This window comes from Eleginops maclovinus, chromosome 9 (genome assembly GCF_036324505.1).
Source record: "Eleginops maclovinus isolate JMC-PN-2008 ecotype Puerto Natales chromosome 9, JC_Emac_rtc_rv5, whole genome shotgun sequence".
Taxonomy (NCBI): Eukaryota; Metazoa; Chordata; class Actinopteri; order Perciformes; family Eleginopidae; genus Eleginops; species Eleginops maclovinus.
Genome location: NC_086357.1, coordinates 5,303,561 through 5,368,909, shown reverse-complemented (window position 1 = coordinate 5,368,909; position 65,349 = coordinate 5,303,561). Strand labels below are relative to the sequence as shown.

The 65,349-nt window shown below is 41.5% G+C and overlaps 1 protein-coding gene and 1 long non-coding RNA gene across 3 annotated transcripts; one reads left to right on the top strand and one right to left on the bottom strand.

Moving 5' to 3' along the window:
* Positions 1-29,175: 29,175 nt before the first annotated feature.
* Positions 29,176-40,791, bottom strand: s100p (S100 calcium binding protein P). Its single transcript, XM_063890563.1, has 5 exons — positions 40,404-40,791; positions 33,155-33,259; positions 32,836-33,006; positions 31,121-31,316; positions 29,176-31,009 (listed from the first exon to the last, which is right to left on the bottom strand). Exons 1-5 carry the CDS (start codon positions 40,469-40,471, stop codon positions 30,725-30,727), a joined length of 825 nt encoding a protein of 274 aa, XP_063746633.1. The 5' UTR covers positions 40,472-40,791; the 3' UTR covers positions 29,176-30,724.
* Positions 40,792-48,606: 7,815 nt separating this feature from the next.
* On the top strand, positions 48,607-63,747 carry LOC134870145 (uncharacterized). 2 transcript variants are annotated; one of them, XR_010166505.1, is made up of 3 exons: positions 48,607-48,702; positions 48,787-48,915; positions 62,750-63,747. It is a non-coding gene; the product is annotated as an uncharacterized LOC134870145 (long non-coding RNA). The 2 variants fall into 2 exon arrangements; XR_010166504.1 differs by having other exon boundaries at positions 62,703-63,747.
* Positions 63,748-65,349: the final 1,602 nt, after the last annotated feature.

The following is a 65,349-nucleotide window of genomic DNA, read 5'->3' as shown; positions in this document are numbered from 1 at the left end:
GATCATCCGATGAATCAATAATGAGAATACATATTATTTTCATGCCTGATATATGTAGATAGTTTAAGAAATGTGCAGAATATGCAGACTTTTATGGACACACAATTGAAACTGAATAATGAATATGTTTTTCAAGGATTTGCAGATAAATGTTTAGTCTTCTCAAGCACCCACTATCCAATATACTGCTACATTTTTTGAGGAACTTGATAATCACCTTCCCTGAATTTTACTCTGGTGTAACTAAAGTCTTATTTAAGAGTTGTTTATATTTCACATCTATAATCCAAATCTGCAAAGTATCTAAAATTAAAACTGCGCACCGTGTTGAGCGGGCCCTCTCCAGATATGCGCCATTCGGGGGGGTCAGCCGGTCCCCGGGACCGCGGTTAGTCGGGCCGGAAAGCAGCCCAGGCGCCGGGTTTCCCCGCCGTAGCGCGCGGTGCTCACGACCGAAACGCAGCGAACGAACGACACAGAGCAACGCCGTCAGCGCGATAACGTCACGTAACCTTAATAACCCATAGAGCCTAGGGGTTCCATTATAGGTTTTTGTAAAGCAGTTCCGGCCGGATATGTGAGGGAAATTTCAGGTCAATGGGACTGATGGTGTGATTTTTATCATTTGCAAGCTGTTGATGTTTCACAAGCAATTCTGTTATATTAGTCTGTTGCTTCAATACTTTGCGTATGTCCTTTTTTAGGGTCACTTTCTTGCCGAGGAGCCCCACTACCTGATGTACTTGAGTCCAAAGTCTTTAGTGTTTTAGGTCTGACTCCAAATGCTGAGATAGACCTGTCCAGGGCCGGTTCTGGAGGGGTAGCAACGGGAGCAATTGCACCCGGGCCGGTCTGGAGGGGGGCCCAAAAACAAAAATAAAAATTAAGATTTCTCTCTGATCCTGCATTAAGTGTATCGCCGAGTGTGTCTCACTTAACAGCACAAAGAGACCCTGTAAGTTTGCTTCTGGCCGCTTCGTTATTGGCTGTTAACGATTTATATTTTAAAATGTATCAAAAGTCCCCCTTCCCCCCAGTGGGAGTAATCGCATGCTCAATACGTGAGATCGACATTCGGTTACTTGGTAACCTAGGCTAAATCAAAATCTCTGGAAACAAATCAGGTTTTCAAAAGAGAAAGGATTATAAACGGTGGACCGAAAACACAAAAAGGAGGCAGAAAATGCAAAGCGAATCTACAGAAGGCCTGTCCATGCCACATTGATCAAGACTTGACTCTGCAGTCTCAGAGTAAAACCGAGGAGCGAAATTATGCCGAGGCATGTGCTAACCATTTTCTGGATGTTGCATACGAATGGGAAGTTAAGGAAAAGTTGACAACACTCTGCACTGACACCACTCGTAACATGGTAGTTGCCACGAGGCTACTTCCATTTGAACACCTGCCTTGCATGGCCCACTGTCTGCAAAGAACGGTCACAGTCTCACTTAAAGACAGTGGATTTGAAAGTGTTCTCGCCCAATGTCGACAGATTGTCGGGCACTTTAAGCATAGTCCATCTAACGCTCAGGAATTAAACGAACAGCAAGTTGCACACGGACTTAAGCAAGAATCACTTGCTCAGGACGTTGCAACAAGATGGAATTCTACCTTTCCGAGAACCAGCACCTTATCGTGGTGGAGAGGTTTGTGTGCCCCGATGAACCTGGGGGCTGTGCAAATTGGTCTCAGGTAAGGGGCCAGACTAAGATTGGTTCAAAAGACCTGGGGTCCCCTTCTGGAGCCAGGCCCAGAAGGAGGACTCGTCAGCGAGCGTCTGGTGGCTGGGCTTGCCACGGAGCCCGGCCGAGCACAGCCCGACGGACCAGACCCAGGCGACAGAAGCTGGCTTTGGGTACGTGGAATGTCACCTGTCTGGGGGGGAAGAAGCCGCAGCTTGTGTGGGAGGTGGAGCGTTACCAGTTGGATCTGGTGGGGCTCACCTCTACGCACAGCGTCGGCTCTGGAACCTTACTTCTGAATAGGGGTTGGACTCTATTCTTCTCTGGAGTTGCCCAAGGTGTGAGGCGCCGAGCGGGTGTGGGGATACTCACAAGCCCCCGGTTGAGTGCCGCTTTGTTGGAGTTTACCCCAGTGGACGAGAGGGTCGCCTCCCTACGCCTGCGGGTCATGGGGGGGAAAACTCTGACTGCTGTGTGTGCTTATGCACCAAACAGCAGTTCAGAGTATTCGGCCTTCTTGGAGACCCTGAATAGAGTCCTGTATGGGGCTCCTGAAGGGGACTCCTTAGTCTTGCTGGGAGACTTCAACGCACACGTGGGCAATGATGGAGACACTTGGAGGGGCGTGATTGGGAGGAACGGCCCCCCTGATCTGAACCGGAGTGGTGATTTGTTACTGGACTTCTGTGCTAGTCATGGATTGGCCATAACAAACACCATGTTCGAACATAAGGATGCTCATAAGTGTACGTGGTACCAGAGAACCCTAGGCAGAAGGTCCATGATCGATTTTGTTATTGTATCATCGGACCTGAGGCCGCATGTTTTCGACACTCGGGTGAAGAGAGGGGCGGAGTTGTCAACTGATCACCATCTGGTGGTGAGTTGGGTCGAGTGGCGGGGGAAGCCTCTGGACAGACCTGGTAAGCCCAAACGTGTAGTGCGGGTGAACTGGGAACGTCTGGAGGAGTCCCAAGTCCAGGAGGCCTTCAACTCACACCTCCGGCGGAACGTTTCAGGCATCCCTGTGGAGGCTGGGGACATTGAACCACAGTTCAAAGCCTCCATTGCCGAAGCTGCGGCGGGGAGCTGTGGTCTCAAGGTCTTAGGTGCCTCAAGGGGCGGTAACCCTCGAGCCTCCTGGTGGACACCGGTGGTCAGGGAAACCGTCCGACTGAAGAAGGAGGCCTTCCGGGATATGTTATGCCTGGGTACTCCTGACGCAGTTGCAAGGTATCGACGGGCCCGAAGGGCAGCAGCCTCAGCCGTGGCCGAGTCAAAGCAGCGGGTGTGGGAGAAGTTCGGAGAAGCTATGGAGAAGGACTTTCGGTCGGCACCAAAGTTGTTCTGGAAAACCGTTCGACACCTCAGGAGGGGGAAGCAGGGAACCATCCAAGCTGTGTACAGTAAGGATGGGACGCTGTTGACCTCAACTGATAGTGTGTTAGGGCGGTGGAAGGAACACTTTGAGGAACTCCTGAATCCGACAACTCCGCCCTCTATGTTAGAGGTGGAGCTGGAATATGAAGGGGGATCAATTCCAATCTCACGGGGGGAAGTCACTGAGGTAGTTAAACAGCTCCACAGTGGCAAAGCCCCGGGGGTGGATGAGATCCGCCCAGAAATGCTGAAGGCTCTGAAGCGGCTGGGATGAGGATCAGCACCTCCAAATCTGAGGCCATGGTTCTCGGCAGGAAACCGATGGACTGTCCACTCCAGGTAGGGAATGAAGCCTTACCCCAAGTGAAGGAGTTCAAGTATCTCGGGGTCTTGTTTTCGAGTGAGGGAACAATGGAGCGTGAGATGGGCCGGAGAATCGGAGCAGCGGGAGCGGTACTGCAGTCGCTTTACCACACCGTTGTGACGAAAAGAGAGCTGAGCCAGAAGGCAAAGCTCTCTGTCTACCGGGCCATCTTCATTCCTACCCTCACCTATGGTCATGAAGGATGGGTCATGACCGAAAGAACGAGATCGCGGATACAAGCGGCCGAAATGGGATTTCTCCGCAGGGTGGCTGGCATGTCCCTTAGGGATAAGGTCAGAAGTTCAGTCATCCGGGAAGGACTCGGAGTAGAACCGCTGCTCCTTCGCATTGAAAGGAGCCAGTTGAGGTGGTTCGGGCACCTAGTGAGGAGGCCAACTGGGCGCCTCCCTAGGGAGGTGTTCCATGCACGTCCAGTTGGGAAGAGACCGAGGGGTAGACCTAGGACCAGGTGGAGGGATTATATCTCTTCGCTGGCCTGGGAGCGCCTTGGAATCCCCCAGTCAGAGCTGGTTGATGTGGCCAGGGAAAGGAAAGTTTGGGGCTCTCTGCTGGAGCTGTCTCCTCCGCGACCCTGACGGAAAAGCAGGAGAAGATGGATGGATGGAATTCTACGCTGGAGATGGTAAAGCGGATGCAGAGAAACAAATCTCCACTGACCACTACCCTGGCGCAGCAAAAGAGCAAGGTTGCCATGTTGACTGACCACAAGCTTGCCAAACTGCAAAAGCTGGAAGAACTACTTGAACTTTGCAGGTAAGTTATTTGTTTCTGGTTTCTCCTGCCTCTCTTTCTTTCACCCTATCTCCTGTGTACAGTATATGTGTACCGTTTTCTCTCTCTCCCACTCTCTCTGTCACGTGTGCACTCTCTCTCTCTCTCTCTCTCTCTCTCTCTCTCTCTCTCTCTCTCTCTCTCTCTCTCTCTCGTGTGTATGTTGTTTTCTCTCTCCCTCTCTCTTTCACCTGTGTGTGTATGTGTGTGCTGTTCTCTCTCTCTCTCTCTCCTTCTTGTGTGTGTGTGTGTGTGTGTGTGTGTGTGTATGTTGCTGTTCTCTCTCTCTCTCTTTCACCTGTGTGTGTGTGAGTGCGTGCGCGTGCACTGTTGTTAATAAAGATGTACTGAAATGTTTAACACCTTGTGCTTTCCATTGCAGATATGTGACTGAACTGCTGGGGGTAGAGCAGTATGTCTCCTGTTCAGTGGTCTTGCCAGCCTTATGCCACTTGTTCAGAGTTATGTAGCCCTCAGACGATGATCCAGTTTATCTTCTGATGTTCAAGAAGGCCTTTACCACAGACCTAGCTGGAAGGATGGAACGGAAGGATAGCACCAACCTCAAATGGCTGAAGATCACTACTGCCCTTGACGTGCCTTCTAAAAGATGAAAGGGGAGAGGTGTGGGCTTCAGTATGTGACTTTGATGATGAGAGAGACACGTGCACAACAACCACCTGCTGAGACAACAGAGGAGTCATCACCAAAGAAGAGGTTTCAAGGTTTCACGGTTAAAACCTTGAAACGGAGGAGGATGTCCATGTTGCTGGGTTCTTCTGATTCAGATACAGATGACGAGGAGGAGTCCATAGAGCATTGTCTGGATCACTACAAAGCAGAGCCAAAAATGGACATAGAGGGGTGTCCACTACAATGGTGGTCAAAGAGAGAGGGAGCACATGCCAGGCTGGCACCCATTGCACGCAAGTACCTGTCAACCCCTGCAACCGCAGTGTCTTGTGAGAGGTTGTTCTCACTCTCAGGCCACATCATTCAAAAGAACCGAGCTTCTTTGTCCCCTGATAACGTCAACAAACTGGTCTGCCTCAGTAACTGGCTGAATATAAAGAAGGACTAAGTAAATTATGTTTATGGAGTGAAAAATGTTCAATGTTCAATGTTCTGAATTATTGTTTGTATGCACTGTGCATATGTGCACCTTAAGCCATTAAAATGGTCTTTGAATTTAAATATACTTTCTCTGTGTTTATTCTACATTAATTTTTATGATTGATTTGACATAAATAAATATTCATTATAAGCTTAAGTCTTAAGTAGAAAAATACAATTAATTTATTGATAGATTAATCGCGATTAATTACAGAAATGTGTGCGATTAATTAGTTAAAAAAATAATAATCAATTGACAGCCCTAATATATAAATATATATATATATATATTATTGTAAGGGAGGGGTTCATATTTATAATGACCCAGGGGGACAAATAGCGACAGATCTGCCGACCAAAGTGATTTTTCTTGTGAGTGAGGAGATTCAAGCCAGGACAGACATTCTCTGGCCAGGCGCTCGATCCATTAGCACCTCCGCGAGCTCTCCACATATGTCATGGTTCGTTTCCGTCAGTGTTGTGCCAGTTCACAGCTTTTCTGAACTAGTTCAAGTTCAGTTCATACATGCTCAAAGTGAACAGTTCACGTTCAAAGTTCACAATTTTAATTCTGAACTAGTTCAAAGTTCAGTTCATTTCACTTTTTTCGTGAGATATTCAAATAAATACTTTTTTTCACACTACGAGCTAGAAATCACTATACGTTCTTTGAAACTGTTCATTGTAGACATTTGCTCATAACACTGCTATTGTGGGTTTCTTAACAGGTGCTGAAACTTGTAGCAATACAGACAAGATAGACCAGTTCTATACTTAGTGCAATGAAATCTACTAGCATTCAATTAAATAAAGAATATATAATATGAATATATTATTTGATATATATGATATTATATATACCTATGTGTGTGTATGAAATGAGCAAAACTCTTGAATGAAGGTAATGAAGGCAAATCTCAAAGGCACAACAAACTTTATTTTTAAGGAAACTGCGTATCTTTATTTGATACAATGATTTTTCAAGATGTAACTTTGTGTAAGATGGAACTTAAAGCAACTTTAGGTAGGTAACTTCAACTTTCATGTACATGGTTCATGGGTCAGGAACATGGTTAGGCCTACACTATAGTACGAACTGAAAACTGAACCCCACCCCCCTGGATACTTCTTTGTTCTTTCTCCCCTCAGGTCAGTCCAAAGAGTTTTTTGTTGAAATTTAACACCAACTGTTTTTCAAAGTTGGCATCCCCCAATCTGTTTCTCCTGGGCCTAAATATCTGGCCACCAGTACTGAACAATCTCTCCACTGGAGCACTTGAGGGAATTGCTGTGTTGTATTTCACAAACAGCTTTTTCAGCTTGGGTAGGACTGTGTACTCATGGAAGTTGTCAGCAGTTGGGGCATCCAAGTACATGTCCACCTCGGACTTGGTGACTGTTGCTGGGCTTCGAGTGAATTTAAAAAAGGAGGAAGCACTGCTTTTCTTCTCTGTTGCAGAGGTTTGCGCTTGTTCAGACTCCACCACAGAGATTGATTGCACTTCTTGGCTCTCGGCGTTGCTATGCCTAAGCCGCTCTGCTGCAATTCATCATGGGTAACGTCGTGCGGAAGCCAGTACGTTTCAACTATTCAACTCAACTATTCTCAGCCGGACACTACGTTGCCCGCAATGCATTGCGCATACAGTGCCAAAACTATTTCTGCGTTGATACATGATTTAAGCGGCACCTACAGGAGGGAGGAACTTTCTCTCTCGTTGCGTTTCAAAAGAGAAAACAGATGTCACTCAGTTTTCAATGGAAAACAAATGCCAACGTTCATTTACAGTGATGTCTGCCGTTCATGACACATAATGTGAACTAATTCACGTTCAAGTTCTTTATTGAAAAATGTGTTGCGTTCAGTTCAACGTTCACGAAAAAATGAGCGTGTTCAATGAACGCGTTCTTTTGAACTCGTTCACGCACAACACTGCTTTGGGGCTGTTTTTCTGCAAAGGGACCAGGACGACTGATCCGTGTAAAGGAAAGAATGAATGGGGCCATGTATCGTGAGATTTTGAGTGAAAACCTCCTTCCATCAGCAAGGGCACTGAAGATGAAGCGTGGCTGGGTCTTTCAGCATGACAATGACCCCAAACACACCGCCAGGGCAACGAAGGAGTGGCTTCGTAAGAAGCATTTCAAGGTCCTGGAGTGGCCTAGCCAGTCTCCAGATCTCAACCTCATAGAAAATCTTTGGAGGGAGTTGAAAGTCTGTGTTGCCCAGCGACAGCCCCAAAACATCACTGCTTGAGAGGAGATCTGCATGGAGGAATGGGCCAAAATACCAGCAACAGTGTGTGAAAACCTTGTGAAGACTTACAGAAAACGTTTGACCTCTGTCATTGCCAACAAAGGGTATATAACAAAGTATTGAGATGAACTTTTGTTATTGACCAAATACTTATTTTCCACAATCATTTGAAAATAAATTCTTTAAAAATCCTACAATGTGATTTTCTGGATTTTCTTTTCTCATTCTGTCTCTCATAGTTGAAGTGTACCTATTATAAAAATTACAGGCATCTCTCATCTTTTTAAACGGGAGAACTTGCACAATTGGTGTCTGACTAAATACTTTTTTGCCCCACTGTATATTTGCTATCCAGCCATAACCCCAGATACTTAAATTCAGCCACCCTCTCCATCGGCTGCCCATATAATGTTAACTTTTCTGTACCAACCTTTCTCTTATTTGAAAACATCATGTAACATGACTTGCTTGTTGACAGCTTGAACCCCCTCTCATATGGCCACTTCTCCACTTTTTCTATTGCTTTTCTTATACTATCTACCACATATGGCACATTTCTTCCCCTCGTCCATATGGCCCCGTCGTCTGCATAGAGTGCTGATTTGATGCATCCATCTAAATTTGTAAATATGTCATTTATCATGATGTTAAACGATATAGGGCTAATTGCACTCCCCTGTGGGATACCATTTTTAATTTCCAAATCCTTGGATACTTCTGTTCCAACTTTGACTCTAAATTTCCTACCTAAAATTCCATTATACTTCCTCCCTCCAATACCCATTTTACTTAATTTAATTAGCAACCCTTCCCTCCACATAGAATCATATGCCTTTTCAATGTCAAAATATACTATTGCCATCAACTCTTTCATTTTCAGTGTCTTCTCCACCTCGTTACTTACTCTAACTAGAGCATCTATTGTGGATCTTCCTTTTCTAAATCCATTCTGGAAATGACTCATTAACCCTCTCTGTTCAGTTACATGTGAAAGCCTACGAACTATAATCTTCTCCATCCATTTGCATAAGTGGGATGTCAGGGCTATGGGCCTACAGTTACTAGGATTAGCAGGATCCTTCCCTGGCTTTTTAAATGGTAGAATTACTGCCCTTTTCCAGCAACTCGGCATAATTCCATCCCTCCAAATTTTGTTAAAAAGTCTCCGCACTAGCTTCACTGTTTCCACTGGTAACTGTTGGAACATTGCATAGCATAACTGGTCCTGTCCTGGGGCAGTATAGCCGGTACCTTGCAAGGCTATTTTGAGTTCCCATATTGTAAACTCCATATCCATAGTTGACATTTCATTCTCTTTTCTCTCACATTCAGATTCTCTCTAAGTGCACGGTCTTTCTGCTGCCTATGTTTACCATCGAGGTGCTCACCACTATGTACTGCAGCAAAGGCCTTACCTAACACATCCGCCTTCTCCTTGTCTGTTACTGCCATCCTCTCCCCATCAACCAAAGCACGGCTTTTAACCGACTTCTTCTTCCCACTCATTTGTTTAAGCATGGACCAGACATCCCCTAACTTTACTCCTCTGCCAATGGTGGAGCAGAATTCTCTCCAAGTCCTCTTTCTTGTATATTTAACTACCCTACGAGCCACTGCCCTTTTCCTTTGGAAATCTATAAGATTTTCTTGAGACATGTTTTTCCTCAAGGTTCTAAATGCCGTGTTTCGTTCTTTTACAGCTCTACTGCATTCCTCGTTCCACCAACGTACCACTTTCTTTCTACCCTGTGTTGTTCTTTTCGGTATACTCAAAGTTGCAGCATTTAGAATATGTTCCGTAACTTGATTTGTGCATTGTTCTATGCTCCCTTCCAGTGTTACCAAGTGTGTTGACTCCTCACAACATATTCTAAATTTCTCCCAGTCAGCCTTACCAAAGCACCATCTGGTAAATGTGCTTCCTTCTTGTATACTTACGTTTGTATTTACTATAGTGTTTACTGGGAAATGGTCACTTCCTACAGCAGAGTTACTCTTGACATGCCATTCGCAGGCATTTACTAAGCTATCTGACACCATTGTAAGATCCAAGCAAGAAACTGTGCCGCTATTTATTACCAATCTTGTACCTTGTCCATCGTTAAGACAGACCAATGATCTTTCCCCCAGCATTTCTTCTACTATATTCCCATTACTGTCTGTGTGATTGCTCCCCCATAAGCTGTTGTGTGCATTAAAATCTCCACACCATATTTCCTTTCTACACACTGTCCCTGCCATTTCCTTGAACACGTCAGTGTTTACATTTCTACATGGGTTATAAAAATTGATTACCTTAATATTTCCTTCTTTCTTTGGGCTGCAAATTTCCAATATTACACATTCCATGTCATTAGGGGAGGGAACCTTCCTATAAGCCAACCTATCTTTGAGAAAAGTAGCACATCCTCCACCATTTTGGTTGTTTGCTCTGTCTTGTCTTATAGCACTAAATCCTGGCATTACAAAATCTAGATGCGGACGTAACGAAGTTTCTTGCACACATACTATATCTGGAACTACTTCTAATTCATATATGTATTTTTCAAATTCCTGTCCATTGGCTATGAGGCTTCTCACATTCCACTGAAGAATATGTAGTACCATTATTAAAGTGCTAACCCTCAATCTGTCCATTTTCTCCTACTTCAGTTGCTGTTAGTAATGCATGCATCTGGTCTGCTTTTAATTCTCTCATATCAAGGAATCTTCCTGCTGCCTCCACTATGGTCTTGATTCTATCACTTTTCTTTTTCTGCTGTGATGCAACATTAATGGTGTGGCAGATGAAGACCACGAATTTCACTTTGTTCACCACTAGTGTGTCATTATCTACTTTACATTTATGAGTACAAGTTGGTACACGGGCTTGGGTTTGGGCCTGCTTTTCAGGTGTGTTACTGTCCCTTTGTTCTGTATTCTTTGGGCCATTCCACTAGAATCCCTGTTTGTTCCTGCCCCCCTTACTTTCTTTATTGCCTCTGCATATGAAACTTTGTTCATTATCTTAAATCTCTGGACCTCTCTGGCTTCTCTCTGCACTACACAGCCTCCAAATGCCGCACTGTGCTCACCTCCGCAGTTACAACATTTAACCTTGGCATCCTTTTCACATTTTCCATATTCATGTTCACCTCCACATCTCGCACACCTCAATTTTCCTTTACACTGCTGTGCTGTGTGCGCTATTCTTCGGCATGCATAACACCTAAGTGGTTTGGGTATATCCCTTCCATAGACATACCCAATGGTACTCCTGAAATGACTCCTCTCACCTTTGCCATTGCTCCAGGGATATGCGCTTTCATCCCTTCCCCATTGAGTGTTGACATTTTGATTATCGGTTCTTGCTGACGTTTGTTGTTTGCGTGTATCAACACTCGCTTATTGTTCATAAATCTAGCGTAGGCCTATTTGATTTTGCCGATCTCATCCTCGATTGCTCTGGTAAGTTTAATCGGGTGATAGTGTCCACCATCCTGATTGAATTTGATTATTACTTTCCACTCATTCTCTTGTGTTTGATCGTTAGTTGTGTGTCTTTCACCCTGACTGGTTGTTGATTTGTTGGTACAACCCCTGGCCTCACTATAATCTGACCAGCTTCCCGCTCTTTCTAGCCTGTCTCTTTCTTTCAAAGCCCTTTTCCGCCTCGTAGCCCTAGATAGCATCCACTCCATTTCATTCCCATTATATCCATCTGAACTAGTTGACATGATGTTACAGTCAGAGTACTGTTTATGCTGATCCGCCAGAAAAGCATTCAATACTACCGCGTTTACTCGTCTCTTCTACAACCGAATTTCTTCCCTCCTGCCGTGTGTTCTCATGAGAACCGAGATCACAGACCGTCCGCCCTCCTCAGAACTGCTGACTGAGCACTGTTCCTCTTCACTGCTTCTCTCTACTCTCCTCCCTTGGCGGCACACCTCAAAATACACTCCAAATCTCACAACCCCTTGCAGCTGCTCCTTTCCTTAAAGGAGCAGGCCAGACATGCAACAGTGCTTTAGAAAAGAATAACAAATTAGAAGGAAAAAACGACGGGGGAAAAGTACGAGATTACAATACACAATAAAGAAGTAAAAACAATAATTGTGGCTTGATATTGAGTAACAATAAAGTTGATAAACGCCGTGAAACCGGGTTGTCGGAGAACATTTCTCTGCGATTTTAAGTCGTCTATTACCGACGCTTAGTGAGCTCTACCTAGTCTATGGTCACTTCCTGTACTGAGAGTGGAGGCACGCAAGCAGACCCCTCTCAGGGTACCTGACATAACGTCAACATAGGATAGGGTAGCCAGACGTCCGGCTTTAGGCCGGACAGTCCGGCTTTTCAATGCCCTGTCCGGCGTCCGGCGCAGCATCAAGCGTATTTGTCCTCCTTCTTGACGAAGGAGGACAAATACGCGTCCGGCTGGACAGGGCATTGAAAAGCCGGACGTCTGGTCACCCTAACATAGGACGAATCGGGAGTGCTTGTCAGCCAAATCCCCGTTAACACACCAATGACCAGGTGAGCTAACGTTGAATAGAGACTCGTTCATATACAGCAGTTTACAGGGCGGTGCAGAGGCTCCTCTAACATGTTATTAATAACACACAGAGACGTGATGTTACCGGTATCACATATAATTCAGCCCACTGAAACGGAGCATACGTTTAATTGCAGCATACTGCCATAGATAGGTTTAATTAATGAGCTGCAATGAACTACATGTTTGCATTTAAAGCCATACTGTTGCGGTTATGTTGGTGAAAGTAACTCAAAGTAACGCATTACAGTTCAGAGACAGTTATAATGTAATGTAACTTATTACTGTAAAAAGACAGTAATAAGTTATATGTACTTATTACATTTTGGAAGTAACTTGCCCATCACTGATGAAATACAGTGGAGCTCTAGCACCACAAGGATGTATTAGGATTTGAAGGTGTTAAAGTGAGTCTTTTGCATAACATTGGATCACTTTAATTTTCATATTTATACACTGCCAAATAAACCCCATCTTGCTCATTGTTAAACCCCCCATAAAGAAACATTTTCTGTTTAGTTTAGTTTAGTTTATACTAATCATAACGATTCCAGTAATTTCCTATTAATATTATTGGATATTACCAACTATTACATTTTAAAATTATGACATTTTAAAGACTGTATTCAAATGTACAATCTACCCAGCTGTTAAAGTATCATAATAGTCATAATAACACTACTACTAATATTAATATTAATAATGATAAAAGTAACAATTAATATTCCGTCAGTCATTTTATTGATTAATGCTCTTTCAGATTAACTTTTATAAACTGTTTGGTGAGTTATTTACAACTTTTCAACTGCTTTTTTGCAAAACTATATATTTGACAAGTAACTGAAGCTGCTAGATGAATGTATTGAGGAAGAAACAGGGAGGGACATGAAAAATAAAAGCTCAAGCAAAGTAAAAAGTACCTTGTATTTATACTTTAGTTTAGTACTCATCATATACCACCACTGCTGTTAAAGTCCTTGAAAGTAAAACATTTTTATGATAGTGTTGATGCTCCATTGAGATGAAAAAGGTTTGCTTTTGGAATCACTTTGTGTATTTAGTGTTTTTTGTTGTCTTGATTCAAATTCAGGATTTTTTTTCTCCATTTGAGCTGCAAAAATTACTGAGAGCACTATTATGCAGGTGGTTGTATCGAAATAGTTTCACTTCATTAATTACTACGCTTTTATAAGGAAATATAGACTGGATAAGTGTGTATCTCCTCCTATTTTGTGTGAAAGAAATTTAAAAATCATGAAATGTGTACCCATATAAAAGAACAAAGGCTTCAGACCACTAGAGGTTTTGATGATGAAGATTTTAATATGCATAAGACAAGAAAGAACAGTTTTTCCTGCAGGATGAAGTTGTGCCTAAACATATCTAGTCTGCTGACTTTAGCTTAAGCTCAAGAGACAGTCCATTTCTTGAGGGAGTGTTACAGCGATGGAAACAAAACAAAGATGTGAAATGATACACAGATTCTGCAGGTTAAATGAGACGATATGATGGCCCATTGACGACTGTTTGTGATTTTGTTTTTGTATCGACTTTGCCTCTCTTTCAGCACAGGAATCACGGGTTGATTACGCTGCATACAGATGAGCATCACACTGCATGTTCTCCATTTTCTGTAAGTAGTAGAATCACAAGTCAGTTAAGCATAATGCAAACAAAGACATGAACCAGTCAAAAGATGCATCCCTCTGTAGACACACTTTAAGATATTTAATTATACGGCTTGGTTGAGTATTCGATTCTGATTGGACAATTTGGGCATTTCAGAGGTTGTTAATAAACAATAACACACTGCTGCTAAGCTAAATATTGACTGTTGCTAAGGAGGATTAAGGGGAAAGGAGGAAAGGGGTTAAAAGACAGAGCTGTGGACCTCAAGAAGAAGACAGAGAGGAAGTAAACTCTAATAGGAACACGGTATCGGTTCTTCTGGCAGTGTTTAAGGACTTGTTTGTGGAAAATAAACTTTCAATAGACTTTGACAGTTACAGTTAACACCAATCAGTGCTGCCGTCTATTTTAAGTTACGTTGTTGTTACCGCAGTTCCAGCCGTTGGTAGGCCGAGGAACAGAGTATAACTGTCAATAAAAATAATTTTCAAATAATATTGTGAGTCAAGTCGTTGGTTTATTTAGTATGTGGTCGTCTAATAAGTGGGATAATACATACATCATGTTAACAATGTTGATTGGTTTACCTCCAAATTAGGAGACAGACACGGTTGTCGGTTCCTCATGTTGAGCAGCTGTCCTGTATTCTGACGCCCACATGTCGCATGTTTCCTTGTCAAACTCTTGCAGGCAAAATACCTTTAGTGAGAATCAACAGACAAGAAAAAACTACTTAAAAAAACACAGAAAAAAAACCAAATTTGCAAGTAAACAAATAATTAAACATTCTTTGAGTAACCCTAGTGGTGGAATGTAGCTTAATACATTAACTGTACTGTGCTTTCTAAAAAAAAAGAAAAGGTAATTTATTTTTATTTACATTTGATACAACTTTTACAACACTTTTATGCTACTTTGTACTTTTCATAAGGAGCAGATCTCTATCAGGGTCTATAAGTAAAGTACTTTTTACACTTTCACTGAATAAGAAATCATCTCAGTTACCTCAAAATCATCAAAAATAATGGAGTCTGGATCGTACAACGGGTATAGTCATCGTCCAACCATCAGGTAAAAATACATTTCAGGAAAAGAGAAGAAAGTAATGAGTTGCAGGAATATACCTGTGCATTTTTGTGAGAGAAAATAATTTCAAGATGGAGCTACAATTATGAATAAGCAAGTGATTTAACAACAACAAGTCATAATTCTATCAGTCATTATTTCAAATCCAGAGAAATATGCACCCACCAGAGGTCGGCGCCGTCTCGTGCACTGAAAGATGGACAGTTTATACAACAGTTAGAAATAGTAGAAGGAGTCATTTTTCAAAAAGATCGATTTTGGTTGATGAAGCGGAACACATTTAGTATGTCACTCTATGTCACTGTGTTTGCTAAAAATGCTTTTTAAATATTTTGCACATTCATCTTGGTGTGAGCTACAGAGACAATGCTCTATGATTTCCGTGTGTTTGCTGGAAAACATTTTGACAAAGCGTGATGCGTTTTTGTAAAAGAGAAGGATCTCGGAACGGTTGGTAATGGAGATCCATCTGTGTCTGGATCTGTTTGAGTTAAATTAGTCTAAATCACTCATATTTTTTAATATGAAGCCCTTAACCCTCTGAAAGATTGGATGGACAGTTTGATACAACGGTTAGAAGTTGTTCATTTTGAAACAACAGCAGATGAAGTATTGCTGTACGGGCAAATATTGAGTTATTAACCAAGTTGTAATTTTAAAAATGTTTATCAGAAGTTAGACAAATTAAGTACGTCACTCTTTCTGCACTGTCTTTTGTGAAAGTGCTTTTCATCTTGGTGTACGCTAATGAGACACAAAGTGCGATCGTCAGGGTCGCGGAGGTAACAGCTCCAGCAGGGAGCCCCAAACTTCTCTTTTGAATATCACAAACAGGATTGGTGACAAAGCGCAGCCCTGGCGGAGGCCAACCCTCACCGGAAATCAGTCCGACGTGCTACCGAGAACCCCGACACAGCTCTCTGTTTGGGAGTACAGATTGGATTGCCCTGAGTAGAGACCTCCTCACCCCATACTCCCGCAGCACCTCCCACAGTATCTCCCTGGGAACCCGGTCATACGCCTTCTCCAAATCCACAGAGCCTCCACAGGGATGCCTGAAAAGCTCCGCCGGAGGTGTGAGTTGAAGGTCTTGGGATTCGTCCAGACGTTCCCAGTTCACCCGCACTACACGTTTGGGCTTACCAGGTCTGTCCAGAGGCTTCCCCCGCCACTCTACCCAACTCACCACCAAATGGTGATCAGTTGACAACTCCGCCCCTCTCTTCACCCGAGTGTCGAAAACATGCGGCCTCAGGTCCGATGATACAATAACAAAATCGATCATGGACCTTCTGCCTAGGGTGCTCTGGTACCACGTACACTTATGAGCATCCTTATTTTCGAACATGGTGTTTGTTATGGCCAATCCATGACTAGCACAGAAGTCCAGTAACAAATCACCACTCCGGTTCAGATCAGGGGGGCCGTTCCTCCCAATCACGCCCCTCCAAGTGTCTCCATCATTGCCCACGTGTGCGTTGAAGTCTCCCAGCAAGACTAAGGAGTCCCCTTCAGGAGCCCCATACAGGACTCTATTCAGGGTCTCCAAGAAGGCCGAATACTCTGAACTGCTGTTTGGTGCATAAGCACACACAGCAGTCAGAGTTTTCCCCCCCATGACCCGCAGGCGTAGGGAGGCGACCCTCTCGTCCACTGGGGTAAACTCCAACAAAGCGGCACTCAACCGGGGGCTTGTGAGTATCCCCACACCCGCTCGGCGCCTCACACCTTGGGCAACTCCGGAAAGGAATAGAGTCCAACCCCTATCCAGAAGTAAGGTTCCAGAGCCGACGCTGTGTGTAGAGGTGAGCCCCACCAGATCCAACTGGTAACGCTCCACCTCCAGCACAAGCTGCGGCTCCTTCCCCCCCAGAGAGGTGACGTTCCACGTCCCCAAAGACAGCTTCTGCCGCCCGGGTCTGGTCCGTCGAGACCCTCTGCTTTCACTGCCACCCTTCTGGCAGCGCACCCGACCACATCGCTGTTTCCCATAGGTGGTGGACGCTCGGGACGGGTAAGCAGAGGTGTTGCCCATGTTGCCTTTTCGGGCTGTGCCCAGCTGGGCTCCATGGCCAGCCCGGCCACCAGACGCTCGCTGACGAGTCCTCCTTCTGGGCCTGGCTCCAGAAGGGGACCCCGGGCTTCCTCCGGGCCGGGTATCCTCGCTTTCAGGTTTGTTTTTTATCAACTCTTTTGAATGATGCATTTTAGTAAGAGAAAATAATCTGTAACAGAGCTCCAGTCATGTCTCAATCTGCATTAGAATTTCTCATAGAAGACTTTGAATTGGGAGAGGATTGAGTCTGAATCAGTCATCATTTTAAATCCAAAGAAATATTCACTCACCAGTAGTGGGTTCCATTGCATCTTCCCCTAAAAGAGTTTGATGCACAGTTTGATACAACAGTTAGAAGTGCTGGAAGAAGGACTCACATCTTTACTTTCAATTTGATTAACTATGAAACAAGTAGCAGCATATTACGTTGCATGAATATGTATGTGAAGGTTTTCTATGTGTTTGTAGGACAGCATGTTGACAACGTGTGTGCATTTGTGTTAGAAAAACACATCTTTACCTGGTGGTGAAGGTGGCTGTTGATCTGCATGAGTTAGACAATTCAACAAAGAAGGCATTCAACTGGGACTTTTTATATTGGAGTCTTACTTAGTCATAATTTTTAATCTGAAAAAATATATACTCACCAGGATTGTATCCTCCTGCCAGAACTCCCTCATTTGGAAGAGCTGGATGGACAGTTTGATACAGTTAGAAGAAATACTCCCATGTTTTTTTAAAATGTATTTTATTAAATATGATCCTTAGGTAGCTTTTAATTCATTTTCGTTTGTTTCTTTCTCCCCATAGCATTGTGAAGCACCTTTAGAAAACATAGTTTTTAAAGTGTGCTATACAGATATAATATATTATTATTATTATTATTATGTAAACTTAGAGATCATTTTTGTCAATTTTGAAACACGCTGCTGTAAAATGGGCATAATGCACAGGAAGTACAAAAAATAATGTAAAGATCAAGAATGGGCCTTCATGCCATATGAACATACTATAATAATTATAATTAAAGATAGGTCATTATTGAGAGAATTATGAAAAATACTTGTACGTCTTCAAATAATCAAACAAAGAGAAAATAAGATAATTGTTTGACAGATATGGTGTGCTGTTGCCAAGTTTAAAAACTCATGAAAAGTAGAAGTTTTAGATATATGGTTTTCTGAGACTATGAGTTACAGGACAAATATAATTGTCACTCTTCTTCCTGTAATTTGCTGTTCAAATTCTTTCTTTGTTTAGTATTATTTTTTTGAATTCCCTACTTTTCCTGAAGTCTGTTGCTTGTTCTTTTATTTGAAAACTCTTTACACTGCTGTCATGTCAAGAGATTCTGGATCTGGGGAAAAAAACTCCTGCACTGAAGGTTGAATAAAAAAACAATATATTATTTGGTTTGTATGTAAATCCTCATCCATAAAGTGGGTTGTACATAAAGCAATCAGATAAATGAAGATCAATATTTGCCTCAGAAATGTAGTGAGGTAAGAAATTACAAATACTACATAAAAATGGAAATACAGTACAAAAATTGTTTGTTCGTAGATTACTCGTGTGACTAATGCTTAACCCCTTCCAGTTAATACTCACCGGCAGCTTTGGTCAGAGCCATCATTGCACAAAGAAGTGCAAACACTATCAGGATCTTCATTATGGAGATGTGAAAGACAATAACCTAAAGAGAGACACGCTTGTTATTAATACTTCTACAGGTAGCACACAACTTTGAACTTTAGATACTTTAAAGGAATCAATTAGGATAATAATAAACTTTCAGGCAAACCTGCTGCTGAATCAAATTATTTCTTCTGTGTCGACGGGAAGCTTAAGCCTTTCTGTGAGGAGGTGCTGGACAAAAAAAGAAAGAGCCTTTATATACACCTACATTTGCAAAACCAGGACCTGAGGCCATGTACACTGCAGACACTATTTATTCTCCCCTCCAAATTAAATAAGGCAGTTCCATGGAAGCTTAGATGTTACATTTGAATTTTAACAATAACTTGGTGTTTATCCAGTTTGGTGTATTTAACCGCACCCTGATACGGTCTCACCATGGCATAATATTTGCTGAATACAAACAGTTAAATTAAGATCAAATGTCTCATTACAAACAATACGTGCTCTGTCCAGATAAAACATAAGTTATTCATTTGTGCAGCAGTGTTAGTAAGTGAGCCGGTGTGTATTAAGAACTTTTTAACCTCTTTCCCTGCATCTTTCAAAGATTTTCCTCTGCAAACATTCCACATTAAACTTTTTCACTGTACGAGAAAGGCCATAGCATTCTGCTTCTAGATGTATAAAATAACCTGAATGTTATTCTGGGTCATCTACATTTAGCCTTATGAAGGTACTGTAAATTCTTTCTCATAGACTACCTGCTCAGATAAAAATAGCAGACACAGTGAGAGACAAGCTGTTGAACATAGTTAGCATTTATCAGCTAAAGGGTCGGTATAAATGAATTTGACTCTGTACATCCACCAGGTGACGAGAAACTACGCTCCAAATACATGTTACTCGCTGTCCACACTGTAAGTTGGGAATTGTTAGCTAAAAACTTAGCAACATAGGTTAGCAACATTAATATGTTTACTCTGCTGCCCCAATTGGCCAAAAAACAATCACTTCAGATCAAACACAATTGAGGATACACAGTATTTACATAACTATATTACCAAATGTGAAGTAAAAATGTTTCTTGTATGGTCACAACTTCCCAAATCATCAATGACTGATGCTAGGTCCATCGCCTTTGCATAAACAGTTCAGTATAAACTAAAGTTAACCAAACAGTTTGTTGAGTTAACCGAATATACTGTATACTCCAATCATTTAACAAATGGAAACTTTAATGTTACTGTGGTGTATTAAATCTGTTTATATACAAAGTTAGGTACTCTCTGAGGTCATAGGTTGGGTAAGAAGAATCTTGGGTAATAGGAGGTTGCATAACAACATCTGGAATACGTTAGGGGGCCCCTGTGAACGTGACACATGTCACTTTAGTGGGGCACACATTGTTATTGATCACCTCATGTGAGCACACACGCTTTGGACACGCACACTCATTTTCTTCTATAAATGGCATGTACAAAGACAGTTCGGGGGACTTCCACAATTGGCTCTAGGAACCTCGTATTGCCCGTGTTGGTGTCTGATACTATGCTGTTGTAATAAACCTTATTAAATACAAGCTGGTGTCTCCGGAGACTTCTTCATCATCTTCACACACATCGCTACAAGATATACATCACTACCACAAACTTTCTGAACCTGATGGAAGACACTAAGTACCTTAGATTAAAGTGTAGGAAAACTGACTGAAAGTCTTCCCTATTTGAGGACTTGGGAGTTAGAATGTGTTGGCTGTCCCAGATTGGTTTAAGCTGGACACTGCTGAACCCATTTTCAGTATTTCTTATAGTATTTCACTATTTTAAACAACAGCCGTACTAGCCCTCCAACCTGAATGGTTTGGAGAGTCGTTTTTTTCAGAAGGCACCATCAAGAACTGAGGGTTTTGTTCCATTTAGGTTTCCTTTGGTTAAGGGTGGTTGTTGAGTGTCCTGTTTTATTGTTTATTTGATGTGAACAGGACTCTTTCCTCTATAGTTCATCCGCCTGGTGTTTGAATAAATGTACGTTCCTTGTGTTTTGGAGAAGGTTTACAGTATTGGCAGCCAACAAGTATCTTCCATTAAGTCCGTTTGATAGCATAAACACAAAAGACAACAGATCAAGTAGTTTACTAAATCAACGTCTTAATAAAAACTGATATTGATCAGAAGAATACACTTTAGGATTTCACAGGTTTATTCAGGTTCCTCCAACTAATTATAGACCCTATCTGTCATGATCCTTCCAAAGAATTAGTCACTTCACCATATGAATCACACAGTACACATAACCAATCGGTCCATTGACAGGAGGCAGAGAGTGTTCAGGGAAAATAAATAATGGAAGGATTACCAGGTTTAGCTTCACCTCAGGCAGTCAAACAGACTGAAAAAGTGTTTACTCCCATGATCCACTGTAATGCTTCTGCATGAACATGAGCCAATCAGAACCTGACACATTTATACTATTTTGACGTTACAATAAGAGCAACTTCGCATGTTGTATTTACAAACTGCGACAAATCCTATTGACCAATCAGTTCTCATTGAAAATAACAGTTTGTAAAGGATCGTATAACGCTAAGTGAATAAATTGTAAGAGGCACACTCAGAGGAAGGGGATTCCCTTTCCCTTTTCCCGATCAGAATATGTATGTTCTTTCTTGAGTTTTTGACCAATTTCCAACATATTTTAAAAATTGACTTTCATTACAGCGGGTAGGCAGACTTGCTAGGCACTAGCATAAGTTTGGGGAGCTTGCTTCTATAATAAGCGCCATGGAACGCTCCTTAATATACAGTATACTTCCACCTTAAATACTCTCGCCTGGTTGATCTCAGTTGTGTACACCCACTGGTACTGGATTTGTATTTTATAAATTGTGTAGTTTCTTTTCGCTATCTTTGGCTTTTTACTAGCTCTGGCAAATGTAAATTTCCTCTCTGTGGGACAAATACAAGTATTCTGATCTGGTTCTAAAATTACCTAAAGACATGAAAATATAAACATCAAGTCAAGTAAAACGTTTTATATTTATACAGTGTACATTATTTACCAACACTGCTGTTATCTGAAAAAAAGTTTGGACATGAAGTCCTTGAAGGAAAAATATGTATTATGATAATGTTCATGCTCAAATCAGGTGAGAAATGTTTCCGTTTGGAATCACTTTGTGTATCTTTCCATTTGAGCAGAAGAACATTTCTAAACAGAGCTGTTATGCAGGTGGGTGTATCTGAAATACTCTCGGAATTGTATTAAAAGCATTCAACATATCTGGTCTGCTCTCTTTAGATCCGGTTTAAGAGACAGTCCGGTTCTTTAAAAAATGTTATAGCGATAGAAAAGAAGCAAAGATGTGAACTGGACTTTGCCTTTCTTTTGAGGTATATCTTGTAGATCACCCAGGAGTATGGATTTTGGGCACCATGTTTGCTTGAACAGATTTAATACACCACACTTTCAGCACAGGAATAGGTTGATTACTAAGGCTTTCGCTTAGATGAATTCTCAGAATATGCACTCTGTTTAGGAAAGAAACTAAACATCCTGCACATTAGAGCCCTGCAAAATGTCCTGTGAAGATGACGATTCAGTTTTCAGATTATGAGATCAGTCATTTTAACACTCAATTGACTGAACAGCCATCCTTATGTAATGCCTATGGGATTCATGTGGAGAGCGTGAACAAAGGTAACAGATGAGGAAATATCATGCGTAAGAAAAGCTCTTGGCGCCGTGCTAGGTGGCAGCCTGTTGCAGCAGCTCCCTGTGTTTTATAGATTTAGTCTTTTTTAACTATTTTATTCTCGTTATTTGTGATTTTTCTTTTGACTGTTTATTTATAAAACCATGGCCAAACTTAGTTTCAATAGTTTTCTGGTCATTCTACTTATACTTTCTTCACTCTCGGAGAGCCATGCTCAGAGGAGTTAGGAACAGAAGACTAAGAAGAAGAGGAGATATTAGCATTCGGCAATTGTAATTGGGAACATGAGATCCTTGGCCAATAAAATGGACGAGCTCGGGGTGCTGACATTTCTGTATCCCGGACATTGAACTGTTTTCACTACGCCATTGCTGTTGCTGTCTATATCCCACCATCAGCTGACGCAGATGTGACGTCATCCACACCACTGTGGCCAAACTCCAAACACTACACCAAAATGCTTTCATCACCATCACTGGGGATTTTAACCATGCAAAACTGGACAAAACTCTACCTACATTCACTCAGTATGTGAAATGCTCCACGAGAGATAACAAGACTCTGGACCTTTTATATGCTAATATCATATCGGGCAGATCAGATCACAACCTCTCTTCCTTGCTCCAAAATATGTCCCTCTTGTCCAGAGGCAGACTGTATCCACTAAAACTGTTAGGAAGTGGACCCCTGAGGCCAATGAGGCTCTTCAGGACTGCTTCGAGACCATAGACTGGGATGTGCTTTGTGTGCCACGTGGAGAGGACATCAACAACAAGACCGACTGCATCACCGATTACACCAACGTCTGTGAGCAAAATACATTACCAGTTAAAACTGTTCACTGCTTTCCAAACAATAAACCCTGGATTGCAAGTGACTTGAAACAGCTTTTAAACAAGAAGAAGGAAGCTTTCAAGTCTGTGAACAAACCACTGCTGAGGAGAATCCAGCAGGACCTGAGGGACAAGCTGAGGAAGAGCAAGGATTCCTACAGGAAGAAGCTTGAGGCCCAGCTCCAGCAGAACAATAGGAAGGATGTCTGGACTGGAATGAAGGCCATCACTGGGTTCAAGGGGAGAGATCGACTGACAGTGGGCACCCCGGAGAGGGCTAACGAGCTGAACACCTTCTTCAATAGGTTCAGCTCTCCGCCCCCTGCTGCTGTCTCCTCCACTTCACACCTCACCTCCAGCATTCATCCGGGCTTCAACATCCCCCCACTGCTCTCCTTGCCTCTGACCACTATCTCCCCTGCTGACCACTTTGAACTCTACCTCCTCACTTCTGATGTGTCTCCCTGCTACTGTGACATTAAACCCCCTCCCCCGCCTCACTGTATCCTGCGTTGTTCCTGTCCCTAAAAAGACGACTCCTTCTGGGCACAATGACTATCGGCCGATAGCTCTCACATCTCATGTGATGAAGGTGCTGGAGAGACTGGTGTTGTCACATCTCAGACCGCAGGTGAGATAATTTCTTGACCCTCTGCAATTTGCCTACCAGCCTCACCTGGGGGTGGACGATGCCATTATCTACCTGCTGCAGCGTGCTCACTTGTACCTGGATGGGTCGGGATGCACTGTGAGAATCACCTTCTTTGATTTCTCCGTGCATTAAACACGATCCAGCCACGGCTACTGAGTGACAAGCTGCAGGCTATGAGGGTATATGCGTCCACCATCTCCTGGATTACCACCTACCTGTAGCTTGTGCAGGTACCTGAAGTGCTTTGAGCGGTTAGTCAAAACTTTTATCACCTCCTCCCTCCCTGACTCACTGGACCCCCTGCAGTTTGCCTACAGAGCAAACAGGTCCACGGATGATGCCATCTCCCTCACCCTCCACACTGCCCTCTCCCACCTGGACCAGAGGAACACTTATGTGAGAATGCTGTTCATTGACTACAGTTCAGCATTCAACACCATTGTGCCCTCCAAGCTCATCATTAAGCTCAGGGACCTTGGGCTCAACAGCGCCCTCTGTGACTGGATCATGAGCTTCCTGACGGGCAGATCCCAGGCAGTGCGGATGGGGAACATCACATCCTCCACCTTGACCCTCAACACCGGAGCCCCTCAGGGTTGTGTGCTCAGCCCTCTCCTCTACTCCCTGTTCACGCACGACTGCGTGGCCACACACAGCTCCAACACCATCATCAAGTTTGCTGACGACATAACCGTCATCGGCCTGATCACAGACGGCGACGAGACGGCGTACAGAGAGGAGGTCAGAGCCCTGACATCTTGGTGCCAGGACAACAACCTCCATCTCAACGTCAGCAAAACAAAGGAGCTGATTGTGGACTACAGGAAGAGGCAGAGAGAGGCACACACACCCATCACCATCGACGGGACTCCTGTGGAGAGAGTCAGCAGCTTCAGGTTCCTCGGGGTAAACATCAGTGAGGACCTGACATGGACACATCACACCAGGGTCATATCCAAGACGGCTCGACAGCGGCTCTTCTTCCTCCGCAGGCTGCGGAAGTTCAACATGGACTCCAGGATACTCTGCAACTTCTACAGGTGCACCATCGAGAGTATCCTGACTGGCTGCATCACCGCCTGGTACGGCAGTTGCACCGCCCTCAACCGTAAGACTCTACAGAGGGTGGTGAAAACTGCTCAGCACATCACCAGGACGGAGCTGCCATCCATGGAGGACCTCTACACCCAGCGGTGTAGGAAGAAGGCCGGTAGGATATTAAAGGACCCCCATCACCCCAGCAACAATCTGTTCTCTCTGCTGCCGTCTGGCAGACGGTACCGCAGCATCCGGACCAAGACCACCAGACTCAGAGACAGTTTTATACCACAGGCTATAAGACTGCTGAACTCCTGAGCTGTGTGAATGTCTACTCACATCTGTTTATAGTACACACATACATATATATTATACATATCTGCCATATACAGTGGGGCAAAAAAGTATTTAGTCAGCCACCAACTGTGCAAGTTCTCCCATTTAAAAAGATGAGAAAGGCCTGTAATTTTTGTCATAGGTACACTTCAACTATGAGAGACAGAATGAGAAAAAAAAATCCAGGAAATCACATTGTCTGATTTTTAATGAATTTATTGGTAAATTCCTCGGTAAAATAAGTATTTGGTCACCTACAAACAAGCAAGATTTATGGCTCTCACAGACCTGTAACTTCTTCTTTAAGAGGCTCCTCTGCCCTCCACTCGTTACCTGTATTAATGGCACCTTTTTGAACTCGTTATCAGTATAAAAGACACCTGTCCACAACCTCAAACAGTCATACTCCAAACTCCACTATGGCCAAGACCAAAGAGCTGTCAAAGGAGATCAGAGACAAAATTGTAGACCTGCACCAGGCTGGGAAAACTGAATCTGCAATAGGTAAGCAGCTTGGTGTGAAGAAATCAACTGTGGGAGCAATTATTAGAAAATGGAAGACAAACAAGACCACTGCTAATCTCCCTCCATCTGGGGCTCCACGCAAGATCTCACCCCGTGGGGTCAAAATGATCACAACAACGGTGAGCAAAAATCCCAGAACCACACGGGGGGACCTAGTGAATGACCTGCAGAGAGCTGGGACCAAAGTAACAGAGGCTACCATCAGTAACACACTACGCCGCCAGGGACTTAAATCCTGCAGTTCCAGACGTGTCCCCCTGCTTAAGCCAGTACATGTCCAGGCCCGTCTGAAGTTTGCTAGAGGGCATTTGGATGATCCAGAAGAGGATTGGGAGAATGTCATATGGTCAGATGAAACCAAAATAGAACTTTTTGGTAAAAACTCAGCTCGTCGTGTTTGGAGGAGAAAGAATGCAGAGTTGCATCCAAAGAACACCATGCCTACTGTGAAGCATGGGGGTGGAAACATCATGCTTTGGGGCTGTTTTTCTGCAAAGGGACCAGGACGACTGATCCGTGTAAAGGAAAGAATGAATGGGGCCATGTATCGTGAGATTTTGAGTGAAAACCTCCTTCCATCAGCAAGGGCACTGAAGATGAAGCGTGGCTGGGTCTTTCAGCATGACAATGATCCCAAACACACCACCAGGGCAACGAAGGAGTGGCTTCGTAAGAAGCATTTCAAGGTCCTGGAGTGGCCTAGCCAGTCTCCAGATCTCAACCCCATAGAAAATCTTGGGAGGGAGTTGAAAGTCCGTGTTGCCCAGCGACAGCCCCAAAACATCACTGCTTTAGAGGAGATCTGCATGGAGGAATGGGCCAAAATACCAGCAACAGTGTGTGAAAACCTTGTGAAGACTTACAGAAAACGTTTGACCTCTGTCATTGCCAACAAAGGGTATATAACAAAGTATTGAGATGAACTTTTGTTATTGACCAAATACTTATTTTCCACAATCATTTGAAAATAAATTCTTTAAAAATCCTACAATGTGATTTTCTGGATTTTTTTTTCTCATTCTGTCTCTCATAGTTGAGGTATACCTATGATAAAAATTACAGGCCTCTCTCATCTTTTTAAATGGGAGAACTTGCACAATAGGTGGCTGACTAAATACTTTTTTGCCCCACTGTACATCTGTTATACGTAATATATGCATCTGTCCATACCTCCTCATTCCACAGTGTAAAGTGTTTAAATAATTTCAATGTATTCCACATATGTATATATTTCACATCCTCAAATCTGTATTGTTGATATTGTAAATATTCTTCTCTCTTTTTGCACTATTTTATTTATCTTTTGCACCATGTATGTTGAGTTGTTGGAGGAGCATCGGACATAAGATTTTCATTGCCAACATATACGCTGTATCTGCTGTGCATATGACAAATAAAACCTTGAAACCTGAAACCTTGTGGCTCAGTCAGTAGGGGCTTGGACTGGGAATCTTAGGGTCGCTGGTTCAAGTCCCCAAAACCGACATGAAATATGGAAAGTGGACTGCTACTTGGAAAGGTCCCAGTTCACCTCCTAGGCCCTGCTGTGGTGCCCTTGAGCAAGGCACCAGACATCTCCAATCCCCCATCCCCATTGCTCCCCGGGCGCTGCACAATAGCTACCCACTGCTCCTAGTACTAGGATGGGTTAAAATCCAACTCAGAGTCATGCCACCTGCAGAAATGTTCGGATGACTCTGCAGTGGTGGGGTGTATAAGGGATGGACAGGAGGAGGAGTACCTATATGTTATGGACATAACATGCACACCTTGACATTTTTATATTTCTAATTTTTACTCATTTTTATTTTTAGTTCTAATTATTTGTTAAGCTTTTTCTTTTTGTATTTCGCTGCTGCAATGAAAAATGTTTCCAGTTTGGGATTAATAAAGTATTTCTGATTCTGATTCTGATTACGCTGCAGACAGATGAGAATCACACTGCATGTTCTCCATTTTCTGTAAGTAGCAAACACACGAGTAAGTAACGCACAATGCAAACAGAGACCTGAACCTGTTTAACAATGTATCCCTCTGTAAACGCACGCTATGTAAATATTACCAAATACCAAGGGAGCAACACCTTTCTCATGTTTCCAAAATTGATTGGTTAACCTCTGCACCAGCTTGCTATTCTGCTATACATCCGTACATTGATACTGTGAATACTAACAGACAAGACAAACACGGGGACTTGAACTGGTGACCTTCCAGTTCCCAGGCCAAGTCCGTATGGGATCTGGCAGAAAATACAAGCATCTTATACAATTAAAACAAAGGAAGAGGGGAGGTCTAAGTTAGGGAATTTTCATTACAGGATGCTAAATAAAAGGGACATAAGGCATGTTAATTATATCAGGTAACATCCGTATGATAATTTGCCTGACCAGTGGCAACCTCCTGTCTGACGAATGCTAGAGAAGACATAAGGTTGCCAGTCTTTTGTACTAAAGGTGTTACAAAAGCCTGGGAAAGACAGCCGTAGTTAACATACTGGGAAAATCAAACCAGGGAAGTAATTACATGACCTATATATATATATAATTAAATAACACTTATGATACATTTCTACTATACTAGTCAAAGAAATGTGCAATAAATACAGAAATATTGTACAAATATTTGCCAAGCAATGTGGGGACATGCGACTGAGCATATTAGTCATTAAAACAGACAACAGGCCAAGAAGCTAACTAAATCAACTTGTTAAAAAAGGAGACATTTGAGATGGCAGAGAGAAATGATCAGGAGAAAACAGTAAAAGATTTTGCAGGTTATTTCAGTTTGCTTAAACTAACACATGATCTAGCCTAATATAACATAGATGTGCGTGTGCCTTTCAAAGCATTAGACTCTTTACCATCTGACTCACACGGTACTCATAACCAGGTTTACCTTCACCTCAGGCTCAATCAAACAGACTGCAAGAAAAGCGTATTTTCTTCCATGCTCCATTCTCTGTGCAATCCTTGACAGCCCCAAAAGTTCAGAAGCCAGCAATGGCATCGTGTGCAGATATCCTGTATCCAATCTCCTAGCTCCTCCTAGCTAAGCCGTTAGCTTGTCCATTGCATTTAGCGAGTGAACTTACGTTGCCTATCAGAAATCAGAAATACTTTATTCATCCCAAACTGGGAAATTTTTGTTGACAATGACAATGGGCTTTTATCAAATTTTTCTATAAGTCTGGACCTCAGCTCTCCTCCTTTGTCTCATTCGTTTACCCAACATTGTCCACTGTGTCCTTGTACAGATTTCAGTGGGAATAGCGTGGTTCCGATTGATGAGGAGCTTAACTGTGGATCATCTTTGTAAATGGGTTGCCCCTTGTCCTCATTTTAGCTGATCATCAGGGCACTCATTCTCAAGTTTCCAGTTTTATATCCTGACTTCTGATACGGCAAAGACTCATAGAACCTAACTTTATCTTAATTTAGGCTTTAGTTAAAATATACACATGGTATACACGTCAAATTTGCCTGACTACTGTATGCGCATCTCGCCCTCATCATGATATGAAAACTTAGATTTTTTTATTTCTGAATTCAGTTTTTAACAAGTCTTTATTGTAATATTTGAAATTTGAAAAAGTGGGCATGACAAAATTCAGTCAATATGGTATATTTCTATATAATCTCCAGCCAATCACTGGGCTTGTCAAACTATCAATCATCATGAAACAGTTCACAGTATCCAAATGACGAGATAATGAACTGTGCAGTCATCTCAACATATATAATCATTAAAGGGTCAAATTTATTTATCAAGAGGTAACAGGCACTTTGTGTCTATTGATAGTATACATTTAGAGTGGACACAAGTGATAGGACACAGAAATGCAGATATCGTAGAGAAAGAATGCATCCAGAGAGTTCCTCGACAACAGGACACTGTCAATTCACCACAACATCCTCGAACTTCAATCTGCAAGGAGTTGCCAACAGTAATGGTCAGTAAAGACTTGGTGCAAAGTCATCAGCGTACTTTTTAATATAACAGCAGGTTTTGGAAATCAACGGACCCAAACTAATTCACTCATCCTACAGTCTCGGCGCAATTGTTGCGGATGATTAATTAGTCAGTTAGGCGTAGACGCTAGCACAAGATGGACAGGGACTGAGTCAGCTTCTCCATAGGTATGATATTGGTCCCCCTTCAAGGTGAAGGTAGGCCAGAAAAGGGAGTGTGAGACCTTAAAACCAAAACCTGAGTTATGTATAGCGAAGACAGACACTATAAAACGCTTTTTTTTTCAAGTGGGTGCCCCTGACATTGCAATAGATTTTTGGAGGTGATATCATAGTCATCTGTCGTCCTCTTGCATGGACGTTCAGCAGTTGGACGATGTGTAGAGGGTAGCTTATCATCTGTGCACATTTCTCCTGCTGAGTCCTCAGCGATTGATGACGAGCTTGACTCTGGCTCATCTGAGCTGCTGCCTTTGTCTTGAGCAGCCTTCATCAGGGCCCGTTTCCCTCAGAGAGACCTGCGGATATTGGAACAAATCTGTCTGTACGCTAAATATCAAGCTACAACTGGTAGCCTGTTAGCTAAGCACAAAGATTTGTAACAGAGGGAAATAGTTAGCCTGCACTAAACAATCATCACTTCAGTGTTAGTTAATGAGCTTGAGAGGAGATGGTACGGGGATTTTGTTATTTTTGCACAGAGCCAAGCCAGCTGTTTGACCTCCATCCCTTCCAGTTTCTGTGCTAACTAAGCTAATTGGATACATCTCCATGGATGGATACTAGAGTGGTATCATTCTTCTTATCCCCACAAAGAAAGCACATATGTGTATTTTTGATGAAATAGCAATTATAAAATAACGTTTAAAAGCAATACAATAAATATAAAAGGATAGTTGTAAAAGTGTTAATTGAGCTTCAACAGCAGGACTAGTCTATCTTTAAATGTTGATTTCCACCCCGCCACAAAAGAATGCTTCCCTTGCAGCAGTGTTTAGATTGTCACTGATGAACGCCAAAGACAGACCACATCTCAGTCTTCTGTCTGGCCCATCAAAGCTTTATCAGTTGTACCCATTTGTCTATAACAGGAACTTCATTTTGGACTTTTTGTATTCCAACCCTTCACTTCTTAATGTGGCTTATTCGCTCGTACATGATGGACAGGGACTGGGTCAGCTTCACCATAGCTATGATGATGGTTCCCCCAATCAAGGTGAAGGTAGGCCAGAACAGGGAATATAAGACTGTGACCAGACTGTAGATCTGCGTCAGGATGGCGCAGTCCATTCTGTCCGTAGGGTCCACGAAACACTGGACTGTGTGATGAGACTTGAGACTCTCAGAAATGTTCTGAACCATTGCATGTGAGGCTGCATAGTCCTTCTGGCACTTAGGGATGTAGAAGCACTGAAGAAGAGAGAAAATATGATATGTTTTTATCTGTAGAGCTGTCTTTGCCATGCTGTAGTCCAGGTGTTAGTAAGATTATAAGTGTTTGTGGCATTTGACAGTCCAGACCTCTGGGTTGCTTTCCTGTGTCTCCTCGTTGTGCAACAGTCGTATCACTTTTCCCGAGGAGTTGAGGCTCACATAGACCTGGAGGCAGGGGTAACGGGAATGCTTCCAGCACTCCGTTCCACAGCTGTACGAACAGTTTACATCACACACGATGCTGGAGTTCACAATGGTGCAGGTGGTCTCGTTGATCCATACGCTGTAAAAATAATAGTAATTCATTAAATTCACTCATGTAATGCACTTAAGTACTCTTTTGACATATGTCCTTTACTTAAGTAATTTAATGCTACTTTATACTTCACTCAACTACATTTACGAGGCAAATGTGATACTTTTTACTGCACTACATTAATTTAACCCTGTAAAGCCTGACACATGATATAACAGATAATGTGTTTATTATTCCTTTTAAACAAAATAATAAAAGAAAATATTTGGTCATTATTTACATATATGATTTTTTTGGATCATATTTTATACATTAGGCATTTATGGAAATGTATTGAACAAAACAATGTTTCTTTTTGAAACAAAAACGACTTTCTACTTTTAATATATTTTAACTATGACTCGTTTAATCGTTAATTAGTTGAGTCAAATGTTCTAAATGGTTTTTGTTGAGCGTTTTGGTAAGCATAATACTGAAATATCAGTAACAATATGAAAGATATTTTAACCATAACTTATTCAATATTAGCAAAGATATCGCTGCCAAAAGTTTCTGAGCCACTTCATGACGGTTGCCATTACGGATTTGGCTTTTAAAAGAACTCTACTCCCTGCAGGGCCCAGATAATCCACCAGGAGGCCAAAGACATGTATCATATTGTACAGTAGACAACAGGTTTTTCAGGAAACTTCAAGTCATTTGGTATACGTAGAGGTCTCAGAAACTCATGTATCAAATATGATATACTTGGCGTTATGGATATACACACATATTTACAAAAAACATGATATGCTGATACGGTAAAATGCTGTACTGTGCTACTAATTAGCACAGTATTCCAAGTATCTTAATTTGGTCCACATTGCTACAATACTAAAATGCTCTTACATGTTAAAAGCATCCAAAGTAATGTACTGTGAAAATATCCATTCTGCATGCCGAGTATTTTTATATACTCTAGGTATATTTAACTGATAATAATTGTACTCTTGAGTGACTTTTACTTGTCATGGAGCATTTAAAGACCATAGTATATTTATTTAACTTAAGTAGAGGATCTGAGTACTTCTTCCATCACTGCTGCAAACACACTTTGAATGGTTTGAGTGGTTAGTTAGTTCAGGACAAAGGTTGAAAAGTGATGTCCGATGTCTTTTTTTTATGTATCAAAAACCCAGTATGCAAAATGTCTCTTTTTTACAGTGAAACATAATATTATTATTTTGTTTGATCACTAAATAATCCATGTCGAATCATTTCTACATTGGCGATTCCAAATGTGGAGCCATTTTGGATTGCTTTTTCAAATTACTTTGTATATTAGAATTACATTAGTGTGTCACATAAAAGAAAACAAGTGTACAAACCATTATTCAAACGTACAAATCATACAGTGTAGTAAAATTATACGTAGCACACAATTGAAATACCCAAGAAAAATTACAATACTAGAGTAAATGTAATTTGTTTCAATCCACCACTGTTATAAATGAATCCCTATTTAGTAAACAAAAAGAGGATATGGATTTTTGTGCCTGTTTTGTACCGGTCAGAGTAGGAACGCAGGACGGTGATTCCCAGGACAAAGTACATCATGACAGAGAGGAGCACCATGCTGAGGCCCAGCAGCATGGCCCTGTCCTCTCCTGCCCTCAGAGCCGTCACCGTCTTCCTCTTGTCCAGGACATCATATTCACGGACCTTATTGTAGATGGTTCTGAAAAACAGGTTAAGATTTAAAATTCACCATGACAGTTTAAAGTGTATGGTGCCTTTTATCTTTTTAAGTCAACAATGGATGTATCAGTTTTACTGCTTCTCTGAGAATTAACATAGAAAAAAAACAAGCAAGCAGTATTTAATACCTGTGGTCATTTCTTCCATCTGTTTTACTTCCTGCCCACAGAAACATCCTATCAGAGGATTGTGGGTACTGTAGTCCACTGCTGCTGCCTGAGGAACTGACCCAACTGCAAAATACAAGAGTCTGTTATTAAAAAAACATACAGACCTTTCATGGTAGGCTTATCTGTTTCTGAGTAAAATAGCAATAACCTACTGTAGCAATACTCTGTTACTTATGAAAGACTCAAGAGCCTCTGGCTTCCTCCCATAGTCCAAAGACATGCAGGACAACCTAATAACCACATAAATAATGTGACACTAAACCGCCTTTCAGCCAGCGGTGAAATGCAAGTAAACTTGCTCAAGTACTGTAATTAAGTGCAAATCCAAGTAATTTCCTTATTAGAGTATCAGAAGGGACTGGTTACTTTTTACTCCAGCAGAAATTAAAATTCCCATTCCTGTTTTCTATTACTAACAACAAATATATCAATTGTACTGGAGTGCACAGAGTGTAGATAACATCAAAGAGGAAAAAAACCCTACTGGTTGTAAAATGTTAATCCTATGTCATCACTGAGGCGTCTCAGCATGCCGTACAGTAATTTACAACCTGGGCTCAGCAGGGCGCTTTCACCAGTCATCAATAAGAATCCCTCACTGACGTTACAGTATTGTTAGCTGTGTGTGTGTGTGTGTGTGTGTGTGTGTGTGTGTGTGTGTGTGTGTGTGTGTGTGTGTGTGTGTGTGTGTGTGTGTGTGTGTGTGTGTGTGTGTGTGTGTGTCACACACACACACACACACACACACACACACACACACACACACACACACACACGAACAAGAAATGGTATGTGGACACCCGGTCTGAAGCACATAACTATCATTCCTCTACAGTTTAAGACCTCTTGCACAAATGGAAAACATGTTCTCGTAAAAGAAGTTGTGAAGGTCAGACAACACTGTCACTGGAAACAACTCCAAAAAAAAAAAACATGACCTCGCCCTGAGTTGTCCAACTCCTCCAGCTGAGGGTGCTGCTGATCACTCCATCAGTCAGGGGGATTCGGTTTTCAGAGTGATTCATAATGAAATCTGGATAAACATGATTTGGATTTGATCTAATCCCTTTCTCTTTTGATTTATTGGAATAATTCTCATAATTTAAGCAAATATATTCATTTAAGTATTGTGACCTCCGCAAATATCTTAGTATACTTATACCTACTACTTCTACTGCTGCCTCTTTTAAAATCTGCACAGCTCTTCAATTTGAATTCCAATACTGAGCATACAGCACCGGAAAAAATTAAGAGACCATTCCAAATTTTTCTTAAATCTTTATCTCCACATGTATGGCAGAAATTCTAGTGTTGGCTTGTGTACAGAAAAAATGCACATACACACCCAAGCAAATTCAATATGTTGTAGTGAATGTAATATACAGAATTCACCTCCTTCTTAAGTGTGGTTCTACACACTGTTGTTTCATGCCTGTAAGTATGACCGTTGGTTTATGCTTGAAAGTACGACTGTAAAAAGGGATCGTGGTCCCTTTAATTAATCTGTGTTTACGATGACGTGGAGCCCCATGCTTGTTGGTTTACAGGACAGCGCCATCTTGTTTTGTTATAACTTTGACTGTGTGATTAAACGAGACACGCATTCGTGTGCTCAACTGTAATGAACGTCTCCTGCGTTTCAATACGATCTCCACACTGGTGACCCGACGTTTGTTTGCTGGACGTATCCAGAGACACAACACGACACGAAAATGACGGTGAACGCTGTTACCCTCAAACTCCCCGAATTCTGGGAATCATCTGCGTCAGCATGGTTTGCCCAGACTGAAGCGCAGTTCGCGTTGCGTGAAATCACCGTTGATACTACACGTTACTACTACGTTGTATCAGCTCTTGGAAATTCAACAGCATCCAGAGTGGTGAGCCTCCTTAAAAATCCTCCCGCAGCTGAAAAGTATGCAACACTTAAAGCCCACCTGTTGAAAACTTTTGAACTGTCAGATGCTGAGAGAGCCAGCAGGCTTTTCTCCCTTCAGGGACTGGGTGACAGCAAACCGTCTGAGCTCATGGACCGTATGCTGGATCTCCTAGGTGAGCACAGACCCGATTTTCTTTTCATGCAACTTTTTCTGCGTCAGCTGCCTTCCCAAATCAGAGCTGCATTAGCAAACACCACAATCACTGATTGTCGGAGACTGGCTGAAGAGGCTGATACATTTTTCCTGGCGAGTCACGGGCACTGTGTCATGGCGGCGCTCCTTCCCGCGCACGTCGTTCCTGTGCCACAGGACGATTCCGCACTCATTGCTGCAACATCTTCTCGTGGGCAGCAGTTTTCAGGCCGGCAGCAGTCTACAGGTCGGCAGCAGTTTTCAGGCCCCCAGCAGTCTTCGGCATGTGTTTTTACCATGAGAAGTTTGGACCGAAGGCTCTTAAATGCCGTCCTCCATGCAGTTTCGGCGGGTCGGGAAACGCCAGGGCCGGCGCTCAGTAGTGGCCATGAGCGTTAGCCGCGTAGGCAGGCTGCTTTTCATCCGTGACAGCATCTCCGGACGACGTTTCCTGTGCGACACGGGAGCACAGAGGAGCGTCCTGCCTGCATCCCGTTTGGACATTGCGACAGACAGCCATGGCCCCCCTATGGAAGCTGCTAATGGGACCCCCATCCGCACATATGGAAAGAGATATGTTGAGTTGTGTTTCGGAGGGCATCGGTTTGGCTGGGATTTTGTTACAGCCAACATTGCTTTTCCCCTCCTTGGTGCCGATTTTTTGTGTGCACACGGACTGTTAGTGGATGTCAAGAACCGCCGTTTGATTGACGCTGTCACGTTTTGTTCATATAGGTGCACGCTCAGCGGGGCTGACTCCATACAACTGTCTAGTATGCTCTCATCCTCAGATGACTTCCAACGTCTACTGGCTGGTTACCCGGCCCTCACTCAGCCCACTTTCTCGGCGTCTGCCGTGAAGCATGGTGTGGAGCACCATCTCGCCACTACTGGTCCACCCGTTTACACCCGTGCTCGGCGCCTCGACCCGACCAAGCTTGCCGTTGCAAAGGCTGAGTTTGCTAACATGGAGCGCCTGGGCATAGTCCGCCGATCCGACAGCCCGTGGGCGTCACCCCTCCACATCGTCCCCAAACCCGGTGGCGGCTGGCGCCCGTGTGGCGACTACCGGCGGCTTAATGAGGCAACGACACCTGACCGATACCCAGTCCCGAACATACAGGATTTTTCATCACACCTGGCTGGTATGGTGATTTTTTCCAAAGTTGACCTCGTCCGGGGTTATCATCAGGTGCCGGTACACTCACTGGACATTCCCAAAACAGCAGTTATCACGCCATTTGGCCTGTTTGAGTTTTTGAGAATGCCGTTCGGCCTTAAAAATGCTGCTCAATCTTTTCAACGCCTCATGGACTCTGTCCTACGAGACCTGCCTTTTCTTTTTGTGTACTTGGACGACATCCTGGTAGCAAGCACGTCCAAAGCTCAGCATCTGGCGCACCTCAGAACACTTTTTGAGCGCCTCAGCCAACATGGGCTAATTGTTAACCCCGCCAAGTGCCAATTCGGTCTCTCCACCATCGATTTCCTGGGACACAAAGTCACCAAGGATGGTGCAGTCCCTCTCCCATCAAAGGTGGAGGCGGTGACACAGTTTCCACGCCCGCTCACTGTCAAGGCCCTGCAGGAGTTCCTGGGCATGGTGAATTTTTACCACCGGTTCATTCCTCAAGCCGCCCAGTTCATGCGGCCCTTGCACGAGGCCTTGAAAGGTAAGCCCAAGCACGGTGTAGACTGGACTGAAAGCAGGGTCAAAGCTTTTGCTGACACAAAGACAGCCCTGGCGAACGCCGCCATGCTGGCACATCCTTCTCCCTCAGCCTCCATCGCCATCACCTCGGACGCCTCAGACTACGCTGTCGGTGCCGTCTACGAGCAGTGGGTAGGCGGGGCCTGGCAGCCGCTTGCTTTCTTCAGCCGTCAGTTGCGCCCCAGTGAATGGAAGTACAGCACCTTCGACCGGGAGCTGCTTGGCCTCTACCTCGCCATCAGACACTTTCGTTCCCTGCGACACTTCACCGCTTTTGTCGACCACAAGCCGCTGACTTTCGCCATGGCCAAGGTGGCTGAGCCGTGGTCCGCCCGCCAGCAACGTCATCTGTGCTACATTTCCGAGTTCACCACGGATTTACAGCACGTTGCAGGTAAGGACAACCAGGTGGCTGACTGCCTGTCACGGGCTGTGGCAGGGGCAGTCCATCTTGGTTTGGATTACAGCCGAATGGCAGCGGACCAGACCACAGACCCAGACGTGCAACACCTTAAGAGCTCAACTACTGGGCTGATGATGGAGGATGTGGTTTTTGGCGATACCAGCACCACGCTCCTGTGTGACGTCTCCACAGGCTCCCCTCGGCCAATCATTCCCATGGCTTGGCGACGACAAGTTTTTGATGCCGTCCATGGTCTCTCCCACCCTGGTTCTAAAGCGTCACAGAGGCTGGTTGCGGCAAAATTTGTTTGGCACGGCCTCAAGAAGGACGTTCGGGACTGGGCTAACACCTGTGTTGAGTGCCAACGGGCCAAAGTACACCGCCACACTAAAGCCCCGTTAGAGTTGTTCCCAGTGCCAGAGAGACGGTTTGACCATGTTAACATTGATCTGGTCGGCCCTCTGCCCTCCTCTCAGGGTTTCACCTACCTGTTGACCATGGTTGACAGGACCACCCGTTGGCCTGAGGCTGTGCCACTGACATCGCTGGCATCTGTGGAGATGACACGTGCATTTATCGGCACCTGGGTTGCCCGTTTCGGCACTCCATCAGACATATCCTCTGACCGGGGCGCGCAGTTTACGTCTGAGCTGTGGAACGCTGTTGCCCAGAGCCTAGGAGTGAAACTCCACCGCACTACTGCATATCACCCGCAGGCGAACGGACTCTGTGAGCGATTTCATAGGTCGATGAAGGCTGCTCTTCGTGCCAGCCTCAAAGACTGCAACTGGGTCGACAAGCTCCCGTGGGTAATGCTGGGCATCAGAACTGCACCAAAGGAGGACCTACAGTCCTCATCCGCAGAGCTTGTTTATGGCCAGCCGCTGCGGGTTCCAGGGGATTTTGTCCCTAGCACCACTGCCCCTTGGTCTGCAACTCTCCAGCGAGCCACGCTACTGGACAATGCGAGGCTTTTCGCTCCTATCCCTACTTCCCGTCACGGCCTCCCTCAGTCGCACATCCCCGCTGGGCTTCAGGCGGCTGATTATGTTTTCATTCACCACGATGCCCACAGGGGACCGCTACGCCCGCCCTACGAAGGTCCATTCCGTGTGTTGGAGACAGGGGTTAAACATTTTGTGGTGGACATGGGTGGCAAACCGGAGCGACTCTCTGTTGAGCGCCTCAAACCCGCTCATTTGGATGTGGCTAGGCCCATTGAATTGGCCCAGCCCCCAAGACGCGGGCGACCTCCAGGTCTGCCCCCACCCCCTGCTCCCCTCCCTCCCAAAACCCCCACACTGCATGCCCCACACCCGAGTCATGGTGAGACACCTGCCGCAGTAGTGCCTCCTCTGCCTCCTGTACGGCACAGCCGTTGTGGCCGTTTAATATGACCACCTCACCGATGACTGTTTTTTTGTTTTTCTTCTTATATGGTGAATTCTGGGGGGACGTGTGTAGTGAATGTAATATACAGAATTCACCTCCTTCTTAAGTGTGGTTCTACACACTGTTGTTTCATGCCTGTAAGTATGACCGTTGGTTTATGCTTGAAAGTACGACTGTAAAAAGGGATCGTGGTCCCTTTAATTAATCTGTGTTTACGATGACGTGGAGCCCCATGCTTGTTGGTTTACAGGACAGCGCCATCTTGTTTTGTTAACTTTGACTGTGTGATTAAACAAGACACGCATTCGTGTGCTCAACTGTAATGAGCGTCTCCTGCGTTTCAATACGATCTCCACAATGTAAACCTAATGGGCAATAAACCTGTTTCCAAAATCTAAACCCAAAGAACATAAATAGGAGAAAAATAGTTTAATTAAAAAACTTGTGCATGCAAAAGAGTTGGAACTCCTCCTAAGTGCCTTCAAGGAACATTTGAGGGGTCATGAGATTAATATTTGTACTGGTTCTCTGATGTCTGTTTGCCATGTCAAAGCCTTTAGTTTAAAATGATGGCACCGCAAACATCTGAGACATCAATAAGGGGCCTAGGATATTCTTCTACAATCTTTAACAATACGTTGTTGAATTAAACCCCCCACCAAAAAGCAAAACATGAGGAAGCTGTTGGCACCTGGCAACTAAAGCAGGAGCAGCCAACATGGCAGGACTAAATATTGACCCAGGCACGCTTCACTGCCAACTCGGTCTATAAAAGTTATCCAGCCCTGAGTCAATATTTGCTATCCTGTTATGTGCGCTGTCTGGGTAGTTGTTGTTTGAGACAGGCCTTACAGTAGTAGTGCCCTCTTAGCTCAAATGCATTTAAATCTACACTGGTGATAAAATCAGCAGTGGGAAATGTCCACATTGATAGCAAAGACTCAAAACTTCAGATTTAAATCTACACTCTTTACTGAGTTGGTTCCATAAGATCCCAACGTAGAGGTCAAGGTGCCCCAAAGAACATGCATTTGTGGACACTTGAAACTTCGGGTTAGCTAGGTTTAAAAAAGTCATCACTCCAGGGCTGTTAAAGTATTTTATCTCACTTCTACAAACACTACTGAGTTAGCTGAGAGCTTAACTTTCTGCATTTGGATTTGTGAGTCCATTATCGAAACATTATTATCATGATATCCTTTTTTTTTAAAACTGCATTTGTATGTCATGATCAAATTTAAATAATATTGATGAATGTCAAGTATACCATTATGACACAGTGCAACTGCATTATTTTATCCAAGGAAACAATCTTGTGATTGTGTAGAAGACAAATGCAGTTTATTTCTTAGAGAATGACAACAATTTAAGTTGCAAGTGCACCGTTTTGGAAAAGAATCACAGATTATTCAGCTCTGTGAGGATGCTGGTTTTACACCTTTGACCTCAGAGCAGAATCAACAGAACGCATGACTAACAAACGCTTTGTATGTATTGTGCTGTATAGAATAAGAATTCCTCCTTTGTCAGTGTGAAGAAATTATAATACCTTTTTTTTATACCAACATCATATCTAAAAATAAATAACTTTGGTTACGGCTTTACTCCTGATGATGAAATGCAGCTCACCTGATTTCTGACGGAGGTGTCGGACTGGTGTCAACGGTCAGAATGTTAGAGCAGTTGTCCCCAAACATGGCACCTTGCACTCTGCTGCACCTCCACCATGGATACTCCTAATTTCCTCCATGTATTATTCACATTTAATGCTACTACTCTGGTTCTGCCTGCTGCCTGACACTTCAAGCTGCTAAAGCTTCATTTTTGAGGCTGAGTAAATGGTGTACTTTAACAGAAAAAGATCTATTAAAAAAGTTCTGATCTGAATTAAGTTGTGGCTAAAACAGCAGTATGCAAAATACGGAAAACTGGTTAATAATAAACCTTGGAAGTCCTGGTAGAAGCCTTGAGGCTCTGTATTTGACTCTCTGTGTGAAGTATCTATAACAGCAGCGTAACTGACTCCAGGTCAGCCTCATTAGCACCTGTCAGTATGGAGGTGGGTCCTTAGCCACTGTGTGGATGGGGGTGTGGTTGGCAGTGAGGAGAAAATTAGAGCCCTAGACCTAATGCTAACTCTATTAAAGAAATGAATCAGGCCCAAAAGGTCAAACTATTCCTTTAGCATAAGGGAAAGATTTGAAGCATAGCAAATCTTCCCTCATGGGATGATAATGTTGCTGTGTGTCAGGACATCTATAAGCAACTTTATGTTTTAGCTATAAAAGATAATTATGGGGAATCTGTGTTTGTCAAGCCTGGTTTCCTATAACTGTAGTGCTTCAAGACAACTTAAATGCATTGACAAAGTCATTTTAAAGGGAAATATTTTGTACCAGATTACTCTTTCTTTTGGTGTACCACAGATACTTTTCCATTCAGCCGCGTAGAGTAAATTAGGTAGAAGGATAAATAGGAAGGATGGATGGATAGATATATAGATAGATCAAACAGTCACGAGAGAAATCAAAAGTCATTGCTCACTCTATGTATGTCCGTAACTTCAAAAGTAACAAACATACATATTTCAAGCCGAGCCATGATCTTCACCAAGACATTTAGTTATGTTGTTTTCTTTCAATTTGCAAAACGTATCTTTAAACTGTGACCAGGAACACATATGTTTACCTCCATTGTAGGAGACAGGATTGGTCTGTCCGATTTTATGGGATTTGCACAACTGCAAGATGTACTGCAAGGAGTTTCAATAATATCATCATCATCATCATCATCATCATCATCATCATCATCATCATCGTCATCGTCATCATCAGTGGTGCTTGAGTGAGGGGATGGGCAATATTATGTGATGGCAACTGTTCATTGTTGCATTGTCAGCCATCCCCTAATGTCTGCCACCATGCTACTGTGGTGGCAGCAGTCTGAGACACAGGGCCTTTGACCTCCCAATTGATGATGGAATTCTAAAGGAATAGCTTTTTCTGTATAGGGATGTCTTATTGTACCAACAGTTCTCTCATACTTGGCATAAACAGCATAAAGGTGAGGTATACTGTACAAGAATTTATAAAGAAACCAATAGAGAAGTTACAATTGCTTTGACATGATGCGTAACTACTGTGTGTGTAATTAAAGACCTATTAAATGGCAAAGGAACATCTCCCGAGCTATTTTTCTTTTGGTACAACTGTTTAAAGGTCATGGGCAGCATGTCTTCCGCTGTTTGAACCACAAGAGGAATGTTTCAGATGTGGTCCTACATGCTCTGCCGTATACACGTACGCACATACTGTCCCCTACTGCATACTCAGACATCAACACTGACACACACACACACACACACACACACACGCATTGAAACGCATTGAAACATTGGCTTCATATCAAGCAGTTTATACACTAGACCACTTGTCTCTCTGACACATAAAGCTCACAGATTTCTTGGAAGGTCTGAAGGCACAGGTGCTGCTGCTCTCTGTGACAGGGTTACATTCATGCCTGCCACGCCCCCCCCCCCCCCCCCCCCACACACACACACATACACACACACACACACATACACACAAAAACACAAACATAGTGTCTTACTAGTGATGTCATGGTTCTGTTTCTGGAAGGTTATCTGGAGGGCATGTGTTTCTAGCCTGCATTTGTCTTTTGCCACCTGATGGACTTTAGGGCCAACAGCTTATAAAATGAAGCGGCAGTATAATAACTCACTGTAAAATCACTCATGCTTTGCTGAGTCTGTTTGTTACAGCCATATTGCTGTAGCTGTTATATATAACTGACCTGTCAATATTGGTTGGCTCAATTTAAAATTTATTTTAATCTTGCATCAAATAGAGGGGAATTCCATGCCCGCAGGATGCTCCCGTTGGGAATTGAAGCAAATATGTATAGTGGCCAAATGGTGATACTAACCTTGTACGTGTTCTAGTCCATGATGTCATTATAGGCCCTGAAAGACGTTTTCCCATTGACATACATTGAGAAAGAGACGTCTGTAAATCAGCGTTTAATTACTAATTACTAACTAAATCTTTTACTCAGTACAGACCCTTTTTTTAGCCTTAATTTAGATCATTATGGTCTATAAATTGTAAAATGTGCTCAATCCAGAGATATTTTCCCTCTCCATTCATTTCCATAAACCAAGAGCAGGAGATTAGAGGCGGGGCTTAAGTAAATACAAGTGTACACTTTTATGGGCAATGCTCATAGGATTAAATGAGACCCTTCTCCAATGCTGTATGAAGTTCACTTTATACATCCATGGGGGATCAGGAACCCATGAATATGCTTCTGTTCATTTACTTTGTATGCAACCATAATCTGGAAGTTTGTTCACACCTTAATCATGTCTTTCAATCATATGTTAGACTGAATTATACATTTTGCAACCCTATTGGATTGGGCAATAATTGATGGAAGTGTTGTTAGAGAAAGAGTTATGAAGGAGTACGTTATTAATCTCATCCCCTAAACCTAGCACAGTTGGGGCCTACCCTGTCTCCTACAATAGTCCTTTCCCAACTCAACTGCATTGTTAATTAGGTTTTGAGGAAAACATTTGTTCTCCTTGATAAAAGTCACAGTATTTAACATCTGGTTGACTTTATAAATGATAACAAATTTAAGAATCATCAAAATAAGTTGGTTAGGTTCAGTAAAACATCAACATTTGGCAACAAAAAAAAAAATTCTTTGTAACATAATTTCATTTATATGATACCTGAGCAGCTGTCTCCGGGGTCCTGTTTTTGTTTGTCATACCCAAATTGTATGTGCAGTTCCACAGACTTGGATTAAAAAAAATCCCCAAAAAACAACCGTACTCGTGGGGAAAGTCAGTTTTCGAACTCAACTGACACTACTGTTCCTTTGTACAGGAACATCATTTTAATTTTAGGACTATGTACGAAACAAGTATTTTCACTTAAACATGTTATCCTTTGGATACTTTTGTTTCTTTGTCTAATAATCCATAAGTAAAATCTATAAATCAAGGTTGGAGAAGCAGTCTTGTGAAGGCAAAGTCTGAGCTTCAAACCCAGGTCCTGCATGGCACCTAATCACTAACTGCACAGACACACATCAGCACATGCTGTACTGTTCTGGCAGCCTCCAGGTCTGAATGCATGTTACTCTGTGAGTTTGAAGTTCCTGTGGTTGTTGGTAAAGGTTCCAAGTGCATGCTCTCTGATTAACCCTAACCCTGGAAACCAAAATGATTTAGTTCTAAAAAGACTGTGACACTGGAACTCAGACTGCTGAAAACTCTTAACTTAAAATAAACTGTGAAATTAATTGTATTCCACAAGAAGCATGTCAGGCAGTGAACAAGAGGACTTATTACAGCAAGAAAACTTTCCCATATGGCCACCTGTCTATTGTTTTAAGAAAGACTTGAAATACTGTGTACTGATCCTTTGGGTTGAACAAAAAAGGGTGTAGAAAAAAAAGGCGGGAGGATCATATATTATGTATTAAGGATACCAAAACAAGGGAAACACAGGCAGAGCGATGGGCAGTCTGATTTACTGTAGATAGGATTAGAGTTGGCTTGTCTGACACATATTTGTTGTGAGTGTTAGAATGAGTGCTAATGGAAGAGGTGGAGGCAGCTGCTGTTAATGGTTCAGACCAGACATGGTGGCTCCCCACAGAGAGGGACCGTTAATGGGATGATCCAGACTACTGGGAAGTCAGTTAGAACATTTAATCAAATTATCACTACGGTGTACAGAAGCTTGGTGATACGTTTTCTGAATTTAAATGTTGAGAGAGTGTAAAATGACATTCAAAAAATAATAATAAGTTGCTTACTCCATTCTGCTTACCATCAAATGGGTAGCTGTTGTGCTCCTAAACAAAAACACACACATACAGTACGTGTGCACACGCACAAAGTTTTGTGTAGTCAGACACAGCGCCAATAGTGATAAGAAGCATATGTTCTGCGACCAAAAACTGAAAGTGGGTGTAAAGGGACTAGATAGTTGTGGGCCATAAACCTAGTCCAATAAGCAAAAATGCAAAAATGCTAAGCTAAGCTGAGGAGGATAATTGAATGATAATTATCTGAAGATGTGTCACTATTAGCCACCTGTAATAGCGACGTATTCATTTCATCCATTTTTAAATATAACAAAATGTAATGTGTGGGCCAATATATCCAATAAAAAATACTTTTTGTATCAACACTAACTTAAAATAAAAACACACATGACACCATTTTCTGAAACCTACTGTCAATTGAGATTCTTGTGACGTCACTGTGAATCAGACAAGGACGGCAAAGTAAATGTTGCTGTCTGTCGGCATCAAGAGCTCTATGATTCAATCTTGGTACTGAACAGGGACGGAACAAAAAAGAATATGACTTTTAGAAAAGTAAGTTAAGGGATAATTAGTTCAGAAAATGTGTATTTGTAAACTGATTCCAGCTATTAGCTATTAGTGAATTAGCACAAACGTTAGCATTAACTGCCTTTCCTGTTGGTTAGAACAACCTGCTCTCTTCCTCGCCAGAAGCACTGCTCTTTTTATAAGGGCAAATATTAGCTTGGAACACTAAAAAAACACTGCCTTGTTTGCACAGGTAAAGCAAGGAGAAAACCTCAAGAACGCAATGTGTCAAACTGTCTGAGCTTACCTTGAAATGCTGCTGAAGTCAAAGAGTTTCCAGGCTGCAGGTGGTCATTTTGTATCCTAATCCCATGGTATGTTAAGAAGTGTCCTCTAAGCTGAGCCAACATGTGATATAGTGTCTATTGGGGACGGAGCAGCGTTCAGCATGCCTCTCATACTACAGACTGAGGGACCATAACAACTACACCGCCCCTCACTGCTCACATTAATAATCACTGTGTGATGATGATAGACTGTGGGATTTAGGAGGGAGACAGGGTGTGGTGTGGAAGGGAATCAGGAAGTGATGAGAGACCGTGGGAGAAAAAATAAACAATTGTAGGGGTTTGGGACAAAATAACTGAATTAAAGGGAACTTTAAAGCTGCAATATGGACTGTTTTGTCATCAAAACACAAATAATTCAGCATGACCAGATGACAGCTCAAAATGACGGAGACAATTATTATTATATTGGGTCATGTATCTGGTAACCTGATGAATGTAAGTCCAATATTCACTCTCATTGTAGCTGCAGTTTTGGTCTCCACATCCAGAGGATAGTAGATCTTAAACTACTTAAATCCTCCAAAGCTTAGAGCTTTTACACCAAAAACAGCTGCCAGCTACTGGGGAAAAAAGAACATTGAAAGTTAACCAAATCAGTTTTACACTAGAATGCGTTCTTTCTAATATATAAAGGATCAGGAGGCAGAGACTGTCTTTATCAGTTTAATATACAATATCTCACAAAAGTGAGTACACCCCTCACATTTTTGTAAATATGTTATAATATCTTTTCATGGGACAACACTGAAGATATGACACTTTGATACAATGTAAAGTAGTCAGTGTACAGCTTGTATAACTGTGTACATTTGCTGTGCCCTCAACACACAGCCATTAATGTCTAAACTGCTGGCAACAAAAGTGAGTACACCCCTAAGTGAAAATTGCCAAATTGTGCCCAATTAGCACTTTTCCCTCCCCGGTGTCATGTGACTTGTTAGTGTTACAAGGTCTCAGGTGTGAATGGGGAGCAGGTGTGTTACATTTGGTGTTATCGCTCTCATACTGGTCACTGGAAGTTCAACATGGCACCTCATGGCAAAGAACTCTCTGAGGATCTAAAAAAAAAGAACTGTTGCTCTACATAAAGATGACCTAGGCTATAAGAAGATTGCCAACACCCTGAAACTGAGCTGCAGCACGGTGACCAAGACCATACATGTCATGATCCTTGTTTTGTGTCTGTTTCCTGTTTTATTTTGAAATGTTATCCCTCTGTTGTGTCATGTGTAGTTGTACTTCCTGTATTTTGGTTTTCCTTGTGTCTGATTGTTTCATTGTTGTCACCTGTTGCCCTGGTGTTTCTGCTTCCCCTTCCCAGCTGTGGCTTGTGTTGTGATTAGTGTCTTTGTATTTAGTCCTGCTTTTCCCTTGTGTTCTCTGTCAGTTCTTTATCGTCTTCATGTGTTCAAGTCAAGTGTTTTTCATGCCCTGGATTTTACCTAACTTTGTATTTTTGTAAAACAGCTTTGGAATAAAGCTCGCCTTTTGTTTGTACCCATACCTTTCTCCCTTTTTGCTGCACTTGGGCCCTATTTCCCCAAACCCTGACAATACAGCGGTTTAACAGGACAGGTTCCACTCAGAACAGGCCTTGCCATGGTCCACCAAAGAAGTTGAATGCACATGCTCAGCGTCATATCCAGAGGTTGTCTCTTGAAAATAGACGTATGACTGCTGCCAGCATTGCTGCAGAGGATAAAGGGATGGGGGGTCAGTCTGTCAGTGCTCAGACCATACGCTGCACACTGTATCAAATTGGTCTGCATGGCTGTCGTCCCAGAAAGAAGCCTCTTCTAAAGATGATGCACTTTTCTGTATATCTTCAGTATCATAACACCAGAGACTGTACTGTTCTCTATACACACCGAAGCATAGTTAGCTAGTTCCGGGCATCACCAAAACATAACTGACATTACTTACGAATCCCTACGCCTTGTATATTTACAAAATAGTATGATTACAACACATCATCACCCTTTCTTTGAGTCTGATAAGAAATACTGCTTATAATCCAACTAAATAGTTCTATCTCATAACAAACTGTCCCCATACATGAATTTTTACAAGAACGTATAGCTTAAAGCATGCCAAGACAAGTGTTTTTCTCTTATTCCCCAACACATCAGTCGCTCATTCGTGAAACAGCGCTCTCTACAGGTGGAGCTGATGCAAAACGAAAAGGAGAATACTGTTTGATACAATTTGATTATTTAAAAACCAAATTGGTATATGACATGTATCCACAGACAAATATCAAAGTGGGTGGTCGTCTTATGGGATACCCCTATAAAGGTTTATTTAGTTATTTTACCAGCCAAACTATGATGATGTGTTTTTGATATTCAAATTTGAAATGAATGAATCAATATTCATGAGCTTCCTCGGTATGTGCCCCAGATAATTACATACTTTGACTTTATTATGAAAAACGATTACAATCCTCTTTTTCAATGTGTGCTAAATTATTATTCCTTTATCAGTATTCTTCGACAATTCAACATTATACAAAATCAGTAAGTGACGTTTGGAGTGGAATGTTATTTACCTTGGATTGAAAAGCACTGGACTGGATATTTAAAAGGAAAGCCTCGCGAATCCCAAACAATCCCAAACTTTACCCAGAAAGTGATCATTAATTACTCATCCTGTGTCCCCTTAAATTCTTGAAGAAAACTGTCTAACTGTGTAAGAACATTCATTTTTATATTATGTTTGGGGTAATTGGGGATTTCACCTGATGATCAACATGTTTTGAGAGTTCCTCCTGAACATGTTCTCTTGTCTGTGAGAAACCGTCTTCACCATTTAGCACCACGTAAACCTGGCAAACATATAGAGATTTCCTAAATATAGAATTGTTTCTTAGCTAGCTTAGTTTAATACAAGTTTAGGAAAACAAGGCAAACTCACAAATAAATGTAAGAGAGTACTTTTTTGAACAGAAATCAAGTTTTTGTTTCCTTTCAAATCTGGTAAAAGTCCAAGGACGTTTGGATTACTTTAGCATTTGTTATCAAAGACATCTGCTGGATTCTCATGCGCCTCGTCAGCGAGCTGTTTTACGTGTATATAAAGACGGCAACAGAGCGAGACGTGTCACACTTTCACGATGAGGAGAGCTGCAGTTTTTCTGGCATGGTTGCACTGTCTGCTCTGCACGGGGGCTCAGGATGAGGATGGAGGGGGGACCGGGAAGAAAGAGGGTGAGTTTGACATCCAAGGAGTCAAAGATACAAAGATATGCAGTCACATCTGTTCAGAGATTGTTCCTCTCTGCTTTCACACAGTCCATCCTAAGGTGGCGTTCTCTGTCGGTATTACTGAAGAGGGAAATGTTGGACCCTTCAACACTGATATCACACTTAAGTATAGTAAAGTCTTTACCGATATCAGCCAGGCCTACAGCACAACCACAGGTACTGAGATCGCACACACACTCACACACACACACACACACACACACACACACACACACACACACACACACACACACACACACACACACACACACACACACACACACACACACACACACACACACACACACGCACACACACACACACACACTCAAGTAGCACAGGATGAACAGCAATCCAAAAGCAACATCGAGAGAATTGGTGGAAGTGGAGGCATTGCTCACTTTCCTGATGTCGGGAGAGGGCGTTTCCATTCAATTCAAACTGTGGCAGTGTTAACTTTGGACTATAACTTTTCTTTCATTTTCAGTAATTCTCAGTCACTAATGTGTTACACATAGGTTCACTTATGAATCATTAAGGGTGTAGTTTCTACTGAGAATAAGGAAGACATCTGCTCTTCATTTTACAAAATCCACAATAACATGTTCAGATTGATTTACTTACAAAGCCTTGCGGCCTGTCTTTCTCTGCCCTGACATAGTTTATGCTCAGGCCAGCTTTACCGCCCGCTATAATATGTCAGCTTGGCGAGGATGGCTCTTTGTTGAATTTTCCTGTAGTTCTTCCAGGGATTTTAGTTTTAGTATTTCAAAATTGCAATGTCTGTGTTTTCTAATATGGTTAATCCCTAATTTGTACATCAGCAGGATAAAAGTAAAAGCTCTGTTTATTCAAATGTAAAAGTGCAATAACTTTTTTTTGGATAAATAATAGTAACCCCAATATTGATAGTGAATATTCTGGCATGGTGGTGACTATTGCGACTCTATATCACCGAGGGATTGGCTAACCGGCAAACTAATTTGACACATGTAATCTTTATTAATGACACATTTTAAGCTTTTTCAATACCATTTATTTCCAAAGAAAAACACTGTGAACAGCTACATGGTTAAAAAAGGTTTGCCCTTCTTCCCTGTACCCGTACCAGTACCACCGAGGTCACCTAAACACCCAGTGCTCCCGTTGCGCCATCTAGTGCTCACAAACAACAACAAAAGCATACAAATGGGCATGTTAAATGTATCAGTGGCGAGCTGTCAGGGCCCTGACATTAAAAAGATGATATTTAAAACATTATATTTTTCATTAGTTTTACCAAAATAACTTGATTTAATTGTATTTAAAATAACATTTCCAAATAAATAAATCCTTCGAATCTGCCTATTCAGTTTCTGTTGGAATGTGAAGGGTTAAATGAAAGAAGCTCCTTTGGCTGTCCCGGGAGTTACCGGGAAGATAGGAGGTGGTTAGTGGTCCAGCTGTAAATGCACAGAGGGCCCAGCTATAGTAACTCAACGACAACGAGTAATGTCAGATTGACCAATCATATCTTCTCTCTAAATGGGTGGGATTTATTATCGCGGACACTATGAAAAGTTCCGCCTGCTGTCAAACTAGTGGAAAAGTATCTAGTTAGCATCAGAGCTAACGTCAATTAGATGAGAGTAACACATGCGTCACATCCGGGGGAAACTACGGCTCCGCCCACTTTTGAGGTAAAACAACGCTGTCATTTGAATAGTGGTAAATACAGTTCTGAAGTTTCACACATTAAGAAAACCATGGATTTTTGTGTCTTCAAGGAGTTTTGAGAGGCATTTTCATTTCAGCAGTTATACTCGATACAAACTGGATGACAGGATATGTAGGCGGCTGTGCCGACTTAATTAATTCTGCCTATAAATGTATCCCCAAATGAATTAATACATTTTGAATTAGCTGTGTCGGATTTAACAAAATTGCCTGTGTTGTGTTCCAAAATGCAAGGATCGCTGTCTAATGTTAGGTTTCAAGGTTTCAAGGTTTACTTGGTTGTGGGCGACTTGTCATGATAGGTGTTCATATAAATTGTGTTTTGTATGGCAGAGGGGGGCTGTCATTCATGCGTTTTGCACCCAGGGCCGTTGTTTCAATATATCGCTGAAGTACACGCAGGTTGTGTGATGATATGATTATTTGTATTTTTAACGTTTGGATTAATAAATAAGTCCGTTTTTTAACTCCTTCTCTCTCTGTTGCATTTGAAGTATATCTTGTAGCGATGTTTGTGAAGATGATGAAGAAGTCTCCGGAGACACCAGCTTGTATAAGGTTTATTACAACAGCATAGTATAATACACCAACACGGGCGATGCGGGGTTCCCAGAGTCAATTGTGGAAGTCCCCCCGAAATCTCTTTGTGCATGCAATTTATAGGAGAAATGTGGGTGTGTGACCAAATGCGATGTTCTATAAGAATGTGTACCCAAATAAGGTGAGCTATACGTTCGTACACCATGTCTTGCGCGTACCCAAATAAGGTGAGATATACGTTTGTCTTTTTCTTACTCATCAATGGAGGCCTTCTGACATATTCCAGAGGTTTGTTATACAACACCCTGTTGTACAACATCACTCTCTGCACTCTCTATGACCTCAGAGAGTAACTAACTGTATATGAACGGATTTAACTAACTGCATGTATGAACAGATTTAATACACCATATTGATACGGCTCGATTAGCGTCTTAAGGCTAGAGTTTTGGGTTTTTTTCTACAAGGGAAGCGGGGTCAGAGGGCCTAAAGCTAGGCAGAGCCATGGGCCTAGGTATGAAAGTCACAGTTCGCCACTGAAATATCATGATTGCTGTCTTGGATGTGTGTGTTTGCATGCTGACAATTGCAGTGAAAGCAAAGTACAGCTAAAGGTTGAAAGTATTGGACAAATAAAATGTAGACCTGATGACGGCTTTGGATGTCAGGAGTCACCTAAATTATATACATTTATGTTGAGGTGATCATGTATTCTTGTGCCAAGTTTTGCAACAACCTATCCCATAGTTGATGGGACATTTCATGAAAAATCACAAATGCTTTAGCAAATACAGCCCCGGAAAAAAAAACAAGAGACCACTTCAGCATTATCATTTTCTCTTGTTTTATTATGCATTGGTTGACGTTTAGTATTATTATTAATTGTATTCTTTAAATGCAGTAAAAAATATATACTACAGTTTTCCTCTTTGTTGGAATTCAACAGACACTGGAATGGCTGCCATACATGTAAAGATAAAGATATAAAGGTGCCATAGAATGGAAAACTGTAAATACCTTGGCATAGTTGAAAAAAGGAGAGTATCCGGTATCATGAACCTGCATATCACAGCGGTGAAACTGGCAAATTACAACAACCCCTTTATCAACAGGTTCATCATGTGCTATATGAACAGGATGCATGTACAATAACTCTTCTGCAGTTACCAGATTGTCAGCACTAGGTGGCAGCAGAGAGGTGATCTGATTGAGATGTTATGATGGAGGGTCGATGCAGCCTGGAACAAGGCTCAGCAGGTGGCAGTGTGGAGTCATACATGTGAACACGATGGGGAAGGGGTTTGTCCACAGGAGGCAGTGTGTCCCTTCTATTCCCCATTCTCTTTCACACGTACACACAGGCAGTGTTTTGAATCAGGGTTCACTCAGGGCTTATCTTGGCATTCTATTTTAGAACTCCACCCTAAACAGCTCCAAATGGACTTGGTGACTCCACCCCGCCCCCATTCTGCTGCGGGACTCTGTGTGGTAGTACGTGGTTGTATGTATGTGTTCATTAAATGTGTGGGAAAGAAGAAAAGACAGGGAGAAAAAGCATGGGGAGGAAATGTAGGTCATGCTACATAGGACGGAGTTAGAAGAGAAGGGAATGGAGAAAGAGAGACAATAAGGGGGAAAACAGAGGAGGACAAGACACTCCAACTCCCAGAATCCATTATGAGTCCTTTTGCAGATAAACAGCGGGGACAGAGACAGAACATATCCCAGATTTGTACTGTGTGTGTGTGTGTGTGTGTGTGTGTGTGTGTGTGTGTGTGTGTGTGTGTGTGTGTGTGTGTGTGTGTGTGTGTGTGTGTGTGTGTGTGTGTGTGTGTGTGTGTGTTCTGGCCAATCAACAACAACCCTTACTTTAGGATGCAGCCTCCCTCCTCCTTCTCTCCTTCCACAAAGAGATGACCTAAATACTAAAGCCGCCAAACTGTTGGAAAAAAACTAAATTGTGTGTGTGTGTGTGTGTGTGTGTGTGGGGGGGGGGGCAGGCGGTTATGGTAAATGTTGCATCAGTCATGAAAGCTATAGTACTGCAGCTCAAAGCTTTTATCTGGCCCGTTGGCATGGCAACCCCTGAGTCAAACTAGGGTGATCAAAGAGGGCCTGATTACCCAGTGTGTGTGTGTATGTGTGTTAAACACATTTAACAGAATTTGGTAAAGAATTGCTTGAGCAAGTCAATCCATAGAGATTCTCCTGGTGCATCCCTTGTGCCTGCCACACAATAGAGATATCATTTTGCATCTGGTATCAGCTGGAACAGTCAAATATATTTAAGTAAACAGAAGAACTCACAATATTGTGCTTTGTAATAACTGGTCTAACTGAACTAAGATGAGCTTATTCAATTGTCAACCTTAAAAGACACTTTAAAGGTTGACAATTGGTACCCTCACATACTGGCAGACAGTATATTTTTGGCTAGCCTAACAACTCTAAGCTAATGAAATTACAGCTTTGCAAAAGCGGTTATTGAACTAACATGAATGAGTCCAAAAAATGTCTCCTTAGCCCTAAAAGACAAAATAAATAGTTTTCATTGCCTACTCTACCTCTTTTAAGGTTGACTTGCACAATGTATGTGTTGGTACCCTCACATACTTGCAGAAAGTATAGGTTTTTTTGGCTAGCTAGCAACTCTAAGCTAACAGACTAACAGCTATAGAATAATGAGGCTGATGGTAACTGAACTAAGATTTAAAAGACATAAATGTCCTTACCCCTAAAAGATAGAATAAATTGTTTGTCATTGCGTATTCTACCACTTCTAACACTGATTTGAGCCCTTTTTGTCTTGGTACCCTAATACACTTGCAAATTAAGAAAGTAAAGTTTTGGCTATCATAGCAACGGCAATCTAAAGTAACAGCTATGAGATAACTAGTCTGATGGTAACTAAGATAAGCTAATTCAAAACAATATATGCTTCCTATATATATAGTCTTAAAGAGAAAATAAATAGCTTGTCATTGTCTTCAAGACTTTTCTAAACAGTTAGTTGGCTTTGCCCTCTAGTGCATATATCAGCTTTCTGCCATTTTATTTGAGTGTTTGTATTCTTAGCTTAAAATGTAATCCTCACCTGGGTTTAAACTAGTGAAAGATCACATTCATTGTTGAAAGAAACGAAGATGGACTGTTGGGAAGACATAGGACACAAGCTAGGGCTAAATTATTTCCACAAAATCTTGCTTTTGGTGCAATGTTTTTTAACATTTGTATTAACACCAGTATCATATTAGAAGAGCTAGGGTGCACATGAATCAAACTAGTTCATATGAATTGTCGGATAATATTTGTCTGAGCCATGGTTTTGTTAAGATCTGGAGCTCCACGCTGTGTCTGTGAACTTGCGGATACAGAAGCATATTTCAGGCTTAAAATAACTTCTGCCTCTGAAAAATGTGTGCAGAGCTATCTATAGAACTTCTGCAATATCAAGACAAAACAAGGTTATGATTCAGATCACTTTCCTGCTCTGTTTAAACATATACATCAGTTAGAGGTGACATATCCCAACCTTTTTTGTATAGTGTGATAATGTACATTCATATTTGTGGAGAATCACTGTGTCTGGTCACAGTGTTCACAGGATCAGGATTGTTTTCCTACATCACTTATTATACCAACAACATTCTAACAGATAAAAGCTCCTTGCTTTTGTCACCTCTTTTTTTTTTTAACATAACAGCAGAGAAACCTTCAAAACGTAAAGGTTAGTTTGTCCTTGTCCTTACTTAAATAAGAAACTCAAAGCCAGTACATTATTGTACACATTTGTTTTGGTGATGGTGAAGAGGAACAACATGTACTGGTGTGTATCTTTTGTCCACCAGGAGATCAGAGCTGTTTTGTTTGGGAGAACAGAAGAGTGTATTTCAAGTGCATGTATGCCATCATTTCTCAGAAACCACAGAGCTCGTTGCCATGGGAATGCTGCAGGGAGCTCCTCAGCCTCCCACCAATGGGCTTCTGTGATTTGTTACCGCGGGAAACCTGGCTTGTTGCCTAGGAGACCAGAGGCTGTGTGCTCCAGCTCAAATGAAGAGCTGTTTCTGCCTGGCTGTTAGTAAAGCAGAAACAGAAATATGGCTCTGAGCGGGGGCACTATTGATTTGTTAATTAAAAAATGGATCTCAGCCAGTGAACACTGTCTGTTTGAATATCATATTGATTTGGTTTTATAGTACAATTTGTCACAACTACTGTACAATGTCTTTGTATGATAATACATTGAAGACAGAACCCACATGAACATGGGTAAACATGTGCAATGCAGTCAGTATAATGAACATTTAAATATCTGAAATATAAAGTAAACAAGCAGTGGGTCAAACCTGAAACTAGGCTTCTTCTATTGTGTTTCCCGTCAAATGTACTTATTGCACGTGAAAATATTTCTAGAATATTACACTTTTTTTAATGGACCAAGGCTTCCAAATAGCCAGATAAACAAAACAAAAGCAATGATAATCATTGTATTTGCTTCTAAAAGGTCTGCAAAGGATACCACTTTTTCAAACTCACGTCAAATTCTTGTTTGGGTATGGTCATAAAAAATACAGAGAATACTAAATCATTACTATCATACATAGTTGTTGATTTTTCCTGAGGAAACTGTAAAGTAGATATTTATTAGCACAAAATGTACACAAGGATTGTTTGGGCATCAAGGCCAATTCACATTCATATTTGGCTCAACAATCGTAGTGTGTCACCGCCCCATTGAGCAAACTATGATCAGCGACACAACAATATATATCAAAATGATATTACAAATTTCAGATTGATTTCACGGGGCTTTAGACCATCAGAAACAAGGATAATCTCCCAAATAAACCCACAAATAATAGGGAAAAATGTTAGAAACCTCGGGGAGAGCAACAGACGACTGACAGAAATTGGTGTCTTGCTTAAATTCAAAAGACAATACAACATAGACAGTCCAAATATTAAATAAGATAACTGTATCTGAAAGAAAACAAAGATAGATGTTAGTGGAGTGTCGACAAACTCCCAGGTGCCACCAAAAAAAAAGAAAATGTTACCTATGTTATTTAGTAACATCACCGAATCATGAATAAACATCTTATTTCTATGAAGATGAAATCATTTATGTATTCGAATGGATTTGATGTTGTAGCGAGTACTTCTGGCAGCAGGGCTTTCTAAGTGTAATAATACACTCTAGTGTGTGCATACGTGGTAATATACACCAGGATACACACAGCACTTGTAGTACTTATCCTTTTATCCGAAATCATAAAACCATAGCCACTCATGTTCTCTTTGTGTTGAAAAGCCTACTAGAGATTTAACTGTTCAATACATTGACACAAAACAGCCTTTTGAGTATATGAAAAGGAGGACAAGCTGGTTTTCGAAATTGTCCTGGAAGTTTGCTGCATTGTCAGTGTACAGTTAAAACTATCTTAGTGTACTTAGTGAAGTTTGTTTTTAAAGATTTGTGTGACAAAGGTAACGTGGGAGCATTTGACAATCAGATATTTCAGTGCGAAGAATGAGTCGCAAGAGAAAGTGTTCAAAACCTGATGAATTATTGATAAGCGAGCCATCTGGAAATGCAAATAACCTCATACTAATTCACCAAGGACATCATCCTGAGAGCCCGACAGCACTGCATTGCAGAGCGAAAAGATCACAAAGTATTATATGACTGCTTGTCAACTACATATCAGTTGAAAGAATACAATGTGGGAACAAAGGTACCTTTGTTATTTAAAGTTCTTCAGTGTTCCGCATCTCATAAGCCTTGACTGAATGTGCCTCCTAACATGGCACTAATAAATAGCTTTGTACTAAAACAAATGATAACCATGCTTTACACTGCATTATGCATATCAAGGGATTTAGTTTTATGTAAGAGAAAACATACAAACTCACCTCACCCTTGGACAAATTGCTGAGGATAAAAATAATAATTTTGTGTAAAATATTTAACGTGACATTCCTTATTATCAATATTTCTGTTGGCATGAATGGTATAATTTGTATTTGAAGAATAAACAAATAAGAAAGAAAGAAGGAAGTAAATAAAAGTAATTGTATCTACAGGATATGATAAGGTAGTTTAAAGTAAAGAACAATTTTAAATAGAATAAAACATCTGTATGAAATAAAACATTTTGTAAAAAACACCCTTTTTCACATCATTCTCTAACAAGGTGTGTTAGTGGTTGCTTACAATCACGACAGGTTATAATTTGCCTGAAGTGACCAATTCTGCAACATGCCCTTATAATTACTGCTTAGCAGCAAAACAAACAGAATGCCAAGTGCACACCAACCTTTCAATGCCATCACTGAAACTTCACACCATGTAAAACTCTCTCTGTAGAGCTGTACTGTTTAGGACAACAGTTTTAAAGCAGACTTTACTTTTCAGTGGCGTTGTTTCCTTTTTCAAACTTTCTTCAATAAGTGTGATTTTCTGAGTGTGGAAGGTACGGTGGCAAATTCAAAACAACAGCCTCAAACATTTCTATTCGCAGAAATGAGCAGCAATTTAAAAAATAATGAACATACAAAAACACAAACATGCTAAAGCACATGCAATAAAAAAGCATCTTAACAAACTTCACACATGCTCAGAAAAAGGGGTTTTGTCAGTACATTTGAAATGACTAGGTTCACTAGGGTAGCAAGCTAGCTTACAGCAGACATTCAATAATATCAGAAGGAATCACGGTATTACATTGTTAAAATAAGCCAATAAAACATACAGTACATTTACGGTAAGTTTCAAGTGATGTCAATAAACGCTCCGGTCCCAGCTGTGTGCACCGTTTTCTAGTGTCCCCGTTTCTGTTGTGTATTGAGCTTCTTGCAGCAAAACGTTTATGCAGCGCTTTTAGTAAACGCTGCACATGTGTTGTCAATTTAGTGAAGATGTTTCTTCAGTTGCATGTGTTTTGGCACATTTGTGTTTTTATTATTTGCGTTGTTATTGAAAGTTTAGCGCGTTTCTACTAATGGACATGTTTTGTGCTGTAGCTCGTTTGCACCTGTTGGCCACCGTAGCATGACACAGAATTACACTTTTTAATAAACAAGGTTAATAATTTACTGACTTCTGAATCTTACGATATGATGTTGGCTGAATAGAGGAATGTTTTCATCTCTTTAAATGAACAGCACCTAAGCACTTTGTAGAAACTGTAGAAGTATTTACGCTTTAACACGTCTGTTCAAAAATGTAATTCCTCATCCTTAAAGCACACAGAATTATGAGCTACAATAGAGAAACAGAATTGTTACTGGCCTTGAAAAGCCCATTCCCCTGTGTATTGCACTGTGTAAGTCAAGTCAGATTTCTGTGCGAAGTTTTCATCTTTACAAGAGAAAAAGGTCATTCTACTCCCCAGAGTATTCCTATGCACTGACACAGACTAACAGAGTGATGGAACACCAGAAAGCAAAGGCTCTGGTTTGGTGTCTTCTCAGACCAGAATGTGAAAAAAAAAACACTTGACCCTTTGTTCCAGAGGTCCTGCGACCAGTGTAGGAAAATATGTAAGTATACTTACTCAAGTACTGTCCTTAATTACACTTTTGAGGTACCTGTATTTCAGATTAAAGATTCAAAAGCTTTATTTTCATATGCACTCTCCTCCTATGGCACAAGAACATAAATAGACACAAGACTTAAACAATAAAAATATTGCAAGAAGAAACTGAAATATAAAAAATAAAAGTGAACAATAAGCAGGAAGCAGCAGATATTTGACAAAATTCTTAAACTTCTACTTGCACTACATTTATCTGACAGCTCCAGTGATTTAATGTTCAGATTATTAGCAAATATAAAATAAATAAATCAAGGCATAACTAAACATATCAACATTATAATTACATGTAAAGATACCAAGCCACAGTATATCAAGTAATAACAATTAGCTGCATATTTACTAGCTGTAATAAACACATAATGAATAAATAGTCAAATCTAATATATGTTTCTAAAATGGGTTATTATGCAAAGTGAGTGCTTTTAATTTGATATTTAGGGATATGTTGATGCAAATGCGTGTGTACTTTTGCTTGTATAAGATTTTGAATGCTGGCCTTTAACTTGTTTTTTTTGGTGGCCATGTATTCTTTAAGGGTAAGCAAAGCATGACATCTCTTTTTTAAAGCTGCTTCTGTATGGTTAATTCTTTACACATTCAGAAGTCACTGAGAACATTAGCATTCAAAAGTAATCCCACTATTCACTTTTTGTTAACTCTGTTTTTATTTTTTAGCAACAAAGTTCTCCACTCTGGTCACAAGCTAAGCGCTAACTCTCATTATCATGCATGCAACTACTGTAAGTGGCCTATATATGTGCTTCCTCATGCTAATGTCTTTGGGATCATATGCTTTACAGCCGGCTCACCTACTGTTTTTCTGCACACGTGGAATTAAATAATTAATAAATAATACAACATCCACTGAAAGTATCAAGTTCTTAATACAAAAAGTAATTTCAAAAAATGTGTTCATTGTTTTATACTTTCTGCTTCTCTAAATCATTTGTAATTTGGGCCTAGGGAAAATAATACATATGGGTCTTAATAATCTGTTTACAGAGACATGGTATTTACATTGTCACTACACATACGTATTTGTTCTCATAAAAACATTAATTATAGCTAATTTAAGTCAACTTCTTATACATTCTGCTACCACTGCTCAGTGCTTCCATGTAGAATGACTAACGGATTGGAAAAACTGAAGAAAAAAAAAAATTGCTTTATATTCTTAGTCTCTATTGTGATTTTTTTTCAGCAGGTTACTGTAGTTCAAGGTTATCTTGATGTGACAGTGGAGGTGCCGGCTGTGATCGTCCATGTGTGACAGGATAGACTTTCACTATTGCTACAGCTCCCCCCATTAGAGGCCAATTAAGGTCATGCATGGGGGGGTGGGGGGGTGGGGGGGAGGAGTACTCAGATCTTGTACTTGAGTGAATGTAGAAGTACCAGAGTGTAGGAATACTCTGTTACCAGTTTAAGTCATGCATTGCAAATGTTAGTTATGTAAAAGTAAAAATGTATTGGCATCAAAATCTACTTAAATTAGCCAAAGTAGAAGCACTCATTCTGCAGATCATTTCAGAATAATATATCTGATATGTTTTATAATTATTGATCATTAAAGTGTTCTCACAGCTGGTAAAGGTGCAGCTAGTTGTAATGGCTTTGTATACTGCAGGGTAGCTGCTGAATTTACTGCAGGTGAACTAAAGTCAGATTTAAGTGTTTAACCAGAGATGTACCAAGAAGGCTCTTTAACACCCACCTCCTCCTCCTCCTCCTCCTCCTCCTCCTCCTCAACCTCATGGCTCTTTGCCCGCCTGCTGTTGAATATTTCAGGCTAATACTAATGAAGGAAGTTATCTGTCTCACTTCAGCGGAGTCTTTAAATAGCTCCTGCCGTGTGTGTGTGTGTGTGTGTGTGTGTGTGTGTGTGTGTGTGTGTGTGTGTGTGTCTGTGTGTCTGTGTGTCTGTTTATCTAGCCTACAGTGATTCGAACACAAAGAGAAATGAATGACATTATTTAGCATGTGGAATTGATTTCAGCTATAATAATAACTACAAGTCCAAAACCAGAAATAGATGTGAAGTCTGCTGCACTTCAATGAAAAGTTGATAAATCAGCTCATATTCAGATCACATGAAATGATGTTTCATACATAGTTCAGTACATTTTCTAACTCCCTGTGCCGCTGCATAGAAAATAAAACTGATTTAGATCAAGACGTTTGCTTTTTAAAGTGAGGAAATACTCTTCTTCCAGTCACATCATTCAATGTCAATAAACAATTGAGGCTATTAGCCGCATTAGCTTATATTGTTTAACTCTGACTACGAATACAAATCAATCTTGAGATTCATACATTTTTACAACTTACTAGAGGAAAATGGATGAATGTAATGTATATTGATAGAAAAGTGTTGCAGAGCAGTTGTAAGGTATTAAAGGGTTAATTGATTACATTGAGATGCATGATGGATTATAAGAAAATAACAGTAACATTTTATTATGAGTATGAAGAGGAACTTAGCTTGTGTTATTCTGAGCTGAAATGCTTGGAAATGTCTCTCTGTTCTCCTTGTGTCCGCTGGGTTAAGGAGAAATAAAGAGGGCTCCACTGGGTGTTATTGTTCCATTACAACCAAACTGGGTAGTCAAATATATCTTTAGATTTTTACTCTGCATTCAGAAAACATAACAAAAGTTGGAGTCAGGAGTCTGCCAACTGAGTATTGACAGGAAATGTTAAAAAATATTAAACAAGGTGTCAATGATCAACATACAGGCAGGTATGGTAAGCCGTTTATTCCTTATCCTCGCTATCAGACAGATAGTGTGCTCTTAGTTGAATACAAAATAATACACAGTCACTCTTTTTCAGCAAATAGTTATTAGTAAAGCCAAAAGGTTCCCTAGTTACCAAGTTGAAGCCTTGTTTGACCTTGCTGGTTTACCTTTTGTCTTTACTGGTTAACTAGTGAGTGATTTTGGATATTTAGTGCAGAAAAAGGTAAGCCACTAGTTAACTAGCTTGCTCTTTCTCTGCTTCTTTTTTTAACTAGTTAACATGTCAGAGCTTTAGTTAACTTTTAAGACTGTTAGTGTCACTAGTACGTTTGGGACTTTGGTGCTATAGTGCCCCGCTCCTGGCATCACTAGTGAGGCTTATGTAGGAGCTAGTCAGATCAAAGTGCCAAGCTAGAGTGACCATATATCTAACAACAGATAACAAAGAGCCAACTAGTGTATGCGTCTTCTGTCTGATATCAAGGAGATAAGGAGCATAAATACTCAAACGGCTTTCCATAGGCAGGACAAAAGATGAATCCCATTCATTGAGGGAAGCCTGCACATACTGGCAGGACAACAAGAGGAAAACATCTGAGGTTGCATTATCTATTGAGTACCTGAAATATTCATTGAACCTCCAGTTTGTTTCTCAAACTGATAGATCTCAGTTTGGTATTGTGTGCCATGTGCTCTGCCACTGATTTGATGGAATTCATGATTTTTTACAATTGAGTGCAGAATGAATCCACACAAAACGGTTTAGTACTTAAAACCTCTGAAGCCCCTGTTCCGTTTGTATTGTTATACTGGTCTATTCACAGAATCACCCCTCAAGGATTATCACTGTATCATCTATCAAAACCATCAAATGTGAGTCTCTTGGTGTCACTGTATTCCAATGATTGAAATATGATGTTTGTAAGAACTGAGGGCAATGTTTGAGAAACCAAAAGGTGTGAAAAATTGAACTTCTAGCTGGTGTTGTGTGATTGAACAAAAAGTCTGGCGAGTACATAGCGGGTCTTTCCTTTTCCACGTTTAATTGGGCGTTGTTCAACGTTTTCTTTTGCTTAGTTCATGGTCTGCCCCCTAAAAACAAAGTCAGAGCCACTGCACGCATCAGCACGCACGCAGCACACACACACACACACACACACACACACACACACACACTTCACTGTACCCTGCTACTAGCTAATGTAAAGATGTAAGCAATAAAATGTGCTATTTTTTTTATATACAGTATGTATTGCTTTTTTAGGCCTTAATGAAACGCACATTAAAGCGTGTGTGTGTGTGTGTGTGTGTGTGTGTGTGTGTGTGTGTGTGTGTGTGTGTGTGTGTGTGTGTGTGACTGTAAACATAGTTCAGTAATGCTTTACTGTCAACATTTCAAGCGGATTCTGTATCCAGGTCTTTCCTGCAAAACTTACCACAACCATAAATGAGTTTCAAAAAGAAAACAGGACTTCATCTGAAACAGATCAGAGGATGATTGGACCGGATCCAAAGTGTGCTCACCCTGAACCGACCCAAACAGAGAGCAGCCAGCGGTGGCAGCAGCCTGATGCAAACCCAACTAACAAGCAGCAACACGCCACAGAAGACATCTGTAGATGGCGTATGTGGATATGTGAATATATAAAAGCATATATACACCAAGGTAACTAAGTACATTTACTCAAGTACTGTACTTCAGAACAATTTTGAGGTACTTCCATGTGACGTTATACTTTTACTTTGTTACATTTTGGAGGCAATTGTTTACTTTTTACTCGCCAACATTAATAATAAAAAGAATGCTGGCTACTTCGCAGCTATGGATTTGTAATACAGAATATAGATCAACTGATAAATCAATATGTACAATCATATGTTGAGCTACCAAGCAGGATAGCAAGTCCCTTTGATAATCCCCACCTATACCAGGATAATTCATATTAATGCATTAATAATAATTATTGTACAAAAATGTAACATTACTAAATCCGATATGGAAAATGAGTACTTTTACTTGTTGTGCTTGAAGTATAAATTGATGCCAATTGTTTTGTACTCTTTCTTGAGGGCAATTTTGAATGCAGGACTTTTGTAACGGAGTATGTTTAGATTGTAGTATTGCTACTTTTACTTAAGTAAGAGTACTTCTTCTTTATTATATATTTATTTTTTGTCTTTGTATAGCTTTAGTATTATTCTTTATTATTTTGTATTTATTTATTTGTTGTTAATTTAGTTTGGTACATCACTCTCTTACATTTTGTAATATATCTGGTCTGTTCTATTTATGAAGGTGGTTTAAATATTGTACGCCTTCAAGTAAAGATCAACTATGTATGGCTTGTCAATTGATATACCATAGTAGAGACTAAGCTGATCCCTAGCAGCTTTGAGCTGTACTAATATGTATAACTGTGGTTCTTATCAATGTACCAAATGAGTTTTCTATGTCTTCAATAAAAATATATTTTTAAAACCACATCTCTGCACTCACATCACTATCATCAATGATTCAAACCACAGTGAAATGGAGATACTGTAAAAGTGAATACTCAAGTTACTGTTCATTCCAGTAAATAAAACAAAGGGCAATCCTGTGTCTCAGCCCCCCACCCCCACCCCCACCCCCTCCTGATCTCCTCCCTGGAGGGTGAGTGTTAGTCTTCAGATGTGCTCAGCATCCAGCAGAGAGACAAGCTGAAGAGACTGACAGACAGGCAGAGGGTTGCCAGCCTGTGGAGATAAAGGCAGGCGGAGAATAAAAGACAGAGAGGCTGCAAAACACTGATTTCCAGAAGGAGGAAAAAATAGAGAGATGATTTAAGAGAAGCTAACATTAAAGTTCAGGCTAAGTTAAGATGTCAAACCAAAGTTCAGTGCAGCTCAGTGAACTGAACTGGTTCTTTCTTTTTTATATCATGCGTCATTACCTGCAGCTTCAAAAGCCACAAAAAAAATGTGTATCTCTATATCATCCAGTGCACAGGTGGATGAACACAGACTTCTTCATATCAGAAATGCTATAATACGGATTTAGTGACAGTAACATGAAACAGGCTGTGTGTGTGTGTGTGTGTGTGTGTGTGTGTGTGTGTGTGTGTGTGTGTGTGTGTGTGTGTGTGTGTGTGTGTGTGTGTGTGTGTGTGTGTGTGTGTGTGTGTGTGTGTGTGTGTGTGTGTGTGTGTGTGTGAGAGAGAGAGCTGTGAGCCCTCTAGGCTACATTCCTATTTATAACCGACTTTAGCAGAGTTGCATAAGGACACGGCAGACTGTGGGAGATGCAGAAGGAGAAAATGTTGGCACTGCTTTACCTCTGTGTAGTTACAGGAATATGTGCAGGTAGTGCAGAGAGTTTTCAACTACCATCTTGAGTTTATCCATCACGATAGAGTCATAATTCAGCAAATATATATCAAAAGCAAAACATAGTGGACATGTAGATGCACTTCCAGAGGACTTTCCAGAGTAAGGTCTGATGCGACTTCATCCGTGTAGCACAACATTTTTTTAATTAAAATGGGCATGGCAGTTTGCTTCAAAACCCCATGATACATCAATACAACAATATTATTAACATTAAAATGAAAATGTGAAAAGATGGTGTTCTGGTTAACAACCCGAATCACTCAACACTTCACGTTTAAGCTCTAAAATGCTTCTTTTAGCTCGATGTTAAGGTTTTACTTTATGGTTCCTGCTTTTGTTTACAATTTCCAGCCACGACAGACAAGTGGAGCATTCCAAGCTCAGCACCAAATGGCAAAGTTAGTGTGTAGTCGATAGCGTTTAGCAGCTAAAAAGCTATACATTACGTCTTAGGAGGGGATGGAGGTCCAAACACGGCCAAAACAATTTTTGAAAATCAATGCTAATATTCTGCTTTATCTTAACATAGTTTTCAGTGTATGAACTGAACAGAATATTTTTCGTATTATCTATAAAAGGAAGGCAGATGTCACGGTGATGTAGAATACACAGTGAGTAGGTCTGGATAGAGAGGAGGTTGTGGTTAA

Bases quoted from the DNA above. Each gene is read 5' to 3' on its own strand.
- s100p (XM_063890563.1), bottom strand. From the start codon at position 40,471: ATGTTTGGGGACAACTGCTCTAACATTCTGACCGTTGACACCAGTCCG. The intron at 33,260-40,403 runs GTGAGCTGCATT...TGTATTTTGCAG, and splicing joins ACACCTCCGTCAGAAATCAG to TTGGGTCAGTTCCTCAGGCA. The intron at 33,007-33,154 runs GTATTAAATACT...CCTGTTTTTCAG, and splicing joins GATGGAAGAAATGACCACAG to AACCATCTACAATAAGGTCC.